The 72,089-nt window shown below is 34.9% G+C and overlaps 6 protein-coding genes across 13 annotated transcripts; 2 read left to right on the top strand and 4 right to left on the bottom strand.

Moving 5' to 3' along the window:
* Positions 1-2,880: 2,880 nt before the first annotated feature.
* Positions 2,881-3,586, bottom strand: LOC106622080 (thioredoxin domain-containing protein 17). The gene is made up of 3 exons (XM_014241161.3): positions 3,418-3,586; positions 3,241-3,325; positions 2,881-3,166 (listed from the first exon to the last, which is right to left on the bottom strand). Exons 1-3 carry the CDS (start codon positions 3,560-3,562, stop codon positions 3,010-3,012), a joined length of 387 nt encoding a protein of 128 aa, XP_014096636.1. The 5' UTR covers positions 3,563-3,586; the 3' UTR covers positions 2,881-3,009.
* A 307-nt stretch (positions 3,587-3,893) lies between these two features.
* Fcp3C (Follicle cell protein 3C) lies at positions 3,894-7,337 on the top strand. Its single transcript, XM_014241160.3, has 3 exons — positions 3,894-6,062; positions 6,121-7,019; positions 7,096-7,337. The coding sequence occupies exons 1-3, from the start codon at positions 6,059-6,061 to the stop codon at positions 7,276-7,278; spliced, it is 1,086 nt and encodes a 361-aa protein (XP_014096635.2). The 5' UTR covers positions 3,894-6,058; the 3' UTR covers positions 7,279-7,337.
* Positions 7,338-7,378: 41 nt separating this feature from the next.
* Klp3A (kinesin-like protein 3A) lies at positions 7,379-22,253 on the bottom strand. 2 transcript variants are annotated; one of them, XM_014241158.3, is made up of 8 exons: positions 22,112-22,253; positions 16,867-17,849; positions 16,652-16,803; positions 15,112-16,480; positions 14,220-15,045; positions 14,000-14,146; positions 13,512-13,924; positions 7,379-8,252 (listed from the first exon to the last, which is right to left on the bottom strand). In XM_014241158.3, the coding sequence occupies exons 2-8, from the start codon at positions 17,562-17,564 to the stop codon at positions 8,198-8,200; spliced, it is 3,660 nt and encodes a 1,219-aa protein (XP_014096633.2). In that variant the 5' UTR covers positions 17,565-17,849; positions 22,112-22,253; the 3' UTR covers positions 7,379-8,197. The 2 variants fall into 2 exon arrangements, with proteins under 2 accessions (XP_014096633.2, XP_014096634.2); XM_014241159.3 differs by having other exon boundaries at positions 14,000-14,143.
* LOC138857601 (chromosome-associated kinesin KIF4-like) lies at positions 19,499-22,238 on the bottom strand. The gene is made up of 2 exons (XM_070110681.1): positions 22,124-22,238; positions 19,499-20,339 (listed from the first exon to the last, which is right to left on the bottom strand). The coding sequence occupies exon 2, from the start codon at positions 20,318-20,320 to the stop codon at positions 19,925-19,927; it is 396 nt and encodes a 131-aa protein (XP_069966782.1). The 5' UTR covers positions 20,321-20,339; positions 22,124-22,238; the 3' UTR covers positions 19,499-19,924.
* A 3,007-nt stretch (positions 22,254-25,260) lies between the features above and the next one.
* On the top strand, positions 25,261-28,658 carry LOC106622076 (uncharacterized). The gene is made up of 6 exons (XM_036365680.2): positions 25,261-25,344; positions 25,404-25,491; positions 25,577-25,736; positions 25,798-25,887; positions 25,952-27,318; positions 27,700-28,658. Exons 3-5 carry the CDS (start codon positions 25,591-25,593, stop codon positions 26,976-26,978), a joined length of 1,263 nt encoding a protein of 420 aa, XP_036221573.2. The 5' UTR covers positions 25,261-25,344; positions 25,404-25,491; positions 25,577-25,590; the 3' UTR covers positions 26,979-27,318; positions 27,700-28,658.
* Positions 28,659-29,005: 347 nt separating this feature from the next.
* Positions 29,006-62,457, bottom strand: Pvf1 (PDGF- and VEGF-related factor 1). 7 transcript variants are annotated; one of them, XR_004977073.2, is made up of 9 exons: positions 62,126-62,282; positions 45,088-45,536; positions 36,791-36,896; positions 36,403-36,429; positions 36,010-36,326; positions 35,767-35,850; positions 33,714-33,821; positions 31,178-31,594; positions 29,006-30,792 (listed from the first exon to the last, which is right to left on the bottom strand). XR_004977073.2 is itself a non-coding variant. In XM_036365688.2 (8 exons), the coding sequence occupies exons 2-8, from the start codon at positions 45,283-45,285 to the stop codon at positions 30,661-30,663; spliced, it is 972 nt and encodes a 323-aa protein (XP_036221581.2). In that variant the 5' UTR covers positions 45,286-45,536; positions 62,321-62,457; the 3' UTR covers positions 29,006-30,660. The 7 variants fall into 7 exon arrangements, 6 of the variants coding, with proteins under 6 accessions (XP_036221581.2, XP_036221575.2, XP_036221574.2 ...); XM_036365688.2 differs by lacking the exons at positions 31,178-31,594; positions 62,126-62,282 and adding an exon at positions 62,321-62,457; XM_036365682.2 differs by lacking the exon at positions 31,178-31,594 and having other exon boundaries at positions 62,190-62,331.
* Positions 62,458-72,089: the final 9,632 nt, after the last annotated feature.

Here is a 72,089-nt window from a genome sequence, read left to right as displayed (position 1 = left end):
TACTTAGCTCACCTTTAGAAAACGGTTTTCAGACAAAGTATGATGGAAGGGGGAATACTTTGAAGGGGACAAAATAGATATTGATAAATAAATAAGTACTTTTAAAAAAATTTAAAATTCACCTCTTCCTTTGAACACACCTCGTACAAGTCGACTTGGAGAGGGTGTTAGTTCAACGGGACAGATATATATATATATATATATATATATTGGGTATTTGTTACTGTTTATGTTAGCTGTAAAGACCACGGTGTAGATGACGGAAATCAAAATAGTGTTACTTGGAGAGTAGATGCAAAAGGGCGTCTGGGAAATCTTATTTAACAAATGTTTATGTGGATCGAATAAGCGGTCTTGACGTCATACGCATCTAGAATTAATTCTAAAAGGAAACGTTTGTACTAAAACTTGGCTTGTCTTAAGCTTTCGATTTACATAGTTAACCTACTACGCTACTATATGGCAAGGAAACTATTTGAGTAGCCGGCAGTAATCAGCAGAATTTAGAGTTCCCTCTGTGTGTTATCTTTCACACGTGTTTAATACTAACATACATTTCAAAAATCGCCAGACTTACACAACCTCTCTCCATATGGCCAGACACTGTGGAAATAACACGTTTGCTGAGTCTCCCATTAGATGACTTCAACGCCAACACTTAATGGTTTACTACACAACTAGGCTTGTGTAACGGATACTACAACAAAAAGCCCTACCTAACCTAAATTAATAATTATGCACTTGAGCCGCAAGTGGATGTATCAAATTGGAAATACCATAAGTCCTTCGCTCCACCTCTATACCGAAATTGTTGTTGTAGTATCAGAAAACATGCCCATAATAATTTTGAGCATTGCTGTCAGGTTGACAGTAAATGGTTGCTTATACGTATGTAAAACCAAGTTTGTTCCGGCCCGATTTGTACGTAAGCCCGATTGTTGTAGATGCAGTACCGAATGGAGTTTTCTACCTTGGTTATAGGACTTTGTGTAGTTTCGAATGAAACCACTTTTTAGATAAACTGTACAATGCAATACAATGCATTTGCAAGACGAAACCGGACAACAATACAATGCCTTAGTCTAGCAGAACATCAGCATGGGTTCCGGAAAGTGCACAGTACCAACACAGCCCTTAGCGTCATAAACGCCCAGATAGTTCATGGCCTGAACCAGAAGCCACCCTGCGAGTGGACGATCCTCGTAGCGTTGGACTTGTCAAAAGCTTTTGACACAGTCAATCACACAACGCTACTTGAGGACCTAGAACAATCAACGCTCCCTCCAGGGCTGAAGCGGTGGACTATGAGCTACCTGAGCGGTCGGCATTCATCCGTACTGTTTCGAGGTCAAAACTCCAAACTTAGGAAAATTAAACAGGGGGGTGTCCTCTCCCCACTACTGTTTAATTTTTATATTTCGAAACTCCCCCAGCCACCAGCGGGAATTTCAGTGACCTCGTACGCTGATGACTGTACGATATTGACGTCGGGAAATGAAATCGATGGCATGTGTTCAAAAGTAAACAGCTACCTCTCCGATCTTTCTCGCTTCTTCTCTGCAAGGAATCTAACACTCTTTCCCACTAAATCCACAGCGACTATCTTCACAAATTGGACGAAGGAGTACAGACTGGACCTGAACATTTCAGTCGATGGCACAAAAATTCCGACAGTCAATAACCCTAAAATTTTAGGCGTCACTTTGGACAGTCTGTGCTCTTTCACTCCTCACACGACCGCGATAACTGCCAAAGTACAGAGCCGCAACAAAATCCTCAAGTCGCTTGCCGGCAGCTGTTTTCGTAGAAACCACCCCTGTAGTCGCCTGCCTGTAGCGAAGGCGCCTCCTAGGAACATCAAGAGGTCTTTCCTTGATTACGTCGACGACATTAGACAGTACGCCGACCGGACTTCGGACGCAACGAACTTCAGACAGGCACTGACCGCCATTCACAGTGGAGCCATCAACACCTTCACCGACTCCTTCTCAGTGAATGGCGTACTACGAGTCAAACCACCACCCATAGCAGACGTAGAGGTCGAGTTGCCTCGCGAAACCAGAGTGATCCTCGCGCAACTTCGTTCTGGATATTGTAGCAGGTTAAACTCCTACTTATCCAGAAAAGACCCCGATATACCAAACACATGTCCTGCGTGCAATTAATCTCCGCATGACACTAACCACCTCTTTGCATGCCCAACGCACCCCACTCACCTAACACCCTTTTCCCTATGGTCCGACCCCGTCGAAACAGCTCGTTTCCTGAGCCTCCCGTTAGATGACCTCGACGACAACCAATCAGGAATTTATCACCCAAACGGGGATTAGGTAACCGTTACAACAACAATGTCTTTTGTGTATATCTCGATTTTTTCAAAAACACTTCAGAAAGTTCACAAACAACAGGTGAACAATCCTTCTTTATTCTTCAACGTGTTGTAAGAGTACAAAAAATAGAAGAGGAATATAAGAAAAAGTACACAATGAAATAAATTACATTCGACATGCCAAAAATAAACAGGAAGTGATCTTGCATGTGCCGATGCAGTCAGGGTTATTCGCACAACTGTCGGTATGTACAAGTTAGAGGCGGTTTTTGCGGTCACAAAAAAAAACAAAAAACGCAAATTGGACTGTCATGGGACAATGACACTTTTATTAATGTAAAGCGCTAATTGTTCGTTAGGCAATAGAATTGGTTCACATAATGCAGCAGAAGGCAAGTGACTAATAACCCAGTTTTACACAACAACAAAGCGATCTGAAGCCACAGCGAACTCTGCGAACGTAAGGCGATGCGATTAGTGGAATAATGATTTTCTTGTGAGGAGACTGGGAAGCCTCTAATTATAAATAGTAATTAAAGTATGCTGTCATATAAAAAATGTTTAAAAAAGTATTGCAAATATTTTATTTTTACTTGATTTTACATTTTACGTCTTTTTTAGTTAATAAAAGAAGCTTCCTGTAAATGAACTGAGTTTAAATAATTTTATTTTTTTATCTTTTAGTCCACTTCTGCGGTAAAGAACATTTCCAGCAACGACGGTTTCGCGCATTGTTCGCCATCTAAACGAGCCGGCGACTTCCAACGCAGTAATGTGGGTATTACAGAGATGGGCGCGACACTGTCTTTGCGAAAGGGATTTTGCATATCCTTCCAACTGAAAAAATTTGTTCAAAATATTAATAATATAACCATAAGTAAATAAGGTAAACAATATATCATTCAACCTACAATGCGCGCGGTCCAACATCAACAACAACAAACACTGAGCTTTTATCCGCGTGTTCATTCAGAGCGGAGAGCACAAATGGTTCAGCTTTGTAAAAAATAAAAGTATAGAAGATGTAAGAATAAAAATAAATTCAAATATTCACAAGTGCAGATACAACATATTCACAAGCAACTCACCTTCATTGCAGTCAGGGCACCAGCTCTTGTCCGTTTCGTCCTTCTCGCCAGTGAAGTACACATTTACTTGGCTGCTACCGTTTTGCGTCAACTTATCCACAGTTTTGCGAAATGCCTCGTAACCACTTACTTTCAGTATCTCCATCTCAGCTTCCGAACCCTTCGCTTTGCTCTTGGAACTGATTAATAACCAAAAGCTGTTAAATATGCCAACATAAATGTGTTCTTTGCTTTGTCACCTTGTAGAATCCAACGCTATCAGCTCTATAATCTAATGCTAGTTGTTAAGATAAAAATGCAGCATTTGCTATTGATTACAATTATTGAACCGGCAAGCAGAAATTTGTTTTGCGATTTTCGTGGGTAAAATCAGCTGTTTCATTGGAAATGAACTGTCATAGTTTGAAAATAGTGCTGCCAGATATTTCGGCGAGGAAGTCGGATTTTTCAGAATGTGAGCACCTCTTAAATACAATATTTTATTTTCATTCACCAAACACAAAAAATATTTCTCCCTTAACTAAAATACGGGAATTAGTTTATGAAATATTTCAGTATATCATAAATATCCAGTTTTTAGCTCTCCACCACTGAAATAATACTATAGGCTGAAACCTTAGCATATTTGTAATTTACCGTATTTTTGTAACAGTCATTCAGATGGTGTTTGGTTGGCAAGGCGCAAGTTAATTGTCATCAAAATTATCTAACGGGAGGCCCAGGAAACATTCTGTTTCGACGAGATTGGACCAAAGGGAACTTTTGTTAGATGATTTGATTTCATAAGGCATGTAAAGAGGTGGTTAGAGTCATACGTGGACTTGTTGCATACAGACCATAGATAATATATGTTGGTGTCGATTCTGGGTAATTAAAAGTTAATACCTACTGCAGTAGCCAGAAGGAAATTTCGTAAGGGTTTACTATAGATTCGCGAGGCAACTCGAGATTTTCTTATGCTATAGGTGGTGGTGTGACTCCCAGGACGCCACACACTAGGAGGCAGTTATTGAAGGTGTTATTAGCTCCGTTCGAACGTTTGCTCCAAGTCCAAGACAAGGGAGTCCTTCCTCTGCGACCTCCAGTTAGTATCCTAAAAATTCGCTCAGTCAGTTTTTTTATAATCTTTAGAGCTAGCATGGCATATGGGCTAAGTTTTCTTCAGCGAGAAAGTTCCTTACTTCTCAATTACCCTCACAGTCCAAATAAGCACTTATTATTCTGCATAAAAAAATCTATTCTATTGTCTTGTCCAAGTCCTACTTTAGTACCAAACAGCTCGGAAAGGTTTTTCCCCGACTCCTACTATGAAATGAAATCCATTCCCTTGACAGTCTAGTCCACGTAACCGGAACGGCTCCGAGTTCATATCCAACTAAGGATCACTTCGATAATCTCAAACTATTTGGAGAATGTTTTCTGTCGGTACGAGAACCACGGAGTTCCAGTATTTTAGATGACTGAGTTTTAGAGGCTATCAATAGGTAGTTCGTGAAAGCGGAAACTCAATGCATTCGGAGCTTCTGTTTACACAACCAATTCGTGATAATATATGTAGCTCGGATCTATACGAATGATGTTTAGTGCCTGTTTTTATGACGACAAGTGCTATAAGAGTCTCATATTCCTTCTTCTGCAGTCTCGGTTTTTGTTGGGTCATGCAGACGTTGCATAGCTTAAGACTACACATAATATATCCATTTACACCACAAGCGGAACTAAGTAGACTGCAAAAATCCGGATTTACATCATGTCAAGTACCGTTAACTCCGCAGCATTAATCAAAATTACTTTGGGCGTGACGACTAAGGGAGGAACAATTTTTACCACTACAAAAACCATTACATTACAAGAACTTTCACTACTGGACCAGTTAGAACTCCAACAATCATTGAAAGGGAACTTTGCTGAGGAGGAAAAGCCCACTAGACCACTTACGATTTACGCTGGACCAAAAGGACCTTGCGACTGCACAGTTACTAACAGCTTACCAGCGTTTACCGAATTCGCCTGACCCAACCAACCAATAGTAAACTGTTAAAAGTCAGCAGAGCTCAATCTCGGCCCCATTCTGCAGCTAGTGAGACTGAAGTACCTCACTTAACGAGTTCATCAGCCTTGCAGTTTATTGCAATTCCGTTGTGGTCAAGCACCCAAAAACCGGTCGAATTATAATTTTTGATGAAAGTAGATTGCGGATATCTATTCAAACAAATTGTTTTGAATACAAAACTTAATTTTTTTTCCATTAAATTTAATGGCCATACGTCAGTCATGACCCATTTAATTGACAAGAACTTCAATCAAAGATTTTACATGAGCTAAGAGACAAAATATGTAATTAAATTCCGCGCTCAAGCTTGACACACTTTCAGTACAACTTCTGCACTTGAACTTCTTGACCAAAGTCAGCGGCCAAGAGTTCTGCAGAAAAGCGCAGAATGACCTTGCGGAGTTGCGCAGAAAAACAAAAGCTTGTAGCAAAAAAAAAAATATGCTTAGGTCAACTAAAGGTACGGTACTTGGGAAAAGAAAACAATGAGCTCCGACATATGGTATTTAAACAGCAACTAACACTATGAAATGAGCACTTTCTTGGAACATTGAATGCAGAAAGGTACAAACGGAGCACACCAACGACATGGGTAAGTGCATTTTTTAATTTTTATTAGGTTTTTTACAATGCTTTGGAACACTTTTCAGTATATCTTAGGGGCCTTTTTATGAAAACACTATTTTCAACTACAATTTTATTGGTGATACTAAGCTTAAGCCAGGATGTGGAGGCGGGTACTATGAAAATTGCCTACAAGAAACCAATTTTCGGCAAATTGACTACAACAAAAGAGAGACGCTATAAGTTTAGACCAGATTATATTCGAAAATCACCAATAAATGCAGTCGCCAGTGTAAACACGGGCCTGAGCACGAGCGCGAGTTCTCTTGTCGGCAGCACAATGTTAACAACCACCAGCAGCACCACGCCCACTTTGTTACATTCATTGGCACCCACAGAATGGAGCATATGGGAAACAACAACACCACAGCCGGCGATGGAGAGTAATTTAAGTACTCGCTACAACAACAACATGGGCAATAATAAAGCCGAAGCAGAGGCTGCCATCTACATGCCGAAGTCCTTGCAGTATGAAGACGCTACACTTCTACCACATATAACGCCAGTGGTGAACAACACCTTAGAAGCTCCTCAGCTGTACCACGATGGCCAAGGAGTGAACGTAATCAACGATAACGTGGAAGCGCCGATTAACACACAAGTAGTGAGCAACGCTGAGACAAACGCTGACATCGAGGAGCTCTTCCCTTTGCCACAGCCAGAGTTGCTGATTGCGCCACGCCCCCTGGCTACGCGCCACACGCACGCCAAAGCCGGTAAAAACAGAAAAACATCAGCAACAACAACAACGACAGAGGGTAGTCGACCGATACCATGCACTTGTGGCATTTTTCTAGCCTCACAAATCAAACGCGGCACCAATGAACAACCCGAGGGCGCACCAGTGATCACCAATGAGTTGGATCGCACATTTGCATGCAATACCGTCGGACAGAAACAATGCCAGACCAAATGCTTGGAAACTGTAAGTATATATAAGTGATGTTTTATATTGTATTTTATTTAGTAAGTGCCACTACGGCAACTACAACTTCCATCAGATAGTGCAACATTTGCCCAATTCAGCGAATATACTTTGCGCAACGCTAAATCGTGACTGCCGCAAGGAGCGCGCCTACCTCTTCATCAAGAATTGCCGAAATCAATGGCACAATACGAATTTGGCAGCGGGGCGTGAGTATTGCTGTCGCGATGGTCAACCGTATGCCTGTCCGATGGTTTGAGAGAGTGAACTCTATATAGTGGTTGTGTGAATTTTGAATAAAGAGATTGGATTTTTTAAATATAACTTACAAATGGTTTTTTTTTTATTACGTAAAAAAATTAAATAATCAATTGCTTGAGTAGTCAAGCCGCGTTATATGACTAAAATATACGTAGATCTCTAGACCACAAGCAAAAAAAAAGGAAAATACTATTTTAAAATAAATACAGTAACAATACAAAAATGCTGACGATAAAACGGTAAAATCAATGACCAAATTGACAGATATGGATATGTTGTTGGGAGTTGGGGTGAGGTGTCAACGAGTTAATGATGCAAAACATTAAACAAACTGGACGCTCAAGTATAGCGCTTTAAAAATGTATGTAACTTACTATTTATAAACGAATAGTTTTAGATTTAATTTAAATTTGCCCAAATTGCAGATAACTAAGAAATTTAATATTTCTATATATATATATATATATGTGTGTATGTGTATGTGTGTGTATGTATATCTATATGTATATGTCTTTTTTTGTTTTTTGTTTAACTAAAGGATTAACCGCTTAATATAGTTAAATAGTTATTGTTGCTGTTGTTTTGTTTTACAAAATTACACATATTTTAGGCAAGCGCAGGCTTACTTACTATTAACAATTCCATTTGACTAAGATTAATACAATTACAATACAAATACGTGTATAATCCTACGAAATAACAATTTTAAATTTAATTTTTTATTATTAACTACTAAATGCTTGTGGAACGCTTTAGCCGCGCATAAGGATGCTTTTATGAAAAGTATCGACTCTTGACAAACAATGTTTTGAATGCGCTTGATGAAAATTAAATTACATTTGCCTTTGCTCACGTAAAATATGCGCACTTTTGCATAAATTTAGTCTTTTACATTTTACATTTTTTTGACACGTTTTTCACTCGAAGAATTTTTTCTTGGCTGAAGGCAAATCGAAAGATATCGTGGATAATCTGAAAGCATAGAGGAAATTTGAGAACAATAGAGGATGAGTTTCTGATTTGTATTGCTTATTATTTTAAACTAAAACAAATATGTTTTTATGTGCATACCATACATACATACAGTGGTGATTTTATGGTGGTACTTGCAACTTATATGAAAAGGTGGAAATAATTAAATGACGATGTTTTGAACAAGAAAATTAAAAATGTATGGAAATCAAAAGTTTATTAATATAAAAAGAAAATATAAAATGCATATGGTAAACATTACGAGCAGGCAAATCGTAAACAATAATTAATGGTTCGTGAGTTGCTCGGAAATTATACGGAATTTTTTTTGTTAGTGGAGATAGTGATAGTTTTTGTTTACAAGTTGGTGTAGAGATTTTTTTTTGTAATAATATTTTAAATATGTATATACTTTTTTATAAATTTTATTTATCTTTGTTATTTTTTTAAGGATTTCTTTTTTATGTGTGATTTATAATTTTTAAATGTGCTTTATTTACAAATATGTTCTGAAATCTAATTAGTAGCATTCCTTACGCAGAAGCATCGTATCTACACTACAGGATTTATTTTTTATGTACTATTCTTTGAAGCTTGTTTACCTAAGCCCTATTTGACAACATATAATGCAAGTATTTCGATCGACATCACCTAACGGACGGTTCAGAGAACAATTCTCACAACAGCCGGTTCTACGTTACCGGATTTGACTCGGATTTTATCCGGCCAAGAGCTGTTATTTCGGTGATCTAACCCTATTTGGATCGGAAGTTTTGTGAAAAGTAATGCAGAAAAACTAGACTCGAGTTGCTGGACTCTTTTTGCCTGTGTGAATGTACAGAGCGACACCAAAGGAGAATTTGAAAAATATGAGGGTCAAAAGATATGTATATTTAAGGAATGGAAGGTCTTAAAATTCAAAATTAAGATGAAAAAATTGTACCCAACAAATGCGAAGCTAGAGCAACCGGAGGTTTATTATTATTGTCTTATTGTACTTTAATTCACAAAATGGTTTAAATATTTTCTGCAAAATAACAACTTCAGATAAAATGGCGTTATTGGGCGTTATCATCTTTCGATAGCATAAAATTTCGATGTCTTTGCTATGACGTTACGATCACTTGAAGAATACGAATTTAGAAACAAAACGACGAAGAAGCATAAAGAGACTCCTCTTCAGCGGAGAATGTTAATGAATAGAGGAGCAAATGTTAAATGAAATCTTTTTGAGTACTAATTTGTACTTCAAGATGAGGGAACATCGAAAAATATAACTTCGAAAAAGAAAAATACACCACGCAATGTGCGTACACGTACACTGATGCTTGCTTCTTCTTGCCCCGCACAAACAATGACTTTTGTCTACACTTTTTGCTTTTTGCGAGAAGCAAGTTGAACGATCGCAAGCAAGAAGGGGTCAGGGGCGCACTGCCACATAATTATTTTAGATAGATTTTATTAATCGAATTTATTTTAAAAACAATAGGTATGAATTTATGTGTATTTATATTTTTACGTATCTATTAATTATATTACGTCAATAAGTCATTAATGCATTAATGCATTAGTATTTTTCCATACAAATTAAGCAACATTATTATATTAAGAGTCCTCACTTGACACGCCTCTGTGCATGGTGGCAAGCCAACGAAATAACGGCGAGTTCGCGGGGACATTGTGTTGTTGAAAAAAACCAAATGACGACTTTGTCCACAAACATACATATGTACATATGAGCTCGCATACATATTGACGCCGAATTTTGCGCATCGTGGCGGAGTTGACAAAATTTATTTGAATCGACAATTTTACGACAATGTCGGTCGGCTATGTTGTCGCGTTTGTCCTTTTTGCAGTGGTTTGCTATTGAAAGTTGACTTATGCTCTTTTGAAATATTGCGATTACCGATTGGGCTGCATTTTCATAGCGTCGTATTTAGATAAAATGGACTAAATCGACAAACTATGATATAATGATAATAAGTAAACATATAAAAGTACTATATGGAGTGTGCTTAGAGTATATAGAAGCAGTTAATGATTTCATATCCATGTCAATTTTATATAAATTTTTTAATTTAATACCATAAATAGTGCATAATATGAAAAAAATATAAATATTATTTTAACTCGCTAATAGGTCATGTTGCCAATTCTCCTTTCTGAAGGGAACATCAGACAAATTCTTCAATTTCTGATATTTAGCATCGTCGGGAGGCAGCTTGTGGGCAAAATACAAATGCGAGGGGAGTGGTAGGATTTTCAGTGTCACAGTGAAATTGTAAAATTGAATTTTTCTCGTTTAACTGAAACCATTCAAATTCAATTTCATTCATTCATTAAACGCATTTGCGGTAGGAATTCCATACGAAAACCAAATGTGGTTTACCAGGCGCACAGAAAAAATAGCGCGGCGCAGAGTTATGAACGAACGCACTTTGCTTTGAAGTAGACGCACGTTCCTTATGAATGAATTTGTTGTCGTTGTAATATGAAATACTTAGAAAATAAGCCGCGAGTTCGCTTGAATATTATTGGCCGATGATGGTGCGTCTACGTTTTTTTGTCACTCGCGCGAATATTTGATTTTTTGCGAAAGACATTTTAAGGAATATACATATGTGTACATATAATATATGCAAATATATTTGGACATGCGAATGAAGGAAGGCAAGTAAACAACAATAGCTGTTTGAGTTCACAGATTAGACAATATTGCTGGAATATCGTCTGTGGTGCTGCTTGTATAGCACACTTCTTTATTGCAACGTGAAATATTTTGCCTAAGTTCAAATCCTACCAGATATTTTTATACTCTCGCAACCTGTTGCTACAGAGTATAATAGTTTTGTTCACCTAACGGTTGTTTGTATCACCTAAAACTAATCGAGTTAGATATAGGGTTATATATATATAAATGATCAGGATGAAGAGACGAGTTGAAATCCGGGTGACTGTCTGTCCGTCCGTCCGTCCGTCCGTGCAAGCTCTAACTTGAGTAAAAATTGAGATATCTTTATAAAACTTGGTAGACATGTTTCTTGGTACCGTGAGACGGTTGGTATTGCAGATGGGCGTAATCGGACCACTGCCACTCCCACAAAACGCCATTAATCAAAAACAAATAACTTGCCATAACTAAGCTCCGCAATAAGATACAAGACTGTTGTTTGGTACACAGAATCACATTAAGGAGGGGCATCTGCAGTTAAAACTTTTTTTTAAAAAGTGGGCGTGGTCCCGCCTCTAATAGGTTTAATGTGCATATCTCCTAAACCGCTAATGCTATAATAACAAAATTCACTAGAAGCAAATGTTTTTAGCACTTCTATTGACGGTGTGAAAATAGTTGAAATCGGGTGGCAACTCCGCCCACTCCCCATATAACGGTACTGTTAAAAACTACTAAAAGCGCGATAAATCAAGCACTAAACACGCCAGAGACATTAAATTTTATCTCTGAGATGGTATAAGATGACTTTATAGGAACCGCGTTCAAAATTAGACAGTGGGCGTGGCACAGCCCACTTTTAGCTGAAAACCCATATCTTGAGATCTGCTTAACCGATTTCAACCAAATTCGGTGCGTAACGTTCTTTTTATGTTTCTATGTCATAGTGCGAAAATGGGCGAAATCGGATTACAACCACGCCTATTTTCCATATGACACCATTTTAAATTCCATCTGATAAAACTTTGCGTGAATAATGCGATCAAAGTATGCCACTTTGTGGCCAAAAATTCTCTAAATCGAACCAAAACTGTTCAAGCCCCTAAGTACTAAATATGTGGACCCCAGTGCCTATAGTTGACCTTCTACCGAAAATATCAGTCAATCCACAAAGAAATCTCAAACGAGTATACCATTTGACTTTGCGAGAGTATAAAATGTTCGGTTACATCCGAACTTAGCCCTTCCTTACTTGTTATATACTCTTTTTTTATTTTTATAACCCTTTTTTATTAAATGATATTTGAATTCTATTTTCATATTATTTCCCTCATTATTTATATAATGTTTTCTTTTCAGAAGTCAATTTCTTTCGTTATTATTTAAATTTTTGTTTATGCGCATACCAAAGAACATCTGTGCATATGCATGTATATACATTTTGCTTATAAAGTGGTGTAATGCATTGCCTCGCCTGATAGGATGGTAAAATTTTATTTTAGAACTTGTGCGTTTTCAATGTTCCCTCATCGTAAATAACATTTTAGTACAGCTAACATTTGCTCCTTCTCTATTCATTAACATTCTCTGTCTTCAGCAAGTGTTTTTGACTCAACTCGCTAAGTAGCCAATAATGCCAAGCACCTAAAAAATATGCAATAATTTTCTAGCACTTCACACTTCTCCAAATAAGCCGATAAATTTAAAAGCTTTTCCTAAAATTCCATTATGAATTGTTCGAGAATTTAAAATTTATAATGAACTTAACAAGTTTAGTGAACATTTTGAAAATTTAGAGAAGTTTTGAAATTTTAAAAAAGTTTTGAAAATTTAGAGAAGATTTAAGGGAAATTTAGGGGAAATTTTGAGTACAACAAATTTAGATAACGCTCATTTCGCAGGATAAGGTTTAAAATAAGAATGCACTTACATTCAAATCGTATTTTAGAAATTTAATACGATTTTTCAGCTTTAAAAAATGGAGCGGTGGTGAAAATTCATAAAAACTGCTATAAAAATAGCCATTTCTATATTTACAAAATCTAAACATTCAGAAAAACAGACAACTTCTTAAATCCTTTGAAAAAAAAAATAAATAAATATAGAAAACAACAAATAAATATAGAAAACAACAAACAAATATAGAATCATGCAATGACAGCAAATTATCCTTCAAACCCCAAACGTACTACGATCAGCCAAAGAGAGTAATTAATAATACATACCAAGTAAAAAGCACGAATGAAATAAAATTTGAAATGAGAATAAGTCGAGAAATCTATAAAACAAAAACAAATTGAACTCTGTAGTTTATGCCCAGAAATTATTGTAAGTGAAAGCCATTTGATATATACATGCAGCTAGTATTAAATAAGAAAACGCACTTTTTTGTTATTGGTAGCAGAAATATTCGTGTTAGATACTAATAAATGGCGTCCACAGAATTCTGCAGTCAAACAAAAGACCAACTATGCAAAGCTGGCCATATGTTAACGATCAACAAGCACTAATTTCGGATGAAATAATAATGAAAGCATGTGCAGTTTTAATACATAAAGCAACAACAAATGTCATGCAACTATTACCTGGCCATTTTCGGTGTGAGATATGCGTGGTTGGGCTTCACAAATATAGATTCAGCATCTTTGTTTACGTCATTGCTACCGGTAAGGTTCTCTTTCGGCGGTGTACGTTCCAATGAGCGATCAGCGGCTTGCGACGCACTATGATTATTGTCATCGCTAGCACCACACTCCTCGTTCTCTTTGCCGTCATTGTCCGCGGAACGTTTGCCATTTTTGCAAGCGTCGCCACAGTGGCATTTCGACGAGCATTTATCGCCGAGTGAAAAGCAACCGCAACGCTTGTTTATGCAATCCTTGCGACACTTACAGCCGCCCATCTTTCGCTTGGTGGTATTATGCTTGCGCTCAGGATGACTGGTAGCTGTGGTGAATGTGTCATTTTCTGTACTAGTGTTACGGCTAGTTGTCAGACGCTGCATTTTGTAGAATATAGACAATTGTGAAGTTAATTTCTAAAGGATAATGAAAAGTTAACACGTTTGGCTTACGGCGTGTCGATTTCTACGTTTGTAGCCCGGCGTTTTGGCCCAGTCCGGATCATCAGAGTCGTCATAATCGGGCTCACTTGAAAGCGATATAGCATCAGCATCATCACCGTCCTCATCAAGCTCAATGGTTTCTTGTTTTATTACCTGCTGCAAACAATAACGATACTCATACTCATCTCTAATTTGTGTGCGTCAACCCCCTGTGCAGCCATTTGCTCACCTTCTTGAAAACCTCTTTTTTGCGTGTACCCTTCGCTTGCACCGCCTGCTGTAATTCGTTAACCAAATTCTTATAGTATTCCAATTCTTCGCGCAATGTGTCCATTTTGTTTAATTGCTCCTCTTGGATTTTCATACGCTCCTCTTGCTCTGGTGTTAGCGCATCACCTGTACCTACGGCCAACTGTGGCGCATTATGCAATTCCCTCAACAGCACGGCTATCTTCTCTTCATATGTGTTCTCACGTTCGGCTATGGCCTCTTCGTGTTCTAACTCGATGAGACGCATGCGCTTCGCTGCTACTGTACTCGTTTGATCCGCTGCCTCACGCAACGCAATCTGCTCGTCCAAGGCGATTTTTTGTTCCTGCATGCGAACGGCATGTTCGCGTCGCATATCGGAAATCGATTTGAGGACTTTGCGTAGCACAGCACGCGCCTCTGACACACTTTGTATGCCCTCGGCGAGGCTGCGCATGCGCGATTCCAAATCTATGGTGCAAACCTTCTGCTGCAAATCGGTTATCTGTGCATTGCGCATTTCTAGATCTTCGCGCAGTGTGTCCAATTCTTGTGCTGCGCCACTGCCCGCTTCCGGTGACTGCTTTTGTAGTTCCGCAATGCGAGTACTAATGATCACGCGATCTTCCATTAACTGTTCAAGCGAATGTTCTGCATCGATGAACGTTACAATTACCTCTAATTCGCGTTCCACCCAGGAGATGACCTGTTCGATCTTGTTGCTCGCCGTATTTGCATCTTTTGCCGTTTGTGGTTTCTGGCGCTGAGACTGTGCCACACGTTGTCTGTCCAGTGCATCTTTGAGTCTAAAAACGGTAGAAGTACATTATTCACAATCATATTTGAAAGAAAATTTAATAGAGAAATAATACCGTTTGTTAATGGCAAGCGCTTCCTCGCACTTGCGTTTCAAGACGTTGCGTTGCTTGGTGTGCAGCGCCTCCTTGCGGGCCATTTCGTTCTTTAGCTTGCGGTCTTTGTTGCGCAACTGTATCAATTCCTTTTCGCGCGACATTTTCCATTGACGGAAGTTCTCCGATTCTTGGCGCATTGCGCGTATCAGCTTTACTTTAGACTCTTTCATGGCTTGTATTTCAGTGTGTAGATTCTGTATCTTTTGCGTCTCCTTCTCACGCACTTTCAACAACTTGGCTTGCTGTGTGTTCTTGCGCTTCATATCGCTAATCTCATGTTCGAGCGTTTGTAAGCGTTTGCGCCGTTCCTCTGCCAATTTGGCGGAGGCATTTTCTTTTACATGCCGCAGTTTGTCCAGCAATTGGTTTCTCTCATCTTCCAGCTCTTGTATCTTTTTCTCACATTCCTTAAACTTTTCTTCGGTGTTATCTTCCAGCGTACAAAATTTCACCAAATTACCGGCGACACGTTGATGCAGCTCCTCTTTGAGGTTTAATTCGCGATTAATGCGTCGCAATTGTTCCTTATAATCCATTTGTATATTGGTGTAGGCATCGGCTTGCTCTTGCATTTGTGAGCGTACTTCCAACAGCGCACTACTGGCATCTTCTTCTTCGCCGCTGCCAACACTGCCATTAAGCGTTTCACGTTTATGGTTTTCTATTTCGGTTTGTGTGCGCTCCAACTCCACATCGAGCCCATCAACCAATTGATTTAATTGTTTGATGCGCTCAGCAGTATTTTCTTGCTCTTCCAACGGAGCATTTACTTTATAGCTGCTGCCCAACTCGTTTGCAATGACTTTTAGCTCGCTCATTTTCAACGTAAGCTTCTCATGCGCCTCCTCCGTAATGTGTGCACGCATTTCGTGCTCAGCCACGTCGAGCAGTGTCGCCTGGAACTGTCGTTGCAAGGTGTGGTATTTTTCTTGGAGTATTTGATATTTCTTAACCATCTCACCGCTTGTGTTTACAATGGCAGTAGCGGCACCTGGTGGCGCTGGTATGCTCTGTAATGCGACATTTAGTGAGCTACTCATTTGTGCATTGCCGCCGGTTGCTGCCAATAGTTCAACGCGTAACTTTTGTATAATGCCCTTAAGGTGATTTATCTCTGCAGCATGTGGGTCTTGGTTAACGATTGGTTTATTTTTTATTTGACGTGCGCGGTCTGCATAGCGTAGGGTACTTAACGTCTCGGCGACATTGTAGTCTGCCGGACTGACGCAGGCTATCATTAGTGTGATCGAATTGCCGCCAAGGGAGTCTTGCAACAGACGTGTCAGCTTTGAGTCGCGGTAACGCACGAATCCTGAACCTTGACCAGCTGAAAAAAATTTAATTTAATTAATATTTTTTAATTTATATAGTTTTCAATTAAATATATTTCCAATATCATTTATAATTACTTTATGTTAGTGCTAGATTCTAACTACACAAACCATTAGTGTTACGCCGAAATACAACAACTACGCGCGAGCATATTTTATTTACTTACAACCAAGTGCTGATATAACATTTCCCAACGCTAACAGACCCTGATTAATTTTAACGCCTTCTTTGAAACGATCACCTGTGGCTTGAGTTTTCTTGGAACGCTCCGAACCCGCCAAATCAACTAAATGGAATTTTGATGTGGTTACTGTGCGCCTGCAAAAATTGTTTCAAAATTGTTTAGTAAATGAGTAAACACAATGTCAAATTTGTACATACATCTCATCGTTTTTCGTGGCCTCGACGGTGATTGTGAAAATTGCATGCGACCGCGATGACTGCTCATTCATGGCAGTAGCTGCAACAGCTCGCCCTGAGGAGCCGCGCAACAGGCAATCAGTTGTTTCGCTCACCGACGAAACTAACATTTCTGTTAAGCCTGGCATAATAACGCCATTGCGATTTTCACGCATTTCAACTACAGCCTGTTCTCGCGGCTGATGTGATAATAAATCATATAGTTGTTCCTGATATAGTTCCATAAACGAACACTTTACCACAAAATCACATTCATTGGCTAAATTTTTGATTCGTTCAAAAATATCGCTCATAATACGTGGTATAATGCCAGCATTTTCATCCAATTCTCCATCAAATGCCGTACCCATAGTATGAGTCTTGCCAGAACCAGTCTGGCCATAAGCCAGTATTGTGGCATTAAATCCTGAGAAGAATTTATCTAATAGAGCCGTTACGATCTCATCATATATATATTTTTGGGTATCACGTGCATCGAATACATAATTGAAAGAGAATGCATCCGAGCGATTCACAATCACTTGCGGAGATTCACCGACACGTTCTACAGCCTCCTGGCAACCACGGTCACGTTCCGAAGGCACAAGTGGCCGTATGCGTACCGCCACACGCACATTATCAACATCGCCCATTGAACTAATTTTATTTTTACCCTCCATCGTGTATCGATTTATCCACCTTCAAATTATTGGATATGCAGATGTTTGTTTAATTAGCTTCTTTTTATCTTAGGCACTACTTCAGTCAGTAATAATTAATATTAGTTAAACATAAATAACGGAACTCAAAGAAAATTAGGAAAATTGTAAAAATGTCCTTCAAAAAGAACACTAAAATTCGAAATGCCGGTGGCTGAATTATGCCGCTGCCGTTAGCTGTCGTTCAAGCCGTCGTCAGCGATTTCCATTCAGCTGCCGAATGTAATAGATTGTATGGAGTGTGTGCTGAAAAAAGGAGTTGCCATTACAGATTTGTTAGCAGAAGTTAACGATTATTTGCCAATTAATAAGGTGCTAAGGCATAATTTATATATAGCGTACAAATTTATAAATAAAATATATGCATTATGTTATTGGTATATACTATTTTATTAATATTTTTATAATATGTTATTATATATATATATACATATAAAATATATGTATATTTGATAATATTTTATTATATACTTAATCTAATATGCATATATTTTATTTATAAATTTGTATGTTATATATAAATTATGCCTTAGCACCTTATTAATTAGCAAAGTGTGCTTCTACATTGGGACTCTGTTGACCCTCATTATCGGCAAATTCTCTTTTGATGTCGCTCTGTGCATTCACACGAGCAGAAAGAGTCCAGCAACTTAAATCGAGTTTTTCTGTCATTCCTTTTCATAAAATTTTCGCAAATATTTGTGCGGTTCGACTGCGCAACACTTAGACCGTGTTGCATATTTCATTTGTATGTTGGGATGATGGTCTCACATTTTGCTTGCAATGAATTACCATGAATATGGTAGAACAATATGCATAATAATTTCAAAGAAATACTTAAGTCGGGAACTCCATAATCCACCAGAATGTATTGAATACCCGCTACTAATATTTTCAAGGCCAAATTTATAACAGAAATTTCGTATTCATTAAATATTAAGGTCCCATAATTTTTTTATTCCATATATTTTTCTGTTTATTATAAAACATCCTTGAATTAGTTACAATTCTTGTTTTAAATAAAATAATATTCGAACTAAATTATTTGCGGTTTTGCGGTATGTTATTAAAAATTAATATTGAATTTTGTGCATCTTAATTTTCTCCTTATTTACATTTTTTATATATTACATACAAAAAATAGATAACAGAATTCAAATTTCAAAATATAAATATGTATGCATAGGTCAATAGAAATATTTTGAAAAATTGTAAGGAGAAAATTAAGACATAGGTTATGGAGTAAAGAAATTATGAATTTTCAATACTTAAAGATTAGGAAATTCCTGTTATAAATTTGGCCTTGAAAATATTAGTAGCGGATATTCAATACATTCTGGTGGATTAGAGAATTCCCGTCTTAAGTATATCTTTAAAACTATTAAGCGGGTAGGTATTATGCATATTGTTCTACCATATTCATGGTAATTCATTGCAAGCAAAATGTGTGACCATCATCGCAATATACAAATGAAATATGCAACACGCTCTAAGTGTTGCGCAGTCGAACCGCACAAATATTTATGAAAATTTTGTGAAAAGGAATGCAGAAATACCAGACTCGAGTTGCTGGACTCTTTTTGCCCGTGTGAATGCACAGAGCGACACCAAAAGAGAATTTGCCGAAAACGAGGGGTCAAAAGAGTCTGTGTGTAAAAGCCGTCCAAGAACACAAAGCGTGCCACCCGAACCCGAGTGGCACGGTCCCTTCGTCTTTCCTCGTCGTCCCAACAATAAACCGATTTGGGTTACAAAGAGTCTGTGTGTAAAGTGGCACAAATAATCATTAAAAATATAATAAATTCGAAAGTAAAGTAAGAAAAAATAGAAATATTTTCAATTTAAATTGGTAACGTTAATTTCCGCTAAGAAATCTGTAATGGCAACTCCCATACAATCTATTACATTCGGCAGCTGAATGGAAATCGCTGACGACGGCTTGAATGACAGCCAACGGCAGCGGCATAATTCAACCACCGGTATTTCGAATTTTAGTGTTCTTATTAAGGATAAAATGATCCGAAACTCTTTGATCTGAGAGAGCGCTGTCAAAGTCCACATTTTTTATAACATTTGACTGCCCATTCATAGCAGTAGCTGCAACAGCTCGCCCCGAGGAGCCGCGCAAAAGGCAATCAGTTGTTTCGCCCACTGACGAAACTAGCATTTCTGTTAAACCTGGCATAATTACGCCATTGCGAACTTCACGCATTTCAACTGCAGCCTGTTCTCGCGGCTGATCTAATAATAAATCATATAATTGCTCTTGATATAATTCCATAAACGACCACTTCACCACAAAATCATTCATTGGCTAAATTTTAGTTGATTCCTTCAAAAATATCGCTCATAATACGTGGTATAACGCCAGCATTTTCATCCAATTCTCCATCAAATGCCGTACCCATAGTATGAGTCTTGCCAGAACCAGTCTGGTCATAAGCCAGTATTGTAGCATTAAATCCTGGGAAGAATTTATCTAATAAAGCCTTTACGATCTCATCATATATATATTTTTGCGTATCACGTGCATCGAATACATAATTGAAAGAGAATGTATCCGAGCGATTCACAATCACTTGCGGAGATTCGCCGACATGTTTTACAGCCTCCTGGCAACCACGATCACATTCCGATGACACAAGTGGCGGTATGCGTACCGCCACACGTACATTATCAACATCGCCCACTGAACTAATTTTATTTTTACCCTCCATCGTGTATCGATTTTTCCACCTTCAAATTATTGGGTATGCAGATGTTTGTTTAATTAGCTGTTTTTTTTTATCATAGGCACTACGTCAGTCAGTAATAATTAGTATTAGTTAAACATAAATAACGGAACTGAAAGAAAAATTAGGAAAATTGTAAGAATGTCCTTCAATAAGAGCACTTAAATTCGAAATGCCGGTGGCTGTCGTCGATTTCCATTGAGCAGCCGAATGTAATAGATTGCATGGATTGTGTACTGAAAAAAGAAGTTGCCATTACATATTTCTTAGGGGGAGTTAACGTTACCAATTTAAATTGAAAATATATAAATTTTTTCTAACTTTACTTTCGAATTTATTATATTTTTAATGATTATTTGCTAATTAATAAGGTGCTAAGGCATAATTTATATATTACATACAAATTCATAAATAAAATATAGGCTTATTGTTATTAGTATAAAATGAAATATAAATATTTTATTCATTGAAAATTAATAGCGCGAAATTATTTTTAAGGGGAAATAATTAAAATTCCAATTCATAAAGTTAACCACTTTGCAAAGAGTTACATTTTTGAATATTTTAATCCTCCATTTACACACACTTTGGTTTAATTGTGCATGTAAATTGACGTTAAAATATTAATATGAACCAATTGATTGGGTATATATGAAGTATTATGTTAAATATATACTTTTTATCACAATAATTTGCGATAATCATGTGTAGGAGCAGCTAAGTGTATACCTATTCGTTTGCTTGTGTTTAAACTAGTGTTTCTAATCATGCAACACGCCCGTTATCATGTCTGTATAGAATAACGTAAGTTATAAAATAACTTACATCAATATAGGTGTGGTGGTGTTTTTGCGTGAATAAACTATAAGAATTGATTGCCAAGGCCAATAAAACCTTTTACGAGTACTTTTTGAAAAAAAAGGTTTATTATCTTGCATTAGGCGTATTTCAACTATTCACTTTATATATTTGAATCTATATTATTTTTATAGTATATATTGGTAGTTAAGTTTAAGTTTACAAAGAACAATTGCCTCGGTTTTATTGCGACATTGTACGATCTATGCATTCAACTATTCACCCTATTATAAATGCATTTGTAATTACGGCTTGAAATTAATGGACTTTCATGGTCGTAATTACTTCTATACAAGTATTTTACCATATATCTATAAACTAGTTTTAAGAGATGTATGATTCATTGCTTGTAGACTGATTGGTAATAGTTAATCCATTTGAAAATATTACATGCGTATACATTTCTATTAAAAATGGCTTTTGCCACCAAGCGTTCCAGTGACCACACATTAACAAAGCCTGTAAACTTGTTTGGAAAAAATGTACTTATTGCACAACCGGAAGATAGATTACCTGTTTTCGATTGCGAAAAAGTGTATAAAAAATCAAACGCGAAACTAATTTAGTATATATGTACATATATATACACCTGAACACACATACCTATATTTAGTTCTATCTCAAACACAATACTCTTAATAGCGATAAGTAGTTATTGTTATCTACTATTATTTACCAAACCAGTTTTTATAGGTTTTTCTGTTGGTGTTAGGTTAAGAAGTTTAAAAAAGCGTTAATAACGCAAATTTGCAAAGAGAAAACATATGATTTTAGATTAAGAAATATTGTCTTTCACACACATCATTTATAAAACACGTTTCATATGCCGGAAATATATTTATAAATAATATACCACTTATATAATATATAAATAATGGCAATGTGACTTTTATATGTTATATATTATATTATACTTACAATTCACATTACTTATACTTTTATTTATTCCAGCACAATAAGCAAACACATTTCAATTGCTTTCAATTTTTATTAAATTTCCGTTTAGCTACCATATGTTCACTTAACTTATCGCTGCTGTTGCGATCGTTGACTATTGCTGCGCCGAATGTATTAAAAGCTTTTTTTTTGTATTTTTGTATAGATTTGCGCGATTCCAGCTGAAATTTGGTGATAACGATTTGCAGCGTTGCCAGATTTTTCAAAAATAAGTAGTAAAACACACTCTTCATATTGTTAGTAAAAAAAATTTTAATTCGTGATAGTGCATCGTATCAAGTAGTAGATAGATAGATCGATTAGTTTTGAGGTATGCACCGCGACCTATGGTCTATTGTGCCCCCCCCTAAGTCATATCGACTCATCTAGCCCCAGCATGTTGATAAACTCCAATATTCTGCTGGGTGCTAGTTAAGCGATACAATCCTTGTTTGGAAACATGGATCCCAGGGCCTTTATTCTGCGTCCGCAGACTGCTGTGCAGTTCATTAGCAGATGTTCTGGGGTTTCCGGCTCCATGTCACAGACCCGGCAGTTTGCATAAGAGGCTAAGCCCATGTTGAAGAGATGCTTCTTGAGCCTGCAATGGCCGGTGTAGAACGCAACTAGCAGCCGGAGTTTGTGGATCAGCTCTTTAATGGTATGTGGACCAACCGCTATGCATGGTTCCGGTCCTACCATTTTTGTGGAGGCTGCAGAGCGGGCCAACTCGTCAGCCAGTTTGTTCCCGGCTATACTCCTGTGGCCAGGCACCCAAATAAGGTGCACTCGGTTGTGGTCTGATAGGCTGTTCAGCCGTTCTATACACTCCTGCACTAGAAGCGATCTGATCTCATAGGCAGAGATCGCTTTTAGTGCCGCCTGACTAGTTGCGTTGGAGGTATATCTCTACACACCGACTTATAGTATAGACCTCGGTGTGGAAAATGCTCGGAAAACTTCCCATTGGAATGGAGAGTTTGGTGCTTGGCCCAGCGTCGATGTACCACTTGATAGTGCTTTCCCTTAGCAGCAGGTCCAATGATGAATCATTCCATTCCGCCTTGCTGCCAAGGGTAACTTTGAACTTCTTAGTGAAGCTTACTACTTTGGTAATGCTGTCCTTTGGGAGAAGGGCCAGTGGCATTTCCTCACTTAGCGCCTTCATTTGCTGGGACGAAATTACCTTCCCTTTACCATCTCCCTCTGCTGTCATTTGGAGCAGAGTCTGTTTGGCTGTCTGGAATTCAGCGTGAGGCCTAGGTACTTGACCGTGCTGGCCATCTCCAACACTCTGCCGTCAAGGGATAGATTTCTGAGGCCTGGCAGAGACCTCCGTCTAGTGAAGGGAATGATTGTAGTTTTTGAAGAGTTGATGCTTAGGCCAACCCCACTACACCATCCCTTTGCCATCCCAGTCTCCTCTGTACGTTATCGCAGAGTGTGTCTATGAATTTATCCCTAGCTAAGATAACAATGTGATCCGCATATCCCTGACATCGGATTCCATTGCTAGTTAGCAGCTCAAGAAGATCGTCCACAACTACAACCTCTTGTTTGGCCAAGACGAATTTTGACTACTACTGAGGTTTCAGCTACCCTAGTGCGCAGTACTTCTGCGAACCATCTGCGTACTGGTGCTGCCACACTCCTTTTCTCCAGTGCTCTAGACACGCTTTAGTGAGACGTATTGTCAAAAGCACCTTCGATGTCAAGGAAGGCGCATAACATCACCTCGCCCCCATCTAACAAACTCTGGATCTCCGAGGTTAGATGATACAGAGCATTATTTGTTGATTTGCCAGCTCTGTAAGCATGCTGGTTCGCATAAAGCTGTGAAGCCTTCAGCACCTTCGATCGTATTTCGTGGTCTATGATCTTTTCCATACTCTTAAGCAGGAAGGAAGTAAGACTGATTGGTCTGAAGGATTTCGCCAATGAGTAGCCTTTCCTTCCTACTTTGGGTATGAAGATCACCCTTGCAGTGCGCCATGGTTCTGGGATATATGTCAGCACTAGGCTATCCCTCATCAGCCGAACAAGGTGCGGAAGTAGTACCTGTTGCAGAAATGATGGAAGGATGCCATCCACACCTGGATACTTATATTTTTCAACGGAGGCCAAAGTCCACTTGACGGAGTCTGCAGTGAAGAGCTGTTTTGCGACTATCCAGTCTAAGTCTCCGGGAAATGCGCAAGTAGAAGAACCTGGACGTATAGGTCCCATCCGATCTTTTAATTGCTAGTACTGTGTCCGTCTTGCCTCTAGCCAGAGCCTTATGCAGTCTTGCTGCCTCTGGCGTTGAGAAGACGCTTTCACAGAACTTCCTGAAGCTCTTCTGTTTTGCTGTCCTAATCTCCTTATTGTAAGCAGTTAGGCTGCACCTGTAATCCTTCCAATTTCCGGTGCGCTTAGCCCTTTTAAATAGCTTGCGTACTGTTTTTCTTAATTCTGAGAGCCTACTAGACCACCAGGAGCAGTTGCGGCTCTTGGTGGTTGTCTTTAGGGGACAGTCAAGTAGTCAGTAAGTCAACTAACTGAAACGCTTATGTATATATGTTCGTTAAACTGTTTCTTACTTACTCGTTTTAAAAATTTTGCAATGTGTGTATATTAGTTTCCATGCAAATTCTTCCAAACTATAGCAGTTACGAGTAGTTCCGTCTTGCTGAGATTCATTTGAATGTGATTACAATATATTACCCATTCATTATAAATTACTGGCTATGAGTTTTAAAGTCTAACTGTAGACTTTTACATTCAACTTTAAACCATTGTATAGAACTATTTCACTTTTTTAAAAATATTTATTTAGAAATTTTAAAAAATTTTTTTAATATATTTGATTTAAAAGTAAGAGCAAAATAATAAGTTTTTTAGTAGAATGTGCAGGAAAGTTATAAAAACTACATTGTCAATACATAAGACAACTATGTGGTATCGTAATTGGTATTCTTTACAGAAAAAGTCTTTGGTGATTTGAAGTTCCTGTTATAAATTATTATTTTTAATAAACCTTTACTTAAATTTGCGATTAATCAGCTGTTATTTCCAATACGAATTTTTACTATAATGTGGCAGCGTCTAATATTCCACTAACCGATCTATTACAGTGCCATTCTCTACACAAGGTCTGAAAACTGTCTGTTAAATTCGCAGCTGGCGCAAACAAAGTCTACAAAAGCGCGCAAGACGCCAAATTCAGGTTGAAAAACGTAATATAAAGAAAAACCTTAATTTTCTCAATTTTGTAATTAACCCCGTTTATTGTTAGTAAACAATAAAGAGTAACTTCCTGCAAATATATACAAATAACGCTAGCTGATCAGATTACATTTCAATTAGCAGCAATCGAGTTACAGGTACGCAGAGTTGATGATTTGGCCAATATATGTATTTGTTGTATTTGTTGATTAACAATGCCAATGATTTTTCTTTAAATTACAGTGCTGCATTGTGAAATGGAAGCATCTAATGTTTTAAAAGAGTATCTGGAGTTGTTTACTGCAGATTGCAGGCAGTTAAAATTACTAGTTGCACCAAATGCCGCGGTTGATTGGTTCGGACGCACAGTTCGTGGTCCAGCAAAAATACATGATTACTTCAGGTTTGATTTCGAATTCGAAAGTCCTTTACATTTACTTAAATATAAATATTTTTTTGCACAGATTCGAAGTATCCACACAATATGAGCATGCAGATTTTGACAAAGCGGAAGAATGCCAACCAATTGAGCAGCGCCCGTCTCATTGGAAAACGTAATTTTTTACTATAGCCCTAAACCAATTAACACTTCAACATTTCAAAATGTATGCTTTTTAGAAAATCACTGCCAATGGAGGATGCAGACTTCGTTTTGCCAATAAATAAAGTCACTGGTATAACTACGTTGAAAAGTTACGCCGATAGTGACATTGAGGATGATGACTTGGAGATGCGACCGTTGCCAGGCAACCGTACACCAGAGCATCACAGCCGTCACGCATCGCATGTCGGTGAACTAACACCGCCTTCGAGTACAATTAAAATTGAAGATATTAATGCATCTGATTCGGAAAGTGATTTAGATGAGGAGGCATGTGCGTCAGCCCCCAAGCGCCTCAAACGGTCCACTCCAACACCATTCAGCTATTTGCGTCACATGCCGGCGTCTAGCAGTAAAACTACGCACGTCACAAAGCGTCAGTTAACATCAACCCAGTTTGACATGCAAATGTTGGGCGACGATACATCTAGTGATGAAGAGTTGGATGCAGATTTACGCAAAAAGATAGCCACTGAATATACACCATTGAAGTATATAGAAACGATGGGTAAATTGCGAGTTAAACCAAAAATTTTAACTTCCACGGATTCACCACCAACACCATACCGCACAAGCGATTGGGATAGACCTGTGCGTCTACGTATATCATATCGTCGAAATTTGTCCGATCAATCCTTGCAAATTGCTTTGGTTATTTATGAACATCTGCCAAATAATAGCGCTGAGGGGAATCAAGATGTACCATCAACCATGGGAACGCGTCGTCGTAACCTAATGGCACAATTTAATGAAACCGCGCTAAGCGTACCGCCGCAGGCAACACAACAACAAGATGTGCAGGACACTGAAAGCATAGCAGTCACTGAAGTTGGCACAGCAGTACCATTGACGGATGTGGATGAAGAAAGCATCGCCATAAGCGTGGTGCAATTGCGTACACCTACGAAAAATGACCATACACCACCGGCTACGCCCAAACGAAGGCCAAGAGTACCATACACCTTGTCCGGCATGAAGCGAATCACTCCGTCCTCATCGACGACAACACCAAGACGTGGCGCTGCACGCACGCTACGACTGTGATGGGATTGTATCGAAGCAATATCGTAGAAAGATATTTATATTTAGTAAAACTTTAGCGCAATTTATTTTATATTTTTTATATGGTTGGTTGAAAATCAATTGTTCCGAATGTGTCAAAATCAGAGAAGCGTAGCAAGTGCATTTTTTTTATGGTTGGAATGAAATCGATGAAATGCATTTGCTTAAAATTGCCATTTGCCAAAAATATTCATGAAAAAATGATATTGTGTAGTCTGCTGCAAGTTATTAAATTACTTAAAGTATTTTTTCATACTTTTTATAATTTTTTTTTGTAAAATTAGAACGCCTGTGGTGCTTTAAACAAAACATATCTACATAGGTAATTTTTTGTTGTAATTTTTATTGTTTTAAATTTTTTAATTTGAATATTTTTTTAATTTTTATTGTTTTAAATTTTTTAATTTGAATATTTTTTAATTTTTATTTTCTATAATTTTAACTTTTTCTAAATTTTTGATTTTCATTCTAATTTTTTGTTTTAATTTTTATTTCAAATCATTTTTTATTTAATTAATTTAATATATTTTTTAAATATTTAATTTTTTTTTAATTTTTATTTACAATATATCTTATTATTTTTATTTAATATTGTTTTTTTTTTTGTTTTTATATACATATATTTGTACATATATTTTTTATTTCTTTTTTATTTCTATTCTTAAATTCTTATTTTTTTAATTCGTATATATTTCTTTTATAGCAAATGTTCTTGTCACATTCGGAATCCTTTAAAACGCATAAAAATATATACTGCTATTAGGAGTGGAGTTTATGAAAGGTTGTATACAAATTTTACAAAAATGCAATATTTACTGAAATGTTACAAATTTTTTGCAAATTAATTATTGCTGAAATTTCCTAATAAATTAATCATTATATATATTTATTATTTCTTTTTTTTTTGAAAATTTAATCATTTCAAGATAAATAAGTTTTGTAAAATTAAATTTTCCAAGTTCCCAAAAGTTTGAGAATTTGTATTTAAAGTATTGCTGTTATAAATCATAGAAAATTAAGATCTACATTTCACTAATTATATGCATTTTGAATTTGCTATGCCAACTTCAGCCATGAAATTGATTTTTGATGTCCTCCCTTATTCCTAAAAGTACGATGTACATATATATTTGAAAGCTCCTTTATGTAATACTAATTAACTTTAGTTTAAATTATCATACAAGGGTTTTATCATTTTGGCGCTCTTTTTTTCTATATTAGTATATATTTACATATATATATTTCAATATTATTCGTTTGCATATTTTCTACCGTTTTTTGATGGCCATTGGCAACTTTTATAGTGGTCTCATTTATTTGCTCCTAGGTATTTAAATAAATGTTAACTTAATTTACAATAAATTATGCATATGTATATACTTTATAAGTGTTTTAGACAGCCCCTTAATTAAGTCAATTAGCACATTAATTGACTGATTTAAGGGACTCTAAAACGTCGATCACATTGAAGTGAGTTATATTTTTGAATTGCATATTTAGATCTATTACTTTTTGAAATTTGAAGTGGCATAAGTTGTTGTAATGCCGCATTTGAATGCAAATTGTTTTATATCTTACATTACACTAGTAATGTATTAATTATGGTCATTGGTCATGGATTTTGTATTTAGAAAAAGATTAATAAATGTGTTGAGAGGAAAAGTTTGAAGAATTCTTGAAAAGAAAGTGACTCAAAACAATTAAAAAAAGTAGTCAGCATGCTGGAATGGCGCTTTATTCAAAAACGCTGCAAATAATAAATAATTATGAAAACTTTGTTCATATATGTATATACATACATTGTAGTATATGCAAGCTGTAATAATAATGACAAAGTCTACGAAGTGTTGAAATTGCAATATGAAGTCCACTGCATTATCGACTGTAACATTTTCATGAAAATGATTTTTTTTAAAAGCATTTAGAAAAAAAAAATTTTGGAAAAATTATTTTTGACGTCCAGCTTCCTCATTTCATTTGGAGAGCCTATAAAAGTAAATGCATGAAGGTAAATTGAAATGAAATTACTTTTTATTTATAATTTATAAATAATTTATATTATTACTTAGGGCTTTTTAAATACATTTTTAAGTTTCTTAGTTTTTTTTTATATGTTTTTTCTATAAGTACGTACATAAGTTAACGGCCGTTTTCATGATTTACTTTTTTTTTGTAATATAATTAATTCAATAAATATTTGTTTGCGATAGGTATTTGCGAAATTTTGGGATTAGTTACATATTTGTGACGTTCCACACATATTTTACGGCTATACATAAACAGTACTGTGTAAAGCATGTGCAACGGGGTCGCTTAATGATGTAAATTAAAAATTTTTTTTTCTACTATTTTTTCAATTCGATTATTTTGATAATAGCCCATATTTTTTCACGTTCGCTATAGTACTGGCTTTCTGCTGAATAAGAGATACGTTAAGCTATTTTTAAAACATATGAAGATTTCGTACAGCTATTTAGACTTTTTTTTTAAGGCAGCAGTTTCTTCTACTTAACCGATATACCAAAACAATTATTTTAGAAACTGATGCGGTGATCTAAAGCCACTAGTGTATTGCTAAGGGACCCAACCCTTTAAAAAGCGTAAAATAGATTTTCTATCAGTTGAGACACCTTTTAAGGCGTTGAAACTTTATTTAAGGGGAAGACGGTAGAAAGGAAGGTTAATTCGTGCAAAAATATATTTTGTGTATTTTTTGTGACGACACGTAAACTGTCTCTATCTAACCAACTCTCTATTAAAAACCAACGAGACGGCATAATTCGTTATATAATAGGTAACGTGAAAAGGGTTTTTTTGAAATTTACATTTTTAATTTTTTTTTGCAACATTGTTAATCAGTTGTTGAAAAATAAAAATTATTAATAAATTTGAAAATAATTCATCGGCGATAGTGTTCAAAATTTAAAAAACGTGAGTTGTGGGGAAAAGGCTGTAAAGTTTTGAACACTGTTAAAACGTTCATAAGACAGGGAAAAAAATACTGTTAACTTTCATTTAATTTTCTGCAATCAGTATTTCGACACAATATTCTTGAAGTATTATGTATTCATTAAAAAAATATAATAAGACAAAAAAACAAAAATTAAAATAAAAACAAATATTAAACAAAAAAAAATATTAAAAACAAAAAAAAAACCCTTATTCCCCTTAAATGCCCTCCCATGTCAAAAGTAGAAATTTATTATTTTGTCCCAAATTGTAGCAAAATAATTAAAAATGGTGTTATATAAAATATTTAAATATTTACAGTTTTTTGAAAACGAATTTGCAAAACTTAATAAATTTTGTAAATAGTAATACATTTTTTTTTTTAATTATGACATCGCCAGTTGCATATATCTTGTACAGTACTGTATATATATTTATATTTATATTTACACACACGTAACTAATGTAAGTAGGTGGTAAAAACAAACGAGTCGTATAGAGTTAAACTAAAAACTTGCAATTAACAAATACTGAATATTAAATTATTATTTTTTTATTTACACTAAAACATGCATTAAATTCATACTACTGCCTCGCACTCAATGCTTTCTTCCAAACTTTGTTTTTGTTTTCTCCGTTTTTTCTTCTATGTTTTCTGTTTTTTTTAATTTTCTTTATTTTCTTTACTTTCTTTGTTTTCTCCTTTATCGCGATTTTAGACAAAATAACGTGTGCTATCATCCGGTTTCACCTCTACGGGTATGGCTTTGACTATGAAACGCCGGCGATCGAGCAGTGTAGGTGAATTAGAGCTCGCACTTTTAGAGTTGCTGCCATCGTCAGTGATCTGTTTAGAGCGGGAAAAATAAAGCAGAAAAGGTATAAAGCTGGAAATATGAGTTTAACAGAATTTTTAAACGTTTTGAAATATATTAGTTTATTAGTATTGCATATGTATATATGTAAGTATAAAGCGCAATTTGGAAAAAAGGTAACAGAGCAAGTTTAAGCAGATCTCAGACTGTATATTACTGTTATGACGAGTATTAGTAAGCTGTTCGAGTGCCAATTTTTGTGTGCGTTAGCTTATTGTTTATAAACATGTGTTAAGGGAAACGGCTAGTAAGCGAAGCAGGAAGTGTTAAGGTCGCACCAAAGTTTTATGAGATAAAAGTGGGAAGCAAACGACAAAAGGAGAGGAAGCACAAAAAACCACTCAAAAATATACTCACTTATGTTAGCGTAAAAATGCTTTCGTTACTTTCAAGACAAAAATCATTTAAAATGCCTTAAACAAGTAATAATTATTTGTAATATTCATTTAGAATGTGAATCACAAGTGCTAATTAAGTCCATTTATATTATTTGTATGAGTTTATGTAAACATACAAACATGCTACACTCATAGTTTTATGTAACTGTGTATCATAAATTTAATATATAATTGCAATAGTTGCATTATTGTTTACGATTTTTTAATCAAAATCTTGAGTGTTCATTTGTAGTTTTTGTTCTCAATACACAGTGTTGCATTTATTATAGTGTTCAGTTTATTATATATTTTTTAAATATTTTGTTTTCTTTTGGTTTAATTTTTAGTCTGTTTGCTATTTCAACTAATTTTACACCACGTATTCGATCTGGTTTATCTAAAACGAAATTAAGAAAAAAATAAACAAAAACAATAAAAAATATTTTTCTGCATAGTTAAGTGTGTGTGGGTGTGTTAAGGCACATTGTGAAAGATGTGTGTAACGAAGCTTTGTTGATAAATTTTGTTGCTTAAATTAGTTGCATGAAGTGAAGCGTGAATTATACAAAAATGTTTCAAAAATTTTCAAAATTTTTGTTTTGTGTATGTACATAGATTAATTATTATTATTTTTTTTTAATAAAATGCTTTAATTAATTACAAATAAAAATAATTCAATTGATTAAAAAACAAAAATAGTTTAATTAATTTAATTAATTACGAAAAATATTATAATTATTTCAAAAAAAAGTATTGATTATTTTAGTTATTTTTAAATGATTTATATATTTCTATTTAATTATTTTACATGCCAAATGTATTGCGTGGCGTTTAATGTTAGTCACTTCTTTATAAACATTTAATGTGTGTTATATTAGCAACTATGTATGTGTACATTACTTACAAATAATGTGTAAACATTTTAATTAACGTGACACATTTTTAAATTTAAGCTAAGACACATAAATAATACTCAACCTAGTATAAAAAATCTTTAATAATTTTTTATGCGTAATTTTCATACTTTATTCATATTTTTTTTTGTTATTTATTATTCATGTTTATATTTTAAATATGTAAGCCACTAAATATATTTATAAGAAATTGATATATTGATAGAATTGATGATCGAACACCTTAGTTTATGCGCATTTACAATTTTATATAATATTTAATTAAACATTTCATACTAATTTGAAATTAATAAAATAGTTTTTATTAATTAGTAATAATTCAAATACTGAATATTTTATTATAATAATGATTAAATCAATATTTTTGTATTGTGATAAAAAAAAAAAATTATCGTAATTAACATATCACCACTTTTACAATAACTATTTTATAGCTTCGTAATTAAGTAATTACACCACCACCCTATAAAAACTTACATATGTATATAGGTTTTGTAATTTTTGTAATTTACAACTACAGTTAATGCTAACATGTCACCATTTAAGTACATACGTACAATACATAAACTCAACTCCCTTATACCGCTACGCTAACTATATTTACTTTTATGTAACTTATGCATGTAAGTTTTCCAATTCACAATGATAAATGATATCAGGTTCATTTTTAAACCCAGAACATATCTTTATACCCTTTCGAAATATATTTTCCTCTGTCGTTCGTCTTGTTTGGCACATATCATATGAAGAAACCTAGGGTAAGGTCACTGAATCTTAGCAAAAACAAAAGGAAACTTATTTAATGTTCAAAATTTTATTGATCTAAATCGAATCAGTAAAATAAGTAAAAAGTAAAATGTAAGATGTCATTATTAGTAGAACCTGACCTGTCGGAAGCGTTTATATATATATTTATACGCAGAACCGATAAGGATGTAGAATAATACAAATGAAGAAGCTTCGGACTTGTCAGAACACTACACTCCGTACAATAGCAGGATGCCCCTTGGTATCTCCCATAGAACCCTTAAAAAGTTGGTTTTCTTCAGACAGTTTCTACTAGCATGTCTCGCGGATATCATCTTTGCAGTCACCTGCTTGGAGCGAACCCTTCACTGACTGGCGGAGTCAAACCACCACCATAGCAGAAGAAGAGCTCGAGTTGCTCGCAAATCTCGTTCTGAATACTAAATAACTAGTGCTTATCCTGAAGTGACCCCAACATACCAAACCTCTTTCCTGCTTGCAATAAGTTCAAGAATGATTCTAATCAACTCTTTGCCTGCCTTATGAAACCAATTCAAGTATAACCCTTTTCCCAATGGTCCGACTACGTCGAATCAATTTATGAATAAGTAATTGCTGTCCGTTTTGCTTTTAAATAACTTTTTTTTTATATGCATCTTGGGTTTAAAAGCATCAAGTTACTTACAAATGTATATACATACTATACAATATTCCGCGTTGGGTATAAAAATATGAGCTGCAACCGAATTTAACCTTATTACTTGCTCTATTAAATTCCTTATTTGATTATAATTTATGTACAGATAGTGTTTTGTTTTTGATAATTTTATGCAGGCTTTATTGATGAGTACTCACATCGATACAGGCACATTGGCTCTCGTCAAATATTGTGCCGGTCGTACAGGACTGACTGTCGCGGCAGACACAACGGCATTCTGTTTCATCCCAGTATTTGTGTCCTTGCTGAAAATTTAATAAAAATATATCTAAAATTAGAGTTTCAAATATTACTATTTTAAATATTCATCGATTAGACTTTACTTAATATTTTCCATTTTTTTTGCTATTTGCATTTATTTGGCACTATTTTATACTGCCTGGCGATTTACACCAACTTGTATTTAAAAAAACAAAAATTGGGATTCTGTTGTAGAGTCAAAATTGGAGGAGATATTTTTTGAAATATTTTTGTTGATGATTCTTGAGCGTCTAGCGTGGTAATACATTTTCTTATTGTAATTAAATTATTTATTATATTATTATAATTATTTATTATTGTATATTATTATAATTATTTATTTACAAATATTCATAAGAATTTATTATGCCCTTAACAGGGTATATAAGTTAGCCACCCAGAAGGAAACGTCGGAGACTATAAAATACATATATAAAAGATTATCTTGATGAGCTGAGTCGATTTAGTCATATCCGTCTGTCTGTCCATATGCCTACATACATTTGTTGTGAACGAGCCTTATTTGTTTTCTGTTTGGTTGGCATGACATCTGTCAAACATTTTCAATAACCTTATAGTCATTGAACAAAAAACATCCTATGTTTTCATTGTGTTCAAAATGTCAAATTTTGTACCGAAAAGTGATGATTTTCGGAAAGCATTAATTTTTTGTTTCCATTTGAAGAAAAGTGCTGCAGAGTCGCATCGAATGCTTGTTGAGGCATATGGTGATCATGCTCTATCAGAAGCAACATGCAAAAGATGTTTTCGACGGTTCAGAGATAATGATTTTGATGTGAGAAATAAAGAACGTTCCACGTCACAACGTCCACGGCAAACAAAATACAAGCAATATTGGGTGAAATGTTGCACAACAAACAATTTCAGACCGTTTGAAAGCTATGGGAAAAATCCAAAAGTGTGGAAAATGGGTTGCCACATGAATAGAACGAAAGACAAATGGAAAACCGTGTGAAATTTTGCCTCAAAGACACGAAAGAAAATTAGTGTTGCATCGAACTGTCACCGGCGATGAAAAATTGATTTATTTTAAGAATCAACATCGACTGCGAAAGTAGATCGATTCAGTAAGAAGGCAATGCTCTGTGTTTGGTGGGATCAGAAGAGTGTGGTATATCATTAGCTTCTAAAACCTGGTGAAACTCTTAATACTAATCGCTACAGACAACAAATGATCAATTTTAACCATGCATTGATTGAAATACTACCAGAATGGGCCAGAAGACACGACAAAGTAATTTTGTTACACGACAATGCACCTGCACACAAAGCAAAATCGGTTCAGGATACAATGAAAGTATTTGGCTGGGAACTGCTACCCCTTTATACGGTGGGGGCTAGGGGGGGACACCTTCCGAATAACACTTGTTTTCATCGATGGGACACGCATTGGCTGCGCAGCACTTCGAACCTACGCATAAGTTGAAAATTTAGTGTCTGATTGGTTTGCTTCAAAAGACGAACATTTCTATTGGCTGTTATTCACAAATTGCCAAAAAGGTGGTCAAAATGTGTAAAAAGCAATGGTCAATACTTTGAATAAATTTTTTTTACTTTCCCATTCAAAGTTAGTATTTCATTTTCACAAAACAACCGGTACACCGCAGCCGCTATGATGGATATGATGGTTGCAAGTTATATTTTACTGTATATACATATTTACATACTAGGGCTCTTCAAATTTTTTGAATAACCTGATAAGATTATTCGATTAACCTGAACCGACCACTATAGCATATAGCTGCCATACAAACTGAACGATCGGAATCAAATGCTTGTATGGAAAGCTTCTTCATTTGACGAGATTTTTCCTCGAAATCGGGTATGGACTATTGTCTAAGGCAATAGTGTAATCTCAGAAGAAATTGTTCAGATCGGACCTTCTATGCCGTACAAACTGTCAATTCACTACTTCGTACTTGTACTAACCTCTAAACATTTCTGCAACGCATCATCATTTGTACACTCACAGCTGCACTTGTCCGCCCGATATCTCTGATATTGCTTGCAGTCCTGTAAAAATTAGCGCATGTAAGCACAAAATTATTTCTAAAAAAACTACCACCACCACGCTTACAAACACACACTTCCATATATATAGCAATTGCAACAAAGCGAAGCAAGCAAACAACAACTACGAAAAGCAAAGTGAATGCATAAAAGCGACCATACCCGACTACCTACCTCCGCCTTAATGCGACAGTCGCATTTGCATTTCGTGTGCTGTTCCACGACGACAATATCCTTGCCACGAATGCGCATTTGTCTGCCGCTGACCACTTCAAAAGGAAACACCTGAAAGTTGATTGTCTCCGTCTCGACGGGTTGACACGACATCAGCTGTGAGCCACAGCAGCCGCCGCAGCGTTTCACACGCGTACACTTGGGAAAGTAGTCGATTTTTGGATCTTTCGAGGGCTCCAGCGGTATGAGCGGTACAACGGTGCTCTCAGGCATGCAAGCAGCTGGCTTAGCCGTTAGTACATTAGCTGAGTTAGGGGGACGGAAGAAAGGAAAATTATTACTTGGAATTCATAAATTGGCAGAGCGTAAATGGTGGCTTACCGCGCTCTACGCTGCGTCTAAAAGTGTCTGAAAAGATGAATAAGAAAAGAGAAAAACATTAATTAGCTGATACAAAATATTTAGAAGGGCTTTAAGTACAGTAGCAAAAATAAAAAAATTGAAATTAACAAAAAGCATTATACTCTATTATACTATATCTGTTCGCATTCACATTACCCATATTTCTCGCGTCACGGCTTAATAACATTGTCATCGTCAACGTGCTTTGGTTAATAAAATAATTTGCATTGGTGATCGCGTCGGTCTCATTTTTAACGTGGTTTTCAATTTTAAATTCTTATGTTGGGAATTTACGTTCGGTAACAACAAAAATGATTTCGTCAATGACTTCATGTATGGGAAATACTAAGCTCTACATTGCACTCACCTTGTAAGCCTAGCTGAGGATCAATGCTATCCTTATCGACAAAGCGCTCTATTAAATCCTCTACATCCGTCACATTGGCCAGCTCTTTGTAGAAGGTTAAAAGGTTCTAAAAATATAATGTATTTAATGCTTAATTAGTACTGTAAAATGTATTTAGTATGACATATTAATAAAACTCTGCAGATATTCTAACCTATCTATAAATGGTTTACCCGCTCTATCTTGCAAGGATACTGTGTATTCTGTTCATTATTCCAGTATCATTTTCTAAAGCTGAATAAGCGCTGAAAGCCAAAAAGCTTTAAAAGCGTAGTATGGAGAGGTATCAGCGCTTTATTCACGCTGAAAACACAATCTTTCGGAAAGCCTCATATCGAATTTCATATTTAGTTTAATTGAGGTATTGTATATTACTTATGGAAAACCAATATATTCAGTACATTCAACTATATGTATATTTAATATGTTTACAGTTTAGTAGAGTGTGAGCTAAAGTACCATTATTACTAGGAATATTTTGTTTACTAGTGGGCGATTCCCCTAATTTTCGAAATTAAATGTATAACCCTTCTAAACTACTTTACTATGTATGCGAGAGGGGTTCGATAATGTACTTAGCCTTAAACCCTCCCTTTATACATTGTCGTAAATGATTGCTGTAAAAATTGCAGCAGCGTCGGAGTCGTAATTTTGTTTTAACCGCTTGTGGAAAATAGCACTGGTGATTTGATTTCTGTGTGTGAAAGCGAATGTGTGCAGTGAAATGAGAGAGCGTTAGTTCGTTAGTTAGAGTTAGAGCGACCATAACAATTGGTTTAACGAGTCCCAACGTGGTCACATTGGGCGGATTCCTTTTTACGAAACAAAAAGTATTCTTCCACCATGACAACGCACCGTCTCATACCTCTTCCCTCGCCATGGCTAAGTACAACTGCTGCCCAATCCTCTTCTCGTCTTTTCTATTAAAGAAATTTGAGTCCTATGAGGAGTTTATGGCTGCTATATGCCCTTTGCAGAATCTCAGAAATCTTATATTCTGACGGTTCAATAAAGTTGGAGCATTCTGGGGCCCCTGACCGAGTTAAAAGGATACTTTGTTGAGAGATAATCAAATTTTGCAAAATTTCCTTTTTATTTTGTGGGCTAAGAACTTATCGTTCTTGCTTTGTGATGGTCTGGATATCTTAATCGATCATAATCTTTTCCACTACTCTTTTATAGTTCCATAGCTTACAGAAGAATATAGAGAAAACGTCTTTCAGTAATCTAAGGCTTGGTCTAGTGACTGACATTCATACTCTATTCGTGTAGGGCACTAATCCAGCACGCCTTAACTAAGTTTTAAAATTCTAATTCTCGATAATAAGTGCAAAGAGATCGGCACTAACAGTAATTATTCGAACGTGTCTCGGAAAGAAGTAGGTTTGGGGTGCCCCTCATAACTCGGTGCTAGATCATCCGAAATCCGTTTTTAACGAAAAAATCAGCAATTTGTAACTTTTCGGCGTTACCTCATAAGTTATCTACAAAAATAGTGATCCAAATTGCAAAAGGATCGGTTCAGTAGTTTTAAAGTTATAAGGGGCATAGCTATTGTAAACCGGAGTTATGGGGGAAAACACTTTAAAGTCAGGTCAGACAGGTACAAAAATACTCGTAGCTACGTCAATTTTGCTTAAATCGACTTAAAATTTAGACACAATATTCTTGATATATTATGCAATAAATTAAAAACCTAGTTCAACACAGTTTCATTAAAAGGTAGTCACATATATACATACATATATTCATTCATATATGGTATTACGATTGTAATCGCATATCATTAAAGATCTCGACTACTATGTGAATACCCGTATATTCTCTATGGAAGCACTATAATCCAACCGCCAGGTGTAAAAACCCGCACTACACAGGTTAAATATTTATCAAATCACAGATTAATTATTCAATTAAATAATTTAAATTAATTTATGCTTTCATATATAAACATACTTACAGTTGTATTGTAATAAGTTAATATAATATATATGCAATTATGCCAACTTGTGACACCTAGTATGCACTCGAAAAAATCTTGTTTTGTGTGATATTGTAAAAAATAGATTGATAAAAATCGAGTTGCCGCTTGTCGTCTGTGTATGTGTGGTTGTAAGCGTACATTGGCTTTTGCAAATTCATTTTGTTTTTACGTTTCTTTACTTGTTCAAAGTAATATGCATATTTATGGTTATTTGTATGTTATTGTTGTTGTAATGAGACACCCGCTGGTAGCGCTTGTTGGTTTTAATGTATTTTCGAACAATTTTTTTTGCCGAGCAAATTAACTCGGGTATTTATGTATATAGTACATATGTTTGTGAGTCACCGCGACATTCCTTATAAAATATTTAGGTAAACATTGGCAAGTGGCTTCCTCAAACCGGTAAGCAGTTAGTTAATCAGTTAACTGTCGGGGAGCCAATAGCCGAAGTAGGCGCCAATGATTGTTGGCTGTCTTCGCACGCGCCACTTACCATAGATTGAATCGCGATCTGTTGAGTGATGTAGTGCAGCAGGTGTTTATTTTTCGTACACTTTCAGTTCCTAATTATTCCAGATAGTCCGAAAATTCGTTTACTTGAATATTAGGGTTGTCGATAAATAATTATAATTTTTATTTTCATCCCCCCCGGGTAAAACTATCACATATAAAATTTACCGACGCCCAGGAGTCAAAGGTCACAATTAACGCTGTCACTTTATTTAAGTTAAACCCAATAATACCATAGAGGAGACCTAATTATATAGATATACATACATGTATCCGAGTTTACTATTTGGATGAGAATCGGATAGGAAACTTAAATAGGTCCAGCTGTTTATATAAGAAATGAACCTTAAAAACAAATATTGAAGGCATCTTCGAGCTAACCAGTTTTTTCCGTGCCAACGAATGATTCGTATGGATATCTGGATATCATGCATAAAATATGGTCTTGAAACAAAAGTCTTCATAAGATTATATCTTTAAACCGTATTAATAACATTTTAAACATTTTTTATCTCGACAGTCATACCTAAATTCAAATTTTTTATGTTATAAGCTGTAGTTGGAATTTTTGAAGTTTTCGATAATTTCCCGACCTTAACTGAATGCTTCGTGCCACTAAAATTATTGTGTTCGTGATAAAGTAGACACTACTAATTTATATATGTGGTCATTAAACTTCACTCGAGCGTAAAAAAAGGTTGCACCAATTTTGAAAAAAAAAATTTATCGATTCAGTTTACGAGCGCAGTTTAAAAGGACCTAGTCAAAATGCATCAGATAATTTTTCGACTATCATACTATCGATATACTAGGTGTTAAAAGTTGAGAAATTTGATATCAAATTATTGTTTTTGCTTTTTTCAAGTACCACCCTAGTGCTTATACATATTCTCTATTTTTAACTCTTTTTTTAATTTGTACAACTCAAAGCGGAATTTGATGTTGCTGCAATTTTTATTTACTCGAGTTGGCGGAAATTACCAATGACGCGTTCAGTGGCGACTCACTGTAATGTCATGAGTGAGAGAAAAAAATATGGAGCGGATGCGTTACCTGAACTGCTAAAATGCTCGTAATTGATTGCACATGTTAACATATGTATGTATGTGTATTTTACCTCCTCTTCGCGTTTCCTAGCACCGTTAATTGTCTGATTTTTAATTTCATGTAATTAACACGTTTGCACCTACAGCGGCGCAGGTAAATAAAGCGGCTCAGGTAAATAAAGGGTAATCCTAAGCGCTTAGTTTTAGAAATTATTTATAATTAAAGAATAATATTTTCAACTGATTGGTAGGAGTAGTACTCTGTTTTTGGTGTAGATATCAGTACACTAAGACGACAATTAGTATGCTAAGCTTCAGTAGTTCAGTTCCTCTCTTCGCTTCTTTCTACCATAAGATCACTATAAAGAGGAAGATTTTTATAATATAATGACTTCTTCGAAAACTCAGTCTTCAATATAAAGGATTAAAATTTGTAATACAAAACGCAAAACTATATATGTTTGGAAAGTAGTTAAATTTTTGGCGCACCCTGTAAATGATTTTCCGCCATAATTTTCCCAATATGTAGTATGAAAGTTTATAAATGTGAAAGTAGAACATTTAGTTAAAAGCAATTAAAAAATTAAAAGTACATTAAGCATATTTTATTAGAAATCAAGCGAGGAGCAATGCTTAACAACTCGTTTTGTAGTAAACCTCTCTTCTCAAAGCTTTGTATTTAATTTTAATTATGGAAAAAGCTATGAATAATCACGTAGAGCTTATTTACTTGGCGGCGATATACCCGGGGTTTGGAGCACGTTTTTAAACTGGCGCCAGACTTTCGCTTTGTATATACAAAACACTGAAAGAGACTTTGTGTTTCAGCTTTCATTCGGTGCTTGGGATGAAAAAGGTTTAGCATTTTAATTAGGCTACGCACTAAGAAGACTGTTTAAAGGAAGCAACACAGATCGCTAAACAGTAGAGCAAAGGGCAGAAATAATATCATGTTAGCAATGATAATTCTATTAATTGGGTAGTCGGTACCGTATTTTTCAAATAATATGATATTTTGACGGTAATAGGGAAGACTTTTTATAAAAAGACTTTTCTTTAACATTGGGAAATGTTGAAATTTTTTTAAGTTAGAGTCGACTAAACTATATTGAATTTATTGAAGATCATCTCATTATGTTAACAAGCACAATCAAGATCAAGATGTGAACTTGAATAATCTCTCACTTCAACAGGATATACTTGTAGACGATTGCTTCTTTTTGACAAAACAGAAAGCATTACTAAGGTTACACTGTTTCGACTGCCCAGGAGTATTGCATCGCACGTTTGGAATATAAAAAGAAGCTCGATGTATGGGTTTCACGCAAGTTAACGCAAAAAGCCTTATGGACCGAATTTCCATTTTCGGCTCACTGCTGAATTGCGACCAAATCCATCTTTTTTTTAAAGTGGATAGTTACTGGTGATGCAAAGTGAGTCACTTACGACAACGTCAAGTGAAAACGGTCGAGGTCAAATCGCGGTAAGCAGAAGCGACCAGCTGTGGCCAAAAGGAGGCCACGTCATCGATAGAGATTCACCGGAACATCCGGGTCCGGGTTTGACACCAAGTAATTACTACCCGTTCCTGTCTATGGCGTAACTGTACTCTTATAAACATTCTTTTCAAAAGTTTAACTCACACTTTAATTGCACAACTGATTTGTTCTTCTGCGCAAAAGCTAAGTTATTTGCTTTGCTGGCATTTGTTTCATTTTTTAGCCGATCGTGAGTCATGAACGGAAGCTACTGCTTTTCTAAAGTCAATAGCGACGTGTTGGAACTGCAAAGCGCCAATTATTATCTAGCAGGGCTTTTAACTGTTTTCAGATTTCTTTGTTGATTCGATTTGTGTGGCGTTTATTTGCGGCTTTGTTATTAATTACTTTTACATTTCGCTTTTCAATTGACGTAAGAATTGGCAAAATGCGAATTTTATCAGTTAATTAAAAATTTTGTCGCCAGTGTTCTATGGATATATGGATATATGTATGTATGTATTAATAATATTAACGAAACAGCCCACCGGTGGAGAAAATATAAATATATATTTGTAATGTGTTAATTAGCAACATTGATCGCGATTTCAATAAACTAATCCATTTGAAAATAAAGTAAACACCAAAATATTCAGTGGAATTGATAATAAAATTCAATTTTTATTTGCTTAAATTTAAGTTGGTTAATTAAGTGAGCCTTACTAGGCTTTTGATTGTGGGTATAATCTTTTGTACATATGTATATATCTTGTTTGAATATCTGAATATGTAAATAAATCCCTCAAGGGGAGATAAAAATTAATTATGTTACAGTGGATGGTAAAAATAGTAAGGAAAGTGAGAGAGGTTTTATATTTATCTCGTATGATATAAAATTGCATATATATTCAGTTTTATACTCTTGCAACATGTTGCTACAGAGTAAAATAGTTTTGTTTACCTAACGGTTGTTTGTATCACCTAAAAATAATCGATATAGATATATATTATATATATAGGTATACATGATCAGGATGAAGAGACGAGTTGAAATCCGGTGACTGTCTGTGCGTCCGTGCAAGGCGTAACTTGAGTAAAAATTAAGATATCCAAATGAAACTCGTGTTTCTTGGCAAAAGGGTGAGGACGAGTTCGTAGATGGGCGTAACCTGACCACTACCACGCCCAAAAAACACCATTAATTGAAAACTTTTTGGCATTACAATCGCAGTAGCAAGGGGCACCTGTGGGCTAAATATTTGTATAAGTGGGCGCGGCCTCGCCCTCTAATAATTTTAATGTCCATATCTCCTAAGCCATTTAAGCTAAAATAATTAAACATCGTGTGAATGGTTGAAATCGGATGATAATCCCGCTTCCGCTTCCCTTTCATTTTGTTAAAAACTACTAAAAGAGCGATAAATCAATAACTAAATGCACCAGAGACATTAGTAGAAAATGTCGGTCAATCTATGAGATATATTTCTGGAATTCTAGGAAAACTTTTCTTTGATAATAATATACCCTTATGTAAAAAAATAAGTTGAATCGGGTCCATACTTCTTCTAGCCCCCATATACCTAATATAAAGATTTTCGAACTTCCAGTTGACTTTATACCACATATATCGCCCAATATTCTAGTTATTTTAATGAAATTGAAAGAACGTATTTTTCTAATGAATGAATTCAATGTATCTTTGTACCTAAAATGGGTAAAATCGAGTGAAAACTTGCCTTAGCCTCATATAACTGATATTCAGAATTTTGAAACGTCCGGCTGACCTGACTCCATATATATGTTTATATTTATATATTTATAAAGTTGCTTGAAAATAAGTTCTCAAGTATACCTGAGCAATGTCAAAAATTAATACAATCAGCCCTTTCATTTCTCTGCCCCAATATACCCTATGTCATGATTTCTGACTTTCCACCTGACTTGAAACCATTGAGCTTGTTCAAAATGTGTGATATTTTAATAAAATTAAGTGGACACGTTTTCTTAAAAGTTAAAAAATTATAATAATGGTTTCGCACTCAATGAAAATGAAATTGGGGTTTAAATATTGTCAGTACCTGAAGGTATTTCTCCCGATTTAAGCCTTGCAAGTTGCAAGAGTATAAAATGTTCGATTACACCCGAACTTAAGCCTTCTCTACTTGTTATATACGAATACCTGTATTAAAGTAGAAACATCGAAGCAATTTTAAGAGTAGTTTGATATTTTTATAAACATTGCACACCTTTATAAAGAAAAATAAGAAAGGAGACGCTGGTAAATGATGAGCGTGATGAACTGACTCGATTTAGCTCATTTGCATATATGCGAACTAGACCTTCAGGTTTTGAGATATCGATATCTTCACGAAATTTTGGATGGATAATTGTCCAATCCACTACAATCTTCGAATAAATTGTTTAGATCGGAACATCATAGCATAAGTATCAATAGTTTGTAGCAGACTGTGTCATAAACATTTCAATATAAAAATCTTCATAATACCATCTTTCCTTAACTTTTATTCCACTTGAAGGTCGTTTATATCATGTTAAAGGTTCCGCATTTAAATTTAAAAAAAAAGCAGCCCACAAAGGTAGCGAATAGAGAATACAACTATTATCTCGATGTAAACTTTTCTTTAAAAATCAATTTGAAAATGTAGAATTTGCACCAAAATTATAAAAAAAATATTGGAAATGATAGCTCATAGACATTGGAATCATGTATGACTACAGGCTATCTTAATCTCTTTGTCGAGATTTTGGAGATCTATAACTAGATTTTACGAGGGCGGCCGGATAAGTACTGAGCCCTCAGCTCGATGACGCCACTATCGGACTTGAAATTTGAATTTGGTCGCGTGTGGAAAAGGCAATATCATCGGTCGCTGGAGGCGATTTCTATTTTTGGAAGGGAAATTACGCAGTAAAATCAAAGAATCGCATGTCGATCAGGAGCCTCCAAAACGGCTACCACGGAAGATACGTTAACGTTTTAATCCAAATACCCATCTTGTTAACTTGACAATGAAAAGTTGGAGATCTTAGTAAAGTATATGGAAAGTAATTTAGTGCTTTCCGAAATGGTTTATTTTCCTCCTAATTTATACATCCACTTTATCCCACAACGCAATTTTGCAATAAATATCTAATCTAATCAAAACCTGTCTATATGTTCATACAGTTCTGTATATGTATGTGTATTATTACTTCAGATTCTTTCCTCATTTCACTTACCTCATCACTTGTGCCGTCCGTCCGCACCCGCTCTCCCGCATCGGCAGTGTCCGCCGTTGTATCCGCGTCAGCGCTGCGTTTGTATAGGAAACGTGTTGGAATTTCAATGCCTGCAATGTTGTTGTACAGCATGGAAAATGTGATGACGGTTAGCCACAGTAGTAAGGGCGTCGATGTGCACCCGTGTTTTATATGCATTTTTGTTGCGTTTTATTTCCACTACGCCTTTTCAATTTATCAATCCGATATTCTTAAGTGTTAATGTTGTTAATTATTTATGGCGTTTTTGTTTTTACTTTCTAACAACTTTGTTTTTGTTGTATATCTATCACAGCTATGCACTTATGTAAGTGCTTTGATAAACAGTTTGAGATAGACAGCAGGCAGGTAAACACGTTCAGACTTAGCAATTTACAGCAAGGGTTATTGTAACTAATGAACTTGTTTGGCTGCAAATGATATTAAGAAAAGGTGTGGATATAAGTAATTTAGTAATAAAATCAAACAAAAATGGTTTACTTTTAATTTTTGGGTTAAACGTATTTTTGGTTTCTTTTTCAAATTTGTGTTGTGTTGTGATTACTTAATTTATGCATAAGCGTCACTTTTCGTTTTCATTTCGTTCTATTATACCCTAAACAGGGTATACATATTAAGACGACGAAGGCCCTATAAAATTTGTACACACACATATAAATGATCAGCGTGACGATCTGAGTCGATTTTGCAATGTCTTTCGTCTGTATATACTGTAGTTTCTGAGATATTAATTTAAATTTTGCTTACGTCCTCTTCTCCCCAAAAAGCTGCTTATTTGACGAAACCGCCGATATCGGACCACTATAGCATATAGCTGTCATACAAACTGATCGATCAAAATTAAGTAGTTGTATTGAAAATTTTCTTATTTGACATGATTTCATAATGTAATTAACACTACAATCGGAGATCGGATTTTTCGGAGACAAATTGTTCAAATCGAACCACTATATCATATAGCTGCCATACAAACTGATCCATCAAAATCAAGATAAAGATCGGTTTATACCATTTTATGTTGTTAGAAATTCATGTTTGTATGATTTTATGGTTTCGGTGCAGCCGAAGTTAACGTTCTTTCTTATTTTATTTACATACCATATATACATACAACTTTTGTTAACATTTTCTAGCATCTAAACTTGTTGGTGGTGAAGAGTGCAGAGGCGCTGTGTTGACGCGCATGCGCACAGGTGTTTTACTTGCTTGTGTGCACACAGCCGGTCTAGTTGCTTGTTGTTACGAGTCGCATACACAATACTTGTCTTTGTTTATAGATACTGATATGTATATGAGCTGTCGCATTGTTTAGTTTATTCTTCAAATATGTTTTATTTGTAGCTGTAAATTATTCGACAGTAGTTGCGTGCGTTTTTTAGCTTCCAAGCGTGTTTGTAAATGCGAACTTATGTAAATGTGTTTGTATGTATGCACTGTAACTCATGAATTGGTAGCACCTTGGCCGGGAGTAACCTCTTTGTGGCTTAGTGTTAGTTTAAACAGCTCAAGTGCTGCAAGCAAATATTATATAATTTCAGTCAAATGCTGGGCGTAAATATTGGATTAGCTTACGGTGGCGCCAAAGGTCATCTATGATAAGAAAGTGGTAAGCATTTCTCTTAAGAAAACGAGAAGACTGTAGACATTTTTAACACAAACCACGAAATGTAATGCAAATTCTACTTCTAACCCATGATAAAAAATATATACAACGGTATTAGTCCGTTTATAATGTCAAGGTATCGCAGCTACATGGAAAAAATCAACGTAGCTGGTGTGATCAGTAATTGCCTAAACGATGGAGGATAAGATTGATTCTACAAGTATATGCTAAGCTTAAAAGATCTTCTTCACTTAGTATATATGTCAAAGTGTCAGCTGTCTTCGCCTTCTTCTTATACCAGAGTAAATCTATGGCTTTAGTCTATTCTCGCAAGGCATTGCTTTCCGCCTTTAGATACCCAATATGTCTTTATAAAGTTCAAACTAATCATTGTTTCTTCGTTCGCGATTGTTTATACACTAATGAGTTGCAATTTTGTAGATTACGAGGACAAACGTGGAGTGGCTTAGGTCTAGAGATCTTTACTTCGGATTATACTATTTACTTCAAAGTACTATGATAGTTCCATGATAGATGAGAATAGGTTTAACTTCAAATTAGTAACAAAATAGGTTGAGGATCCTGTCTTTGTTTTAGACTTATAACAAATTTAAAAATCTTTTCTTTCGTGCGCATTTTTTTAAGGGATTTGACTGCGTTTATCATTATTATAGATGCTTTCAAGGGCGGAAAAAAATAAAACAAACAAAAACAGCTTCCATAAGGAATAAGAACTGAAAACTAAATCACCTTACGATAACGAGAAACTGTAGGGATTTACGAACCAGAATTTTGTAACTAAGGAACTACAAAGTTAAAACAGCACATCGAATTTGTTGATTAATATCTATTCACCATTCGGGCGATAATAGGAAATTCTGACAGATGAAGGTGAACAGTTTACATGTTTCGTGGTGAATACAAATGTCAAATTTAGGTTTTAGGTAAAAATTTGGCAACTTCCAAATGTTTTGACTCCCTGATGGCTTAGTTGGTGCCTAGAATTTATTAAATTTTTTTCACCTCAACTCAATAAAGTAAACAAATTTCAGTTATTTTGTAGATCGCAATGTTATTATCTATAATAACCTAGTTTTATCTGATCTATATATGAATTTATGCATTGCGCTTACAAAGACTTACAACTGTGGAATTAAATCGCTGAGGATAATGTAAAATTACAGCCATTTCACATTTGGCTTTGCAAAATATATTTCATATGTGGCTTCTTGAAACCACAGCTCTTTCATAAGGTATTTAAAATAACAACCACCAAGAGTAGTACTAATAAATTTATGTTTTATTGCACCATTTCGCAATAAAATAAAAATATTTGAAATATTTACTTTATGATTTATAATATCATTAGCAATCACTTGAATTTTGTTGACTTTAGTTTATATGTGTACGTTTTAGCCAAGTTAGCAGCACAATCGGTTTCATTCATAATTTCTAGAGAATTATAAAATGCTAATAATAAAAAAACTGATAAAAAATAAGATATGACTAATAAGGTAAAAATGTAGTATTTTTCATATCTTCGACAATGCTACTCAACTTGACATTGATACTAGTTTGCTTTGGTTCTTATCTGTTAGCGTTTAACGGCTTTGAAGCAGGTGGCCACATAGTATGTTGAAATTTTTGTACGAGGTGCTGTAAACCATTACCAAATCAATGCCAATAACTGTATGTGTGGAATTGAAATACTTCAAATAGTTCCGAAATTTCTTAGAAACTTTCTGCTGTTAAGAACATTTTCTGTAAGTCTCTCCTCATTTTTTTATATTCTGAATTGAGTATATTAAGTTTGCCACGAAGTTTTTAACATCCAGGAGGAAACGTCGGGGACCCTATAAAATACATATACATATGTATGTATAAATGATCGGCAAGAAGAGCTGAGTCGATTTACCCATGTCCTACATATAACTAATCGATCGGAATCAAGTTCTTGTAAATAATCTTTTGTATTTGAGAAGGGTACTATAGCTTCGGTGAAACTGAAGTTAACGTTTTTTTCTTGTTTTAAAGATTTTTCTACTTTTTCACATTTTTGGGCATATTTTTCAGCACTCGATAAAAATCAATATAACTAATGTTATTTTCATTTAGCAGATTTGGAAAACTTTTTCCAAAAATTCGTAGTCGAATTTTTCGTTAGTGCGGAGAAATAAACGTATGTCCTACTGCCGAACTATCACTGTTTGATAAAAATTTGGATACGTCAACCAGTTAGCGTCTGAACACGTTTCTGAGCTTCTTGTTAAGGACCAATAGAGGCTAAAATAACCCCTTAATATATTAGTTGGTAAAATAATCTAACAGTTTTATAATTATCAGTGTAAAAGCGTACACTCAAGCAATACTTAACCCACAAATACGGGTTATTGAAATATTATATTTCATTCGATATAGAAAACTAAATTGCACAGGAGGCCTTCAGCTAATTAAAAGTGAGGCTTGTATCATCACATCTCACATGTTACGGAATTATGGAAAACTTTTAAAAATCTAAAAATCTAATTAATACTCGTGTAGCTGTAATTTTCTTTATACATATATTATTTGAAGGTATACAAATTTGAACCTTAACTATACCTACTTGTTAAAAAAACTATCCTTATTTCTAAATTATTATTCTCCAAAAAATATTATCAATTCTATTAAAGTTAACGAAACTTTAAAAAATTGGGTAATGGTTTGATTACCATAATAATACATATTAATTATCTTCACTCAAATAAATTTTTTAGTCAACAACTTTTTTTTTCAAGTCCGAGATTATGCAAGATAACTCGGTGAACTAATGTTCTAACCTTTTTAAATTTTATAGATTTATAGTTACACATTGTGAAAGTATCAAAAGTTTGATACTCCTTGACTTTAGATCTTTCTTACTTTTTGTAGATAACTTTTACAGATATTAATACCACTACATGTAAAACAAACAACAAAAAGGTGTTCATTTGAGACTTCACTAAATATGAGTGTTTGCATGTAAACATTAAAAACTCGATCTATTCGTGTGTATATATGAATGTATGTATGCACATGTGCTTGCGAAATTCAAGGGACGACCTCGACCGAGTGCTTTAACTTTGTAATCACTGGAAGGTATTTGCTTGTGCCGCTTTGCACTTTGCCGACTTCAATTGAACACTCCTCAAAATGCAACGAACGATCGCGTCTTTATGTGTGTGTGGGTGCTTGTTGCGTTTGCATTTATAAAAACACAACAATAAATTAAACTTATTATATATACATATGTACATATATGTTTATTTGTATGTTTACATGTGCGTAAATACAAACATATGTAAAAATAATTTATTTGTATGTATTTATGTATGTTTGTGCCTTCTAGGATATTCATTTCACTGTGTGCGTTCGCGTAAACGAAGTCCAAGCTTATTAAGCAGTTCAATTGGTAATCTAAAAGCGGCTGTCAGAAATATTTAGTACTGTGTTAAGCATATTCTGGCCCCTCAAAGGCAGTATTTACGAAGGCCGATGTCGAACTATGAGTAAACTCTATGCCAATAGTAGTATCTATTCATAGCCAGACACTAAATAATTATTAATTGCGTATTTATTGCACGTACTACACTTGTGTTTACTTATGTATGTACGTATTTAAGCAATTACGCATGAATCATAATCGAGCACGCAGCTTGAGTGTAAATAGCTGGACGCATACTTATCATTAAGCTAATAGAAGGCTTACAAAAGAACTATTCGGTGCTTCCAACCGCGCTGTCAGAAGACCAAGAGCCCTCCCGCCTTCATTCATACATATATAACATACATGTAGAGTTCGCAGCCACTCGCATATGTTATTAATATATCAAATAAACTAAAGTTTTATTAATAAAAAATACAAACAAGTTAACTTCGCTTGCACCGAAGCTATAATACCTTTTCACAGGTGCATTTCTCCTTTATAGTTTAAAATGGTATATAAAGATCTCTATTTTGATTATGATAGGTCAGTTTGTAGGACAGTTCAATGCTATAGTGGTCCGATCCGAACAATGTATTCGAAGATTATATTATTGCCTTACACAATACTCCATGCCAAAATGCTTGAAGATCGTTTGTATGGCAACTATGGTATATCTTATAGCGCTCCGATAGCAGCTTCTTGGAGAGAAGAGGGATCGATATCTCAAAACTGAGGGACTATTTCGGGTATATATATACATACATACAGAAAGACGAACATGGTTAAGTTGACTCCTCTTCGTCATGCTGATCAATCGATATATCCTGTTTAGGGTATAAAAATTCTCAAGGATCGCTTAAAAATAGCCTCCCACTAAGTGTGCTAATGCAGAAAGTGCAAGAATTTTCCCGCCAGGGAGTCGTATGGTCTTCCATGAGCCCAACTGCGTTCGGCCACATTTCTTTCATTCACTAGTATGTATGTATGTGTGTAGATATCTATTGTTGTCGTTTTATTACATTCCATTATTGCAATTGTCAGCGCGCTTGTTCGCTTGCAACTCCTATACTTTCTTCACCGCATTTTCTTTTGTGTTTTGCGTTTTGCTATTTGTTTTTGTTTTAGCACTTCACTAGTATTTGCTTTTTGTTTTCTATTTCTACGATTCTTATTTAAATATTATTGTGGCAATTGGCATTGCTTGTTTACATTTGCTCCCGCTTACGGCTGCCACATCAATTTGCCGCCACCAAGCAAGCAACTCCATCGTCGGCGAATTTATTTATAAATTAAAGCGTAGCGTTTTGTGTGAAACGCATAGTAATGCAAGATTTAAGTTGTTTATGTTTCTCATTGCATTTGCTTTCATATTTATACCCTGAACAGGGTATATTAAGTTTGCCATGAAGTTGATAATACCCAGTAGGAAACGCCGGAGACCCTATAAACTGTATAAGAATATATACGAGTAAATGACGAGCGCAACGAGCTGAGTCGTTTTCACCATTTACGTTTGTTTGTCCGTCTGTATACGAGTATACGTGAATTAGACCCTCAGTTTTTAAGGTATGGATCTGAAATTTCACACATGTCTTTTTATCCCCTTCACATTCGTCGGAATCGCTGATATCGGACTATTATGGCATATAGCTGCCATACAAAGTTAGCGATCAAAATAAACTTTTTGTATGGGAAATTTTAATTGTGAAGGGTATTATAGCTTCGATGCACCCGAAGTTAAAGTTATTTCTGGTTTTATTTTATATTGTAAATTATTATTTTTATTGCAACATTTACGCTGCGCTATCACACTAGTAACGATATTCATATATACATATGTATACACAAACATACATATAAACATACTTAAATACATATGTACATGCATGCATACACAGATGCACACGTGCATACGCACAATTATCTGCTTGCATTGCGTGCATTTCTCTTCCAATGCATTTTTCTCTCCCGCTCTTTGTTTTGTTTAATATATGTATGTGGTATATTCCAAAACTTTGCCTATTAACTTTTGTGCACTTCACAATGCTCTTCTTCTTCCTCTTCCCCTTCTACTACTCATTTAGATTTTGTTTATGAATGAATTGGTTGTTTCTTCGTCGGCAGCATGCGAAAAATACACACACACACATCTATGTACATGCATATTTGCAGCTTTTAATACTCCTTTGTTGTTGTTGCTAATGTGGTTGTTGTTATTGCTGTTTCAACGCTTGATTTGTTTAGTCTTTGGCATTATCAGCGCATTGAAAGTGAAACGCACTGACCTATAATAACAATACTATGTAATCGCATGCAGCTCGCTCCTCATGCCAGCCATATATATGTATGTATTACTTCCATACTGTTGTTGTGCTTATTAGCGATTAAACAACTATTTTGTGTCTGTTCTAAATGTGGAAAGTCGGAAAATAACACAAACTGCACTAATTGTTGCATGTAGCGCTTTGCCTGCCCCCCTTTTCGATCCTTTATTTGAGGCCAACAAGGCATTGAACTAAACATTTTTTAATTTTTTTCAAAGCTCCGGTAAATAAAAGAATGCTGAACTGGAAACAAAATTCCCTGAAGATATTCAAAAACATTGGCAACAGTTTGTTGAATAGAGTTTGAATACTGAGTGATTCCAAACACTCCTTGTTAAGTCTTTGGAAAGTAGAGAAGAAAAAAATCGAGGTTGTATTTATACACTTAGATATGCTGTAATAGATTAGAGAAAGCTTTAAAGCGATATTTCAATGCTATTTTTGTTAGTTCCAACTCATACGAAGTTGGCTGCGGTTATAGTATTTATAGGCGCGAAATGTTTCCAGAATTTTGTGATGAAGCTGGTTTTTGCAATGTTTCTTTTAAAATCACTAGTTTCTGAATCAAACTCATTGAACTGATAAAATTATTTTGTTTTGAAATATTTTGTATTTTTTTAGTGTAGTAGTACTAGAGTTTGTCAAGAAAAAACGGTATACCAGAGATTTAAGTGTGTAAGACGGTTTAATAAACCGTACTTGTCTCTTGAACATAGTGTTTCTACCCATTCCATCTTAATAATTTAAAGCCGATATGTTTATATTTTCTAGAATAGTATTAGTAAAATAATAGTAGATTTTTTAACTCCTTTTCAATCTTAATAAAAACTGTTTGCAATACAATCTTTTTATTATTTAATTTATTTGGTTGATTTTCCAAGTGACAATGTTTCTTCTTTGAAGCTGATAGGTATTAATCATTTATATTTGAAAAAAATTAGGAAAAGTTGAGGATCGAACTAAGTGTACGAAGGTAGTAGAATCTGATCTGTTTAGTGTGGACTCCTAGCTAATCCATACGCAAAGAGAGCTACATAAATATCATAATATATTTATTTTTGTTCAATTCGGACGATATGTGTCGACTATTTCAGAGAGGCTTGAATTGGATTTTGTATTGCTTGTATGTTTCCCGTCGGTTTCTTCACTTTATCTAAAGCGTTTTCCTTTTTTAAAATTGACAACCAGCAAATCGTATCTTGACTTATATGACATCTATTGGCAGTCATAACTTCTAAGATGTAAAAACTCTCTTCTGTGTTGGGACCAGCACAAACACCTTAATTTCCAAGAAATAATTTTGCCAAAGAGTGATACTTTGGACTGAGTAAGCAATGCATGGGAAAAGTCGTTTCCCGTATATCATACTTTATAAGTCTCACGTTCCCCACTAATACGTATACACTGAACGATTAGTATGAGGGCACACACACTTGATTTACGTGGCTCTTTAGTTTTCAAGTGCAAGATTCTGCGAAAGATTTATAGATCGTTCGGTATTGAATGGCAGTGGCGCCGATGTCGAGAATATGTGGATCAATTTTCTCTTTTTGTTGTACTAGCTGGTGGTAACAGAGGAAGACGAGGCTTTTACAGTGCTACAAAGACCAAAATCGCCAATGGTGTTATAGAGTTAATCAACAGTGAGTTCAGTTCAGTAAAATAGAAGCAAGCGGTTCCATCTCCTTGTGAAAAGACGTGGCGGACATTTGAACTCTGATCTTATTTCCTGAGCCTAAAAATTAATATAATGTTTATAATCATGAACCACACAAACACATTTTATTAGCCACTGAAGCACGGAACTTATTAATGTCCAGATTGAAAAAGACAGTTTTTCATAATTCAAATATATCTAAATCTAGAATCATTGTAGATAGCAAGAGGGAAATTAAAAAAATTTCACAGGCTCAGGTCGAGAGCACCAGTATTTCATTAATATATATTGTTGCTATTTTTTTTTCCAATACTGTTTGCTCTTGGCCTCATTATGCTTTTGGTCTTATGTTATGGTGTCAATGGCACTGAATTTTTCTAGCACGAGTTTTGCGAAATTGGCGAATTTTGCCTCAAGTGAGATCGTAAGAGCGAGGTATGGGCTTGGTTGGTACATACTTAATAGTTGCGAAAATTTGTTGTTCCATGAAGATTTTGCCTTCAAATACATACGATTATATACTGCCTCATAGAGGACCGGCAATAGTACTTTCTCTCCATATTTTTTTCAGATCTTCTACGAAGTTTTCTGTCTCTGTTTAACATTGATAATCGAATACAAATTTGTGATTAAATTCATTGATTTAAAGTAATTTGAAATGGATTATGAGTTCTCGCGGGAGCAGTTGTTAATTTTAATCGCGAATAAGTTCGTTTGTATTTTGTTTACAGTGAAACCGGTGTTTATTGGTTATGTTGACAATATCTACTTATAAAGGTAATGGTATATGATTTTATTGATCATTGCATCAAGTAATTACTCTCAGCGTAATTATAGGCTTTAATTATTTCTAAGAAGCAACTTCAGCTTTCTAATTTTACATTTCATTTGTAATTGTAATCTAATATTAATTAATGGAATTTTATCTTAAAACCACCAGCCTATATAATTCTCTCAGGTCATTATTTTATTACAGGTTATATTAAGTTTGCGACGAGATTTGTAACAACCAGAAGGTAATGTAAGGGTCTTCCCCTATAAAGTATATACATACCATACCATACCATACATCTATATTCGTATATAAAAATTATCAGCATGAGCTGAGTCGATTTAGCCATGTTGGTTTTTCCGTCCGTTCGATTGTCCTTCATTTTTTGAGATATCGATTTGAAATTTTGATTACGTTCTCTTCTTCCCAAGAAGCTGCTGATTTGTCGGAATCGACGCGCATATAGTTACCATACAAACAGACTGATCCAAATCAGGTTTTTATATGGAATTTAGGTTCTTCCTTGGAAAACTTTTTTGACAAGATATCTTCACGAAATTTGGCATGAACTACGAGTATTATCCAAAGCAACGCTATAATCTGCGAACAAATTGTTTAGATGGGACCGCTATAGCATATAGCTGCTGTACACACTGACCTATCAAAATCAAGAAATATACCCTTTTATACCCTTGTGTACCCTGTAAAGGGTATTATAGCTTCGGTTCCTTCTTTTAATTCTCTTTCTCTGTCAGTTGCTTGAATGTTGGCTTCGATCTTTGATCGTGTCAAATCAATACTGCGCACTTCTTGTGAATAACTTCGTTTCTTATTTAATTCGGAATGTGAAAAAATAAATAAAATCACTACGAGTTCAGCATATCCAATCGTACATGTCAGCAGCTGAAGCGCATTTAACCGTCACCGCAATACAATTAAATGGTGTAATGAACTGCCAGCCGGTATTAATTATCTACACCAGACCGCACACGTGCACCGTAGGGAAAATTATAATTTGTAAGCGAAAAATATTTAAAAATAACTACAAATAAGTGGGGGTTTCAGTTTATATGCCAATATTTACAGATTAATATATATGTATGTATGTACGTCTCCTGAATTCGAATTCCACGAAAATGTTTAAAGCAGAAGCTGTGCAAAATGAAAATAATAATTTCTGTAAGGAATGCCACCAAAAGGGAATAAATTGAATTAAAATGCGCGCAAAAAATGCAAAAAATAGCAAAAGTGTCAAGCCTCTGATGGCAGCAGCTGAGCGTGCGACAAGCGGCGCATGAAAAAGCACGACAACAAATCAGTGACGATCCTTAGGATTTCTGCAGATTAAAATCTTTAGCCGACTTTGGGCGTACACGCAGTTAAACGAAATAAAAAACAGAAATCAGAATGAATTAAAACAATAAAAAAGGCGCTAAAAGCATTTAGCGCGAAATGAGATTTGTTAAGCGATTGCGGATATCACAGGTGTGGCAACTAAGGGGCGTAGACGGTGTTGATGCTGAGTGTGAAAACTGGTTTCCTTGCACACCAATTTTTTATGCATGCAAATAAATATATATATATCGGCAAATGTGCGAAATTGCATGTATTTGCTCACACAATAATTTTTACATGGCAGCTGCATCCTAAAACTATTAAATTACAAAAAATCAAAAAATTGCAAATCACCATTGTAGATGCGTTTTTGCACACACTGTTATGGGTAGCAGACAACTGATGTCGCGAGTTTATTTATTTTGATTGCGGCATGCGCAAATGTGTCAAATACTTTAAATGGAAAAATGTTAAAAATAATTTATAAAAAAATTTAAAAAAATCAGTTTTTTTGTTACCAAAAATGTTACAGAAATTTCAATAGGGTGCAGTTAAAAATAATAATAATAATAAAAGAAATAAGAGATTAAATAACTTAAATATTTTCTATGTGTTTTCCCAAGTTTGCACTTTTTGTGGTGGCAGCTGTTTTCAGCAATTGCGGAAATTATTTTTGTACGTTTATAAAAAAAAAGTAGTTGTACAAAGTATTTGTCAGCGTAGTGCTGAAACAGCTGTTAACGAAGCTTATGCAACATTCAGCATATAAAAGTTTTATACAAATAAAAGGCTATCAAGCTGGTAAATATTTATAATTTTATAATTTTGTTTTGCGCAAAGATCGGCTGCGACATATGTATGTAGATATTTATATAAGTGTATAAAATAATCTAGTCTCTCAGGTCATATTACGGTTTTCTACTGGTATCTCGAAACACTATCCTGGGACGAGCATATGAAATACTTCTGTTATTCTCTTTAGTTTGTTCATAATTTCCGAAATTAGTTAAATGGATTTATGTAGTTATAGTGGCACTTTAAAATAAAAACCGATCTAACTCGAAATGTTTCGAAATTACTCTCATTTAAAAATTTAAATATACCGTTGTTTTTAAGCCACTTGTCATGGTATCAACGAAGACTACTATTATCGGTTTTATCAGTGCCTTTACGAGCAGGTTGGGTTAGATGGTCGATCCTAATAGGGAACTTACTTGGGCAGCTTATAACGCAGGTCCGCCGTGGTGCTTAGAAACCCTATAATATTGGTCATAAACACTCTTATAAATCCACAAAGCTCTTTGAGCCGAACACAAGTTCGTTGTGGTAGCTAATGTCAGTTTCCGCTATTTTTCCTGATTATGACTGCCGAAATGTTTTAATCTCAGTCTTGCAAAGGCTGGACAATGGAGATGAAAGTGCTTGGATGTTTGCACCTCACCTTCTTCCAAACAATTTTGGCAATTTGCGTCCGACTGGATTTTTACCCTTACAGCATGAATGACTATTGGACAACGATCAGTCAGAACTTCTACGATTGCGCCAAGATGAACTTTGCCAAAGGCACGCAATTCCGTAGATCTCTTACGTTCTACTCTAGGACAAAAGGATCGCGTAGTCTCACAGAAGCTAGTCGTCGACCAACCCTGCTAAGCGCACGCGAGATCTATAAGTGCAGTGCTAGAACTCAAGAGGAGAACGGAGATCCAACTCGTCCCCATTCCGATGTGAGCGGTATACGGGTGTACCCAAACAAGTCTGATAATGAAGTAGTTTGATACTATTTCTAGTATAGTATCGCCGCTGACAACTGAAACGCTATGATTTCAAAATTCATTCTTCAATTGCGATATTTAATTTTGACGATTCATAAATTAACTTTTTTGTTGAGATCTATTTAAAAAAAAGCTTAGTGTGATTTAGTGATTTTCTATTCTTTCTTTTCCCACCACAAAAAATAAGAGAAAATAATAAATAGTAGTAGATTGAGCTTTCATTAAGCTTTCTTAAGCATACGCTTTTTGATGTGTGTTGAGGCGAGAAATTTACAAATTTCTCCCTACTAAAAAGCAGTATTCAGAGCACTAAAAACACTTAATAGCCACCAATAAAGCCATAAGTAAACTAAGTATTTAGTAATAATTACTCAATTCCTCGAAGATATAGAATTCAGTTGTCTTTCTAACTATGTAAACAATTTTATGTCTTGCACTGATAACCCATTTGTAACTGATGTGTAATCATCGGCTATTTACTTTCTCAAAATCAAGCAATGTCTGACAAGTTGAAGGTCAGCGGCATGTCAGAGGCGCAAACATCATAAAATTAGTATTTGTTATTAACAAATAAGGAAGGGCTAAGTTCGGATGTAACCGAACATTTTATACTCTCGCAAAGTCAAATGGTATACTCGTTTTAGATTTTTTTGTGGATCTTGCCGTCTTGTTCTATGTTGACCGATATATTCGGTAAAAAGTCAACTATAGGCACAAATTCAGTACCTAGGGGCTTGATCAGTTGTGGTTCAATTTAGATAATTTTTGGTCACAAGGTAGCATACTTTAAATGTATTATTCGCGCAAAGTTTTACGCCGATATAATCATTGTTGCTTGATTTGCATACTGGAAAGTGAAAAAATCAGATGGAATTTAAAATGATGTTATATGGGGAATAAAATCCGATTTTGCCCATTCGTACTGTGCCCGCCCACTATCTAATTTTGAACGTGGTTCCTATAAAATCATCTTATACAATCCCAGAGATAAAATTTAATGTCTCTGGCTTGTTTAGTGCTTGATTTATCGCGCTTTTAGTAGTTTTCAACAGTACCGTTATATGGGGAGTGGGCGGGGTTGTCACCCGATTTCACCTACAAGGTGCGTTCCAAAGTAAACAGTACAAGAGTAACAAAGTAGACTCTAGTGGCGCCATCTATATGTCGACTAGTGCGTTAGAATCTGCTATCCTTTATCCACTATTCTTCCAGTAAAAATTTCATGACATTTCATCTATTGGAAGTGAAGTTATTGCGTTTTAAGTGTCAGTACGTTTTTGTCATCGGTGCGAAAATGAGCTTCGAAGAAAGAGCCAACATTAAATTTTGTTTAAAAATTGGTAAAACCTTTACCGAAACGTTTCAATTGATGAAACAAGTTTATGGCGATGATTGCCTATTCCGTAGCAGAGAGCATAAGTGGTTTCAACGTTTTCAAAGTGGTCGTGAGGACATAAATGAGAAACGAGCCGAAACCCAAAAAATCGCGCCTGGAGAAGACAAAAGTGAAGACAATGCTGATTTGTTTTTATAATTCCAAGGGTATTGTCCACAAAGAAGCGTTTGGGGCGCCGTATTCGACGTGTTCAGCCCGAATATCGCGAAAATGGAAGTTGGCGTTTGTTGTACGATAATGCGCCGTCGCATCGATCGACATTTGTGGCCGATTATTTGACCAAAAATCGCATTTTAACAATCAACCACTCCCCGTATTCACCTGATATGGCACCGTGCGACTTCTACCTTTTCGGAAAAATGCAGGATGAAAGGAAAGCGTTATGCAGACGTGGAGGCCATTCAAAAGGCTTGCACCGGCATACTGGCGGCCATACAGGGCAACGAGCTAAAACACTCGTTCGACATGCTTTTGGACCATGCAAAAAGCTTTAATACAGCAGAAGGAAACTTTTTTGAATAAAATTAATTGATTTTGCCGATAAAACCATTTGTTCTGTCTTTTTTTTTAAAGTCCTGTTTACTTTGGAACGCACCTTGTATTTTCACATCGTCGATAGAGATGCTAAAAAAATTGCTCCCGGTGAATTTTGTTATTGTAGCTTCAGGGGTATAAGAGATATACACATTAACCTGTATATTTATTTGTTTTTGTGTTCATGGCATGGGCGTGGCAGTGGTCCGATTACGCCCATTTGCAATACCAACCGTCTTACGGTACCAAGAAACATGTCTACCAAGTTTCATAAAGATATCTCAATTTTTACTCAAGTTACAGCTTGCACAGACGGATGGACAGACAGACAGTCACCCGGATTTCAACTCGTCTCTTCATCCTGATCATTTATATATATTAATAACCCTATATCTAACTCGATTAGTTTTAGGTGATACAAACAACCGTTAGGTGAACAAAACTATTATACTCTGTAGCAACAAGTGAGAGAGTATACAAATTCTCAGCGAAACTAAGTGCTATAACCACAATTGCAGTATGCCAAAAATTAATTATAAAGGAAATTCTTAAAATTAGATTTTCTAGTAATAATATTAATCGTAAATTAATCACAGCTGCATAGAGCAAATATTGTATTTTTGAGCTGTTAATAACGCGGTTATATAAATACGTACATATAAAAACCATTCAATTTTTTAATTCTTATAAAAAGCGCGTCAATCATATTGTGGTTTGTGGGTAAAGTCAAGAATATGACAAAATTAAATGAAGTAATAGAAGTTCTTTAATCTTTAGGTACATTTATAACTTGTATAAAGCTTTTTTTCCAAAAAAAGAAAAACAATTCCAAATTTATACGCGTCACTGACTGACTAACATGTACCAATAAAGGTTCTTAAGTTGGGCTTAACATCCTAAAGAACTATTTCAGAAAATGAATAGTAACTCACTGAAAATACTTATTAGCCGATTTTCAACTGCTGCTTTTCTTAAAATATATAATCGTTATAGAACACCATAAATTTCGCCGAACTCACAGAAAATATTTACAATATCTTCAGCTATCACATACCACAAATGCAAGAAAATAAATATTATTTCTTCCTCGAACTCACAGAAATATTTATTAGCTGATTTCAACTTTGTTGTTGCTTTTCTCAAAATATATAACCAATTTGATACACCTTAAAGTTTCCGAAGTCACAGAGAATATTTATAACATCTCTCAGGACTTGGCTAACACATGCCACAAACGGATTTCTTCCAACAGTAAACACTTTCCCCGCACACACAGAAAATATTTGAGACAATTTTCACTAGGTTTTAGCTTTTCTTAAAATATAATATATGTATAATCGTTATAGCACACCTTCTATCGTTTTTCGTGTTATTTACTCACAACTAAAACACAAAGAATTTTTATTATTCTAATTTGCACCAGTTTTTACTGTTATTGTTTTATTCTAGAGCGCATAATTTCGGTATATTGGTAGCTTTTATTGATTTGAGTTAAATATTTGCATGTATTTTGTCATTTAGATGTCAAAGCGACTAACTAATACACATGCAAAGTAATTTGAATAAAGGCACATACCAATATACATATAATATATATATGTACTTATGTATGTTTAGCCTGTTTAATTTCAGTTAGCTTATGTCGATTTGAATGTCAACGTCAATTATTATTATTTTTTTTATTATTGTAACTTTTTTTATTTTATTTTAGCTTTGGAAACCCCACATCGCCGCTACAAAAATGTAAAAAGGCACGTACAAATTGGTTATATACGAGTGTTCAATGTAAGTTGTAGTTACAAATATTTTATCAATTTTATTTGACGCATTTGGCAAAAATACACTACATATTTAAAAAAAAATAATTTTTTTTGTTTTGATATTTTTGTTATATGTATATATGTTCAAATTTTTTTAATTTGTAAATATTAATACATATTTTTTATATTTTTTTAAATATTATTTTTATACATATTTTTTTAAATTGATTTATATTTTTTAACTCCACTATTTAAACACATACGAAATTCACACAGAATATTTACTATTTTAACCGTATTTCTCTGAAAATCGTTACTCTAGGTCAATTAGTTCGCACGCCGACTAAATATCGTAAAATATAGTATAATACATTTTTCTAACACACATTTTTACATACATATACACTGCTACTAGGTTTTGTTAGCACTTGTTATTGTTGTTTAATAACTTTTTTCACATACAATTATTTTCCTCGTTTCTATCGTACACTTTCCTCATTTGAGTTTCGTTTATAACTGTTGGACTTGGCCTCAAGGCAGTTTAGTTTTAAACTGTTTAACAAATTCTCTACTCTGTTGCTCAGCTGTTTTACCTCGTTTATGTACGTTGATACACTCACTCGTTCCGGTTGAATGCTGCTTGTTGATCGGCGATCTTGGCTCTTGGTTGTTTACTCAAATGTGGCATCGCTTAGTTCGGCGCATGGAGTGCCGCCAACTACTCAGTCACTTCTGTGTATAACAGTAAACTTGGTCAAGTGATAACGCGCTCTGCGTACGCTTCATTGGTTAGCATATTGTGGGCGCTCGTGCGTTCAGTGAAAGAGAGCAGTTACATTCAAAGCAGCAATATTTATGAGAACCATAGTCAATGGCGACAGGTGAAAAACAGGTGAATTCAAAAGCTTTGGCTACATGAAAAAGGCGAAAAATTTATGGAACATTCTAGATTACGTGAGGTTTGAGTATTTGCTAATCTTCGCATTTTCTACACCTTAACACTTTCTGATTTTCTTTTTTTTAATTAGCGCTATAATCTCTGAAGTTTTATTTCATATAGCGAATCACTAATTCTTCTCTCTAAAAAAACTTCAAGAGCTGATTTATCGGGATTATATTCGTTAATGTCTCTCGTCGATTATAATAATAAGACAAACATATTTATTGACTTTAAAGTTTTACTTTTAATCTTCTTCTTCCAAAAACCCTCATGTGTACTAAATCTAAAGCAAAACTGCTTGTATGTTCGTTTTAGAACGAGGTTTCCATGTTGATATTAGTTCCAAGATAAGCTAATAACCAAACGAGACGTTAGAAAGCTATTATATATGGATAATAATCTAGACAACTTATTACATCTCAACATATCCTTATTTCAATTCCAAGTTATGTAAATCTTTTATCAATAAGTTTAAGTTTTTTTTTATTTTTACACCCAATTTTTGTTTTTTAAAATCTACTAAAAGTTTTATATAAAACCTCTTGCCTTCCCGAAGAAAAACTAAAATCTTCTTCTGATTACTATTCTTGTGGATTTCTGAATGCATACTTTTGGATATATTAAGACTTACATATATCAATATCGAATAATAACGAATCGAGCTGGATGTCAGCTATAAAAATGCAAAATGTCAGTTAATATTTCTAAACTTCTTTATACCCCGAACTTAATATACTCTTGTTTTACGTCTGAGATCCTATAGCGTTTATATATGTATAAATGATCAGTGCGACGAGCTGAGTCGGTTTAGCCATGCCCGTCTGTCTATACGTGAAACTGACCGATAGAAATAAAGATATAGCTCCCCTTTTATACTAAAAGAAATGCACCTGTCAAAGGTATTATAGATTCGGTGCAGCCGATGTTAACGGTTTTTTTTGTGCCGATTTAACGTTGGGTACAAAATTTGTCGTGAAGGCCTTGTTTACTAAGTTTTAGAGTTTTGTTCTCTTTCACAAGAGAGCAGCTCTTAGTTACTTAATCACTCTCAATTGATCAACTCAGCTTCTTCAATTACTCCACGCACTGCAGCGTTGCATTACAAAAAAATGCATACATGCGTATATACGAATAAACAACAATGTGAGTATGTAAACATATACAGTGCGTAATTTTCTTCGCCGACGCTTTAGCAGTGATAATGCAACACTCCATACGTACATACATACATATTTAATGCAGTGCCGGTGACAGATAACGAATATGTGTGCATGGATATGTGCTTGGCGCCGACAATGCTAATGTCGGCAATCTGATGCGATAATTTGCAATCACTGTCACCTAATTATAAAACAAATATGTATTTATGTTGGTTACTTGTAAATATGTCAATATTTTGTACTAGCAAATTACAAGTTGTGAATTTTATCAAGAACTAATGCACTTGTACAGGGAGTGGTTCAATAAGGGCGTGTGAACTTATTTCAAAGAATCACTCCGAAATTATGTGTCACGTGGAAGTCTCTAAAATTCCCCCTAAAAGTAAATAATAAATTGCATACTCCTTCGTATTATTTTGGGGCGGCGTTCCATTTCTCAGCAAGAGATTTGTTTGTGCACAATTAAGGTGAGGTATTGCTGCCTATTTAAAGAGTCTTTCCGGGGTAAGCAGGGGTAATGTGTAGAACTTGGATTACCATCTGATCAAATTAGACCCGACTGCCAAAAGAGAAACTACATTTTCATATATTTTAATACAAATCTGTATTACCGCCTTCAAAATAGCCTACAAGGCCAATACAAGCATGGGCTGGTACAGCTTTCAGTGCATTCAGTGAATTTTGATTTTTTTGGTTTTCACTAGATTGCTGGACACTTTCGATGTAGTATTTATAAACCCAAAAAAGGTACCTAGTCATGATGTCATCATAGTCATTAGATATATGCAAAGTTACGGTGTCAAACATCTTGTTTGCGATCTATCTCGACGTCGTTTTGAAAAAAATTCAAGTCTTTTGATACAAGTCTAATATTGAAATGCTTAATACCCAAAACATTAACTAAAATGTTCTCAGTCAGTTCACAAGAGAATTTGAGATCCTCTGCTATCTCTTAAATGCCAACACGACGATTTTCAAGCGCGGATTCTTTAACTTTTTTGATGGTGTAAACAGAGATGGATTGATGACTCGCATGAGGTTTTTGACGACTTGACGACTTTCACTGATGGCTTTGTGCCACTCAAGTACTTTGGTTCGTGATAGACTCCCGAAAACATTTGTGTAAGATATTCAACGATTCCGTAGCCGTCATTCGATCAACGATGAAAGTTAGAGGGGAGTTTTCTGTAAAGCGCTCTCTGTCAAGCATAATTTCAGACTACCGAATAATTGTATGTGGATTTAGGGACCTCCTGTAAGCTTGGCAAGCGTTGGTAAACAACTGGTTCCTGTGCGACTGCGAGTAGAACGAAGAAAAGCCATTGAACTACTTGCTTAAGGTTCATCTTGTCGTAATTTATCAATTGTTTGGAAGAAGGTACTGTCTCCCCCATTGTACAGGTTTTAAAAAGCTGAGGTTGAAACATCTCCCATAGTTTCGGCGAATCTGTAGAAATAGCCGAAATTGATATTAGCCGCCTCAACAACTTTGTGACATACTTAAATATTTGTCGATTTCTGAGTGTATTTACGATCAATACTTAAGCTAACTCAGTGAGGTCCTTATTGACTTTTGTCACAGAAAAGACTTTACAACCTACCGTATGAAAATATTGAATACAAATTATAATTTTACTTGATAGGCCTTTAATTAAATGTTCTTTGTGGACTTCCGCCAGATTATACACCATGCATCCATAAGCAACTCCAGCCAAAATGTCTTATAACCAGCAGCCAACAAAATTAAGCATTTTTTGGATACTGAGATATTACAATGGTTTTAAAACGACATATGCATAAACTTGGGTTTGCTTGGTATAACCGCTTCATCGATTACTTATTCGTATTATTCGTTTATTAAATCTACATAATAATTCCAAATTCATGCAAGTGTAGCCAGTAAACTTCATAATGCAATCAGGATTAGCTTAATTTTACTAAATAGGGAACTCACAAACATTTCCCTTTTAACAATGATTTTCAGCCCCCTCCGTGTCAATTGGTTCGATCACACCTTTGGCTTACCAGCATTTCTCAGTCGTTACTACCTATAAATCGTATTACAGTGTTCAAACACAACCAATTGACACATCAATTATTCACTGGAGATTAGAAGATTTATAAACACCTTTTGTTAAATTAATAATCAATACATAACGGCATTTGTGCTAAGATGTGCAACATTTTAATTAGATTGCCTGGTGGTGTGGTGAGCTTGTGAATAACTAATTAAGTATGCAAATATTCCCTTTTGCCTGTCGCTAGAGATGGGTAAGCCAGAAAGTATATTCGTTTATATTATATCGATACTTTTTCAACGGTCCGATAATTATATTGAGAAATATATTAAAATGGAAATAATTTATTTCTCTTAAAATATATCTGAAGGGTGGATAGCAAAATTATGGCGCCACTAGGGCAGCGAAGTTAACCCATTTCAACTCCTAAGCGGTAATTTAATTCCTGCTTTCCCATAAAAGGCTGTAGACTTATTTATCGACTTCGGAGAACTTTAATGAAGATATAATAGACTTTGTACTGTGAGATGAGTTCTCTTCTAGAAATCTTTGTATTTTCGTTTAGTCATTTCAGAGTCTTTTGAAGTCACCTTCAGATCGCGGCTTTAATATCTATTTGCGCTCTTTATCTGGGCTCATGCCTCATGGGTAGAGGGCTGATTATCCATTCCAGATAAAATATGCTAGATAGGTGACAAAACTTGACAATGACTCCATCGAAAGGCATTTCTCTTGCTAAAAGTTCAGTTAAAAAGTAGATTTTTTCGTTTACCTTAAAAATTCTGAACTTTTCGCTATACCCAAAGTTCAATACTGAAAAGGCGGCCTTCATAGGTATAACTTTGAAAAATAAAATTTGCTGGATATCCATGTGATTAAAAATATATTATACATATATATAAAAAATAATGAAAAGTCGATAAAAGCAAAATAATATATCGAAATATCCGACTTGAAATACTGATACCTTATAAAGCAATTTTTAGAGAAAATTTTAGAGAAAAACTATAAAAAGTTGATGCATCGTTTATAAGATTTTCGACTTCACAGAGTATGTATTTATGTTTAAGAAAAGATTTTTGATATTTAGGCTAATCGCTATTTGTGTGCACACACTTATCGCTAACACACATATGTATACATATATATCCGACTTGCTTTAATACTTCAGTGTTGCTATTATAGTAAGCAATTAATTAAGAAAAAATAGCATTATATCAAAAATAAAGCCTTTCAAGGGCTTCGTTAAGTTATAAAATCGCAAATAAATATTTCGATATCTCTTGTATTAACATCATGCTTGCTGTATATCGAAATAATAATCGATATTTACGACAATCGATACTATTCTGCTCGAATTGACGTAATATCGCAATGCATATTTGCTGCACACAATTTCTAGTTTCCGCGCACCACCAACCAACTAACCCACCAACCGATGACCAACATCAACAGAGATGTTGACTAAATGTTGTAACAGGTATATAGTTGCAGCCGTAGCAGAATTTTGGTGGCAACTGTTGCAACATACGCATACCGCTAGCTGGTACTATGTGGTTAACGGGATGCTGGCGTGCTGCAAGAGCCGCTTTGTCACTGTCACATCTAGTCGGTGGGGGGAAGGACGCCTAAGCGGACGGATGGACGGAAGAGCGAATAGACACCTGCCTAACGATTTGCTCAAAATACTTACAAGCAAATATGTAAATACTCGTGTCTACTGCACAGTAGTGACAACAAAGGCAAGTAGCAGTCAGGCATAAATCAACAGTTAACAAGCAGAATGCGTGGCGTAAACCAACACACATACATACATGTACAGACATTTTGCACAGGTACTTGCCGGCAAATGCAATATTCAGCATATTGGTTTGTGTTTATTTGTTTGCGCGTTTGTGTTGCAAGTCGCTTCTTCGGCAAGCTTTGCTTTGCTTGTTCAGGTTGGCTGCTTACTTGGCTGCCTGGTTTTGGCTTGCTTGCTTACTTGTGGCGAAAGGATTCTGGCAACGGTAAATATTGCTAAGACTTAACCATGTAATTATGGTGTGAACAGTCGCACAGCCATACAAAATTCACGTACACACCCACGCCTACACATACACCCGTACACTCGTCTTCAACCATTTTCGCATGTAGTTATTTATGCTGTCATGAGTTGCATAAAATATATTTCCAGCTCCTTCGAAGTGGCTGTTGCAAAGCAGCATACTTAAACTTCTTATGTGCAGATGTAAATATTCATATCTATATACATACATACGTACATACATATCTTTATTAAGTATCTATTATAGTAAATAAAATGCTTTGGGCATTCAACTGTGTTACATTGCGGTCATATTTATGGGTTTCCTTTGTTTTATGTTTGCTTCACGTTGAGTAAATAACAAACTGATTAACTAAATAGTTATTTATGTGTGAATTTAAATTATTTGTACAAAACTTGAAGTGACTACATGCATAAATTTGTATGCGCCAACACATGTTGCTACTGTGGATTCTGCAAATTTATAGGCCAAACTACTAAAGTTTAATGTGATCGCACTTAATTTGTGCATATGAGTTTAGGTTAGACCATATTTTTTTTGAAAATATTAGCTTTTGTAGGTAGTTCATATGTATAAGGATTACTTTTTTAGATTTTTGTATCAATTAAGGCGTTAATAACACTTTTTCGTGAATGCTTTTTGAAGAGGTTTTTTATTTAATTAAAAAAAAAATGGTATTGATATTTCAAATTACATTGTTGCTATCGATGGTCTATTTGAACACCAATAGAGACAAAAACACTTAAATAGTGTTTTTACATAAATTCTTTTAAAACCCTACGAATTGTTTAATAATAACCCTTTTTTAAATAGAAATCAAATTTTTATTCACTTTATTATAAGTTCTTTACTGCACATTTACTTATTGCTTCCAGTCTGTATTTTAGATATAAAGAAGTTATGAAAAAAAACTAAAAAAAAGCAAAAGCAACCGTTTTAGACTTCAGTTTGCTCTAAACTTAAATAAAACAATAATATTTTTTGAGTAAATGGAATATAAACAATAATGACAATCTTAACATTTATTAAAAACTTTAGTGAGAGCAAAACAAGTTCCTTGGAGCAGTTTTCAAACTCCTTATGTTTGGGGATATAATTCCAAAATTTTGAACATTGCTGCGATTGTTTTCCCTCTTTTTTGCGATCACATAGATAGCCACTCCTTTTGCGTGCAGAAGTTTCGGCGACGTCCGAAGTTGGATTTTTACTCCGTGGATCTGCCGTAGAGGTTTCAGCCTGTTTCGTATTTACTAAAAAAATTTTGATTCGGTATTTTTTGAATTCGTTGATTAATTTTTAAAAATTTCGTACTCTCTTTATCCCATAGCTGATCTTCAGGAGGACCTCCAAAAACATTTGTTTGGCGGTGAGAAAGATTCTTTTGGATAAAATTATGTAAAAACCAAAAACTTAAAATTTTTTTTATTACAATATAAACAATTTTATACTTTAGAGGGGTTAAAAAATTCGAAGTCGCTATCAAAAATCTTATTCCTTTGATCATTTTCTGCAAAATATATCTAAGAAAGTGAAAATTTGAAGTCGATCAGTTCAGCCGTTTTGGAGAGAAGGAAAGCTGAAAATGGGTGAAATCGGGTGATAACGCCGCCCACTCTCCATAAAACGGTTTTGATAAAACCTACTAAAAGTACGATAACTCATTAAATAAACAAGTCATAGAGTTTCAATTTTACACATAGGATGGTACGTATAAGCTTTATAAGAGCCAATACAAAAATTGGACAATGGACGTGGCACCGTCGACTGTTAGGTGAAAGCCCATACCTTGGGTTCTACTTTCCGATCTACCGATTTCAACCAAATTCGGTATTTAACTTTCATTCCTATGCTATTATTCGAAAATGGGTGGACTAAAACCACGCCTACTTCCTATATAACCCAATTTTAGATTCAATCTGATTCCTTCACTTTCCAGTATAAAAATAAGAAGCAATTTATATAACAGAATAAAACTTTGAACGAATAGTGCCTTTAAAGTATGCCACCTATTGACCAAAAATTGTCCAAATTGAATCAAAACTTTTTAAGCACCTACATAGGTACCGAATTTGTGGACCCCAGTACCTATAGTTGACTTTTTAATGAAAATATCGGTCAATATGTGCGATATATAATTGAAATTCAGAAAGGATCCTTTTCTGATAATATTATGTAAGTATGTCAAAAATAGATTGAATCGGATTCTAATATATACACGTATACTAGGGTGCTTAGCCTGAAGTAAAATCTGTGGATTATAAGATTATAAAAAAAGAAAATTTTTGGACAAAAATTATTTTTATTTTTTTATTTTATTATTTTTTGACATCTAGAGGCTTAAAAGTACATTTCGAGTTAAAATTTTTTTTGGACAAGAAAAAATTATTTTTGGTTTAAACTCTTTACATTTATATAAAAACTTCCGAATGTGACGGTTTTTGACTCAAAATTTATTTTAACGCTTAATACCATGTTCGCACCGAATTGAAATCCTCTTGAAAACACAATTTGTGGATTGTGGAACCAAAGTCGTTCTGACCGACATTGTGTGTTTTCGATGAGTTTTCATTGACAGTTCACACATCTATTTGTTTATATATGTTATGTACCCTACAAGAACAGTGACGGTCATCTGATGGGTAATATGACAGTCATAGCTGAAAAAATTTTGTCAGCGCGCAGAATAAAGTTTCTATCATTTTCTTAAGAGCCTTGTTTTCTTTTTGTTTGTTTGTTTGTTTTCATTTTTCTGAGTCATTGCTGACCATAAATCCGTCATAGCTGAAAATTGTCAGTTATGACTGAAACGCTATCAGAAGTGAAAAATTCTTTTGCGCAGTAGATAATATAATTTTTATTTCTTCGATAAATTTCAAACTTTTAATCAAAATTAGTTATAATAATATACTTAAATATAAAAAGGAATGCAACAAAAAATATAATAACATATGAAAATATAAGAATAAATGTTCACTTGATGCCATCTCCTCCTCTCAATAGCTCTGCGTACATCTTTCTCCAATCAGTGGATAGTTCTGAATTTAAAAATGCAAATGTAAATTAACAGTACTGACATATCAAATGTGAGTGTATTGGTGAACCCATCAGCAGTTTCTTGTAGGGAACGTTTAGGCCAATTATGGAATGTAAACAAATTGTCAACTGACATTTAGGGCTGGCAAAATATGTCTTCTAATAATTTCGATTAAACTAGAGCAGGCACCGATTATAATGAGTGGAATGTAAGTTTTCAAGGGGCTTTTAGCGAAAACTGTGTTTTCGTTTGACAGATTTTGTATGGATGAAAACACAAGTTTTCACGAATTTTGTGTCAGTGCGAACATTATATAAGGAAGGCATGTTGTCGTTTCGGACGTTTTTTTAAAACTCCAATAATGACCACAACAAATTTTTTTAAGCTGATAATTTTTAATTGGCTTTAAGCTTCTAGAACACACCAAAATTTTTAACTCGAAAATTTACTTTAAAACTAGATGCTAAAAAAATTTTTTTCACTCCACCCTAATATTTATTTGCCTAATATAAAGTTTTTTTTTAAACTCCCGAGTGGTTTTTTACCGCATTTATTGACAAATATGTGAGTTATCTCAATGAAAATTAGAGAGTGGGGTGGGAGAATGGGGTGAAAACTTGACCTAGCCCCCATATAACTAATATCAGGATTTTCGTACATCCGACTGAATTTACTCCATATGATTGGTAATGGTATGTGTAGTACCTGAATAAAACCCTGGAAGCATTTAATTAGTTTGTGGCATATTGGTGGTAACTAATTGATAAATTCGGGTCAATACTACGCCCAACTCCCATATACTACTCATAATGATTTTCGTTAAGTTTTATGGCGAATATGGTGGTCAATGAGTATTATTTATATACAAAATTGCGTCAAAATATCTTTACGAGTATACCTGAGCCTGTTCTTTTCTCTATCCCCAATATACCCCCAAAAATGATTTCCGTCTTTCCACCTGTATTCAAACCGTTCAGGTTGGTCAAAATGTGTGATATTTTAATAAAACTAAATGGACAAGTTTTCTTAAAAATTATGTGGTTAAGCACCGAATTATAATGAAATTCGTATATTCCTTGGTCTAAACCTCATATCCCTTTTACAATGCCATATATTAAAATTAGAATTTTCGGTGGAGTTATTATCACATACCATACCTATA

The sequence above is a fragment of the Bactrocera oleae genome, chromosome 5, assembly GCF_042242935.1.
Source record: "Bactrocera oleae isolate idBacOlea1 chromosome 5, idBacOlea1, whole genome shotgun sequence".
NCBI classification, from domain to species: Eukaryota; Metazoa; Arthropoda; class Insecta; order Diptera; family Tephritidae; genus Bactrocera; species Bactrocera oleae.
Note: the sequence above shows the minus strand (reverse complement) of the source record. Positions and strands in the feature narration are given on the sequence as shown.

Coding starts and splice junctions, on each gene's coding strand:
- LOC138857601 (XM_070110681.1), bottom strand. CDS start 20,320: ATGGAGGGTAAAAATAAAATTAGTTCAGTGGGCGATGTTGATAATGTA.
- Fcp3C (XM_014241160.3), top strand. Junction 7,020..7,095: donor AGACCAAATGCTTGGAAACT/GTAAGTATATAT, acceptor AACTTCCATCAG/ATAGTGCAACATTTGCCCAA.
- Pvf1 (XM_036365688.2), bottom strand. CDS start 45,285: ATGCATATAAAACACGGGTGCACATCGACGCCCTTACTACTGTGGCTA. Junction 36,430..36,790: donor TCCTCAGCTAGGCTTACAAG/GTGAGTGCAATG, acceptor TCATCTTTTCAG/ACACTTTTAGACGCAGCGTA. Junction 35,851..36,009: donor AGGCGGAGGTAGGTAGTCGG/GTATGGTCGCTT, acceptor TAATTTTTACAG/GACTGCAAGCAATATCAGAG.
- LOC106622080 (XM_014241161.3), bottom strand. CDS start 3,562: ATGGAGATACTGAAAGTAAGTGGTTACGAGGCATTTCGCAAAACTGTG. Junction 3,326..3,417: donor GTGCCCTGACTGCAATGAAG/GTGAGTTGCTTG, acceptor TTTTTTACAAAG/CTGAACCATTTGTGCTCTCC. Junction 3,167..3,240: donor GATGTTGGACCGCGCGCATT/GTAGGTTGAATG, acceptor AAATTTTTTCAG/TTGGAAGGATATGCAAAATC.
- Klp3A (XM_014241158.3), bottom strand. CDS start 17,564: ATGGAGGGTAAAAATAAAATTAGTTCAATGGGCGATGTTGATAATGTG. Junction 16,804..16,866: donor GCCACGAAAAACGATGAGAT/GTATGTACAAAT, acceptor CAATTTTTGCAG/GCGCACAGTAACCACATCAA. Junction 14,147..14,219: donor AAAAAGAGGTTTTCAAGAAG/GTGAGCAAATGG, acceptor TATTGTTTGCAG/CAGGTAATAAAACAAGAAAC.
- LOC106622076 (XM_036365680.2), top strand. CDS start 25,591: ATGGAAGCATCTAATGTTTTAAAAGAGTATCTGGAGTTGTTTACTGCA. Junction 25,737..25,797: donor AAAATACATGATTACTTCAG/GTTTGATTTCGA, acceptor TTTTTTGCACAG/ATTCGAAGTATCCACACAAT. Junction 25,888..25,951: donor CGCCCGTCTCATTGGAAAAC/GTAATTTTTTAC, acceptor TATGCTTTTTAG/AAAATCACTGCCAATGGAGG.